The 71195-nt window shown below is 36.8% G+C and overlaps 5 protein-coding genes and 2 non-coding genes across 9 annotated transcripts; 4 read left to right on the top strand and 3 right to left on the bottom strand.

Annotated features, from left to right (window-relative positions):
* The first annotated feature begins 24076 nt into the window (after window positions 1-24076).
* On the top strand, window positions 24077-27548 carry LOC122311906 (protein RER1A-like). Of its 2 annotated transcripts, XM_043126674.1 has the most exons (5): window positions 24126-24212; window positions 24723-24848; window positions 24930-25286; window positions 26925-27105; window positions 27265-27548. In XM_043126674.1, the coding sequence occupies exons 3-5, from the start codon at window positions 24940-24942 to the stop codon at window positions 27316-27318; spliced, it is 582 nt and encodes a 193-aa protein (XP_042982608.1). In that variant the 5' UTR covers window positions 24126-24212; window positions 24723-24848; window positions 24930-24939; the 3' UTR covers window positions 27319-27548. The 2 variants fall into 2 exon arrangements, with proteins under 2 accessions (XP_042982609.1, XP_042982608.1); XM_043126675.1 differs by lacking the exon at window positions 24723-24848 and having other exon boundaries at window positions 24077-24212.
* A 1628-nt stretch (window positions 27549-29176) lies between these two features.
* On the top strand, window positions 29177-35128 carry LOC122311903 (adoMet-dependent rRNA methyltransferase spb1). The gene is made up of 11 exons (XM_043126671.1): window positions 29177-29699; window positions 30502-30549; window positions 30646-30804; window positions 30924-30970; window positions 31694-31850; window positions 31953-32014; window positions 32274-32463; window positions 32957-33046; window positions 33366-33508; window positions 33602-33728; window positions 33838-35128. The coding sequence occupies exons 1-11, from the start codon at window positions 29226-29228 to the stop codon at window positions 34849-34851; spliced, it is 2511 nt and encodes an 836-aa protein (XP_042982605.1). The 5' UTR covers window positions 29177-29225; the 3' UTR covers window positions 34852-35128.
* Window positions 35129-37010: 1882 nt separating this feature from the next.
* LOC122311905 (probable pinoresinol-lariciresinol reductase 3) lies at window positions 37011-39265 on the bottom strand. Of its 2 annotated transcripts, none has more exons than XM_043126673.1 (5): window positions 39018-39265; window positions 38764-38898; window positions 37941-38178; window positions 37616-37819; window positions 37011-37296 (listed from the first exon to the last, which is right to left on the bottom strand). In XM_043126673.1, the coding sequence occupies exons 1-5, from the start codon at window positions 39195-39197 to the stop codon at window positions 37238-37240; spliced, it is 816 nt and encodes a 271-aa protein (XP_042982607.1). In that variant the 5' UTR covers window positions 39198-39265; the 3' UTR covers window positions 37011-37237. The 2 variants fall into 2 exon arrangements, with proteins under 2 accessions (XP_042982607.1, XP_042982606.1); XM_043126672.1 differs by having other exon boundaries at window positions 37011-37261.
* A 3663-nt stretch (window positions 39266-42928) lies between these two features.
* On the bottom strand, window positions 42929-45417 carry LOC122309069 (laccase-11-like). Its single transcript, XM_043122426.1, has 6 exons — window positions 45256-45417; window positions 45016-45167; window positions 44673-44917; window positions 44458-44586; window positions 43393-44316; window positions 42929-43248 (listed from the first exon to the last, which is right to left on the bottom strand). Exons 1-6 carry the CDS (start codon window positions 45364-45366, stop codon window positions 43118-43120), a joined length of 1692 nt encoding a protein of 563 aa, XP_042978360.1. The 5' UTR covers window positions 45367-45417; the 3' UTR covers window positions 42929-43117.
* A 1066-nt stretch (window positions 45418-46483) lies between these two features.
* LOC122311494 (putative pectinesterase 11) lies at window positions 46484-49214 on the bottom strand. Its single transcript, XM_043126070.1, has 5 exons — window positions 48673-49214; window positions 48326-48485; window positions 47893-48081; window positions 47539-47774; window positions 46484-46895 (listed from the first exon to the last, which is right to left on the bottom strand). Exons 1-5 carry the CDS (start codon window positions 48915-48917, stop codon window positions 46688-46690), a joined length of 1038 nt encoding a protein of 345 aa, XP_042982004.1. The 5' UTR covers window positions 48918-49214; the 3' UTR covers window positions 46484-46687.
* A 1262-nt stretch (window positions 49215-50476) lies between these two features.
* LOC122312142 lies at window positions 50477-50562 on the top strand. The gene has a single exon (XR_006243053.1). It is a non-coding gene; the product is annotated as a small nucleolar RNA U30 (small nucleolar RNA).
* Window positions 50563-50967: 405 nt separating this feature from the next.
* On the top strand, window positions 50968-51067 carry LOC122312130. Its single transcript, XR_006243043.1, has one exon. It is a non-coding gene; the product is annotated as a small nucleolar RNA snoR98 (small nucleolar RNA).
* Window positions 51068-71195: the final 20128 nt, after the last annotated feature.

Here is a 71195-nt window from a genome sequence, read left to right as displayed (position 1 = left end):
CAGGAATAATAAGAAAAATAGGAAAATAATAACAACATGATTTTATGTGGAAACTCATAAACAGGAGAAAAATTACCAAACCCAAAGATGAAAAATTTACTATATAAAAAATTGTTACAATCACACAATTTTTCTCCTCACCCCAAATGCACCCACAAAACTTCCCCACTAGCAAAACTTTAACTTTCACATTTTTCCTCTTTACACAAAAAGGTCAACAAATGAATTTAACTAGAATCAAAAGTTACTAGATAAACTATCAACTGGTGTATTTAAATCAAAGAGGCTTAACCTCCTTATATAGGCCCAATGCCCTTACTTTCCTTCACTTCCCATCCATGTGGGACCAAAGAAAAAGAGCAAAAGCCAACAATCTCCACCTTACGATTTTAACTGGTCCAACAGACAAGTTTCACCTCAACGAAAATTTTCATAACTTCTACTATCATGTTTCACTATAAAATCATACCCATTCAGAATAAATTAATTCCAAACATTTCACTTCAGCCCATGTAAAAAACAATCTTACTGAAAATTATGGTGTAACTTCCATATTTAGCTTTTATAGAAATTCATCAGTCATCGACATGAATTGACACCATACACCCTGCATCAATGCCAAAATAATGTCTGTGTACAAACTTGTGGATCCGCTAACATTAATACATCCTCTATTATGACAATTTTGAGAATTAGCAACATGTCATTAGGATGTACATGTCTATTTTTACAATAAATTATTTTCTATGAAAAGAGACACAATATTAGCATCATTACCAGTATCTCCATTTATTGATTTGAAGCCACTTGCTAAACCTACTCCAGCTTTTGGACAATTTTTTTTAACGTACCCAAATTGTCCACACACCCAGCAAATTGCTTTCTTTTTCATTGAGTTTTTCATCTTCTCATTTCCAGTTGCTACCATTACTAAGTTCTCAGGTAAACAATTCCTTCCACCACCTAATCTTCTATCTTCAAAAAAGAGTTTACCGTTAACCTTTGAAAAAATTATTTTCTCATTCTCATGTATCAAAATAGGCTTCATATGCTCATAAGAAGATGAAATAGACCAGATGAGCCTCAAGGCTTGATTCTCATCATCAATTTTAACTCCAATAGATTCCAACTCAGAGACAATGCCATTAAGAACACTTAAATGATCCGAAATAATTGTACCTTCACTCATCTGCAGTATATGAAACTGCTCCTTTAGGTACACTCTATTTGAGACGCTTTTCGTTTTATACAACTCTTTAAGCTTTTCCTAAAGTTCTTTTGTCGTAGATATTCCATGTACATTTGCAAGAACATTCTTGATCAAGCACAGATGTATTGCACTTGCTGCTCTCAATTCTAGATCCTCTCAACCTTTATTGCTCATTCCAAATATGCTCTTTTTCACCAATTACACTAGTATTATTGCTGACTTCAGGGGTTGGTCTGCCCTTTAAAGCCTTGTGCAATCCTGATTGAATCAATACATCTTTAACTTGTACTTGCCACAACCCAAAATTGATTCTCTCGTCAAATTTCTCCACCTAAAATCTGATAGGATTTGAAATCCTACTTTCTGACATTGATTTGATGAATTTACCGTAGAAATAAATGGTTCCTCACTAAGTAAGTTCTCATGAAAGATTGGAGGGTCACAATGGATACGTTTAAAATTTTCAATCTTATAGACAAAACCTCTTTAGACTGTACGTATCCACATTACCACACCAAAACTTCATCCCATAAAAAGAACATAGTAGCTCTGATACCATTTGTTGTGAATTTGAAACTCCCAAATTCACCCCCTTAAGGTCTACCATTTGCAAGAATAATAAAAAAATAGAGAAATAATAACAACAAAATTTTACGTGAAAACTCCTAAACAGGAGAAAAACCTCCAGACCCAGAGAAGAAAAATTCACTATATGAAAAATTATAATAATCATACAATTTTTCTCCTCACCCTAAATACACCCACAAAACTTCTCCACTAACAAAACTTTAATTTTTACATTTTTCTCTTTACACAAAAAGATCAACAGATGAATTTAACTAGAATCAAAAGTTAGTAGATAAACTATTGACTGGTGTATTTAAATCAATGAGGCTTAAACTCCTTATATGGGCCCAATGCCCTTGCTTTCATTCACTTACCATCCATGTAGGACCAAAGAAAAAAAGCAAAAGTCAACATCATCTGAGTTTCTCCGGTGGAGCCCATTCCGCTTGGGTTAGTTTTGATATGATCACTTGCTAGAGGTTGAAGAAGGTGAAAAAGATAGAAGAGAACAGAGAGAGAGAGAGAGAGAGAGAGAGAGAGAGAGAGAGAGAGAGAGTTTGAGAAAAAACTATCTCACAAGATGAGATAGAGAGAAGATTGTATTTCACTATATATAATGTCCTACAGAGCAATTACATAAAAGGAAAGCCATATTTACGTGTTAAACATAAGGAAACTATAGCTAGAAAAATGAAAACAGATGTGCTATCTATTTTCTAAGTTTTGATGTGTGATATCCTCTTCTTGACAAGATATCCTTTATTGGGTTTTAATGTTGCCAGGATCACATTTCTGCATGATCTTCTCCTCTGATGCAGGCACTGATGTAGTAATGCTTTCACTCCCCTTCAAACATGGCCAAGGATCAAGACAGAGGCCAAGTTTGTGCAGAAGACATGAAAAAGGGCCTTGGGTAGTGGTTTTGTGTAAATGTCAGCTAACTGATTTGCAGCGGTGACATATCGAGTCTCCAAAAAGCCAAGAGCTACATGTTCACGAATGTAATGATAATCATGTGTTTTGTCTGAGCATGAAGAATAGGATTAATGGTCATGTAGAGAGCACTCATGTTGTCACAATGCAGGACAGGAGCACGGTTCAAAGGGATGCTGAGATCATGTAAAAGAGAGGATACCCAGGTGAGCTCAGCAGCTATGGCTGCCATTGATCTGTATTCTGCTTCAGCGCTGGAGTGAGCCACGATTGGTTATTTTTTAGCACTCCATGAAATGAGGTTACTACCAAGGAATGTACAAAAACCAGAAGTAGACCTCCGTGTGGTTGGGCATCCAGCCCAGTCAGCGTCTGAGAAACCATATAAATCAATATTACTATGATTGAGAATGTGCAACCTAAGCTTAGCAGTGCCTTGTACATATCTCAAAATTCTTTTGACAAGCTGAAAATGTGCAACAGTTGAAGTTTGCATGAATTGACAAACATAGTTAACTGAATAAGCTATATCTAGCCTTGTAAAAGTCAAATATTGTAAGGCTCCTACAATGCTTCGATACTTCGTGGGATCATGAAAGAAGTTATCGGTTTGGAGGAGAGCTCATCCTTTTGAAGGCATCGGGGTAGAGATAGGCTTACATGCATGCATGTCAAATCTTTTGAGGAGATCACGTGCATAGTGATGTTGAGATAGGAACAAGTCTTTTTCGAGCTTGTGAACTTCTATGCCAAGGAAATGATGCAAAAAACCAAGGTCTTTGATTAAAAACTACCTGCCAAGCTTTGAGATGAGCCAATTGATACGTTCAGGATTATCTCCAGTGACTATCATGTCATCAATGTAAAGCAGAAGCACAAGGATGCCATGTGAAGAGCTGCAAATGAAAAGGCTTGGATCTGTAATACTACAGAAAAAACCAAGTTGAAGCAAAAAATCACTTAGTCGATCAAACCAAGCTCTTGGAGCTTGTTTAAGACCGTAAAGAGCTCGACTAAGTTTACAAATATAATTGGAACGGTCCTGATCCTTATACCCAGGTGGTTGATCCATGGACACAGGAGTACTTAGGAAGCCATGCAAGAAAGCATTTTTTACATCCAATTGTCTAAGTTCCCAGTGTTTGACAGTGGCAATGGATAAATTAATTCTGACTGTTGCAAGTCGAATAACAGGAGAAAATGTTTCTATGAAGTCCACTCCATCCACCTGAGAAAAACCTTTTGCTACAAGTCTTGCCTTAAGACGCTCAAGAGAGCCATTAGGTTGTAACTGGCTTTGTAAACCCATCGACAACTAACAACATTCATATCAGGTTGTCATGGGACAAGAATCCATGTCTTGTTGGCAGCAAGAGCAACCAATTCTTCTTCCATAGCAGCAGACCACCTGGGATGGCATTTGGCTTCATTGATTGATTTTGGCTCTGCTGGAATATAAGTAACAACATGAAGCTGTGCATATTTTGGGTTGGGTTTTCGCACTCCAGTTTTGGCCTTGGTAAGCATGGGATGCTGAGGAGCTTGTGAGACAGGCGCAGGAACTGATGGAGCTGCAAATATTGGAGGACAAGGCTCAGGTTGATGGTCCAAGAAAGAAAAATTACTATGTTGAGATTCTACAAGGGCAACCAACGGTGAACTTTCTGATTGAGTAGCAGCAATTGGTGGAGCAAATGCAGATGAAGGTGAACTTTCTAATTGAATAGCAGCAATTGGTGGAGCAAATGCAGATGGAGGTGTATCTGCAATAAGTGGTACAGCTTCATCTTGAGCATTTGCCTGCCATTCAGAGAAGGAACAAAGCTCCCCTTCAAAAGGATTAGAGTCATAAAGACGAGTAGGTTCATGATAAGGAAAGATGGATTCATCAAACACTACATGTCATGATACATAGACACAGTTTGTAGGTGGATAGAAACACTTATAGCCCTTATGTTTACTACTGTAGCCAAGAAACACACATGGTAGAGATTTGGGTTCAAGTTTGTTATGTCGATAGTCACCAACGTAAGGAAAACACTTGTACCAAAAACTCGAAAAATACCATAATTTGGTTGTTTTCCATAGAGACAAAAGAAAGGTGAATCCATTCCTAGAGTTGGTGTGCATAACCTGTTAAGTAGGAAAATAGCAGTAGAGAAGCTGTCTAACCAGAACCAAGATGGAAGTTTGGCATGAAAGAGCATAGTGAGTCCCAATTCAGTAATGTTGGGATGTGTTCTTTCAGCCTTTCCATTTTGTTCAGGAGTTTTCGGACAAGCAGATTGATGATGGATTCCTTTGCTGATCAAAAAATTAGTTAGTTCTTGAGCTAAAAACTCACCCCTTTCATCACTTTGAAATATGCAAATTTTTGCATCAAACTGACATTCAACATATTTACAGAAATGTTGGAAAGTTGCAACCAAATCTGATTTATGTCTTAAAGGAAACAGAAATATAAAATGCGTGAATTCATTAACAAAAATTGCATAGTAGCGAAACTTCTCTCTAGATAGCACAGGAGATAGTCCCTATAAATCACAATGAATCTTATGAAAAGGAGAAGTTGCTTTATTATCTTTTTGCAAAAAAGGAAGTCTGCATGATTTTCCCATATGGCAGCTTATACAGACATTTGAAGATGAAGAATTGGAAGTGATGTGGATCAGCTTGGAAGAGTGGAGATGATCGAGAATGCGAGTATGAGGGTGCCCCAAACGTTGACGCCAACATTCTTTATTCACTTTGCGAAAACGAGATGAGAAGAAAGTGAGTGCTTCTTTGTCTTGATTGCTACCAGGTGATTTGTCATTAAAAGTATACAGTCCCTTTTGCTTCTGTCCCCGTGCTATTTCCCTCATTGTGATTCTATCCTTTATAACAAAACCAAGACCAACAAACTCAAAGATTAGTGGATAATCAGAAGTCAATTTGCTAACTGATAGAAGATCCTTTTTAAGGTCAGGAACCACCAAAACATCATTCAGTTTTAGTTTGGAAGTATGAGTCTCAACAGTGGCTATACCAACGTGTGAGATAGGCAAAGAATGACCATTACCTGTCATCACTCCATCAGATCCATGATAAGGAACCAAGTTGTCGAGATTACCTAAATTTGAAGTCATATGGTCTGTGGCACCAGTGTCAAGATGCCAGACAGGATTTGAATTTTCAGAGACTTTGAGTGTAGCAAAACTTTGGGGTAGAGTATCCTGAGTAAAAGAGTGATTGAACCTGTTGAAACACTTGAGTGTAGTGTGATTTCGCTTGTTGCAAATTTGACAAACATCATCCTTGGTCTTGTGTTGAGATGAAGCATTGTTGTTCTGATGAGGACGTGAGGATGTGCTGTCTTGCTTAGGGCCTGACTGATTTCCTTGAATGAAACCACATCCTTTGGAGTTGAAAGATGAGGACTGATTTTTTTTGTTTTTGTTATGTTTCTGGCCATAGAAGGCCATAGTAGGCGATGCAGCATCCATCTTGTATCTCTCAGCATAGCTTTCGAGAAGAGTAACAACCTCTAAATATGGAGGAACTGGAGGACGAAGCATAGTAGCAGTGAAGATCTCGTATTCTTTGCCCAAACTATTGAGAAGCCACCATGACTTCTTATGATCAGGTACGGGCTTACCGATTGCAAAAAGTTCATCACAAATAGTTTTGAACTTACGAAGGTACATACTTAAGAGTCATTTCCTCTAGTTATAGAAGTAAGCTGTTGTTTGAGAGCTAAACTTTTGTCAGAGAACGTGCAAGCAAAAGCATGAAGTAAGGCATTCCAGACCTCAACTATCGTATTGAGGCCTACAACAATGCCAAGTGCCTCTTTAGAGAGGGTGGCAGTAAGCCATCCTTTGACAATCTTGTCTGTTCTTCTCCATTTTAAGAACACAAGGTGAGGGAGTATCACCATTAACAAAACCTTGAAGATCCTAGCTCTCCAAGATATTGATCATTCGAGTTTTCCACAATAGAAAGTTGGTGGAAATAAGATGCAATGAAACAAAGTTGGCAACGTTTTGAGTGACAGGATAAGGAAATTCAATTTCATCAAGTTGAGACATAGGTGACTCAGACATAGTGAAAAGAATAGGAAAAAGAAACAAACAAGAAAAGAAAGGAAAAAAATTCTCTCTATCACCCATTTGGCTCTTGATACCATGTAGAAAATAGAGTTTGAGAAAAAACTATCTCCCAGGATGAGATAGAGAGAAGATTGTATTTCACCATATATAATGTTTTACAGAGCAATTACATAAAAGAAAAGCCATATTTACGTGTTAAACATAAGGAAACTACAGCTAGAAAAATGAAAACAGATATGCTATCTATTTTCTAAGTGTTGATGCGCGATATCCTCTTCTTGACAAGAGATCCTTTGTTGGGTTTTAATGCTACCAGGATCACATTTCTGCGTGATCTTCTTCTCTAATGCAGGCATTGATGTAGTAATGCTTTCAAGAGGTAACAAGCAGAAACAAGCAGGTTGTGAAGAAAGAAGAGGAAGGGAAGAAAGCTTTTGGAGCTGCAAAGATGAAGGCCATAGTGATTGGGAATGAAGTTTTCTTTGTAGAAGAAAATAAGAGATGCTTCAAACAAAAGGATAAACAAGCATTAGGGTGCGATGAATGAGAGGAGGAAGAAGACAGTCTTTCAACCATTTTTTTCTTTTTTATTTTAATATATCACGTGTCAAACGATTACACCGCGATTCTCCATTGTGGTTGTACGTAGAAGAACTGTTCATAAATATACCAAAAAAATAAAAAGTAGTTTAAAAGCATGCCACATCAACTAACATTCATGATATTTACAATATAACAAATGACTTAGGGCCAGGCCGATTATAATTATAACAAATATGAAATGTACTATTTTTGTTATGGCACATTTTCATATCCACGTTGTTTAGAGTGTAATAACATTTGCAAATAATTCAATTTCTTTTTATAACTACAACAAATTCAATAAGAAATGTTGAGTTTGCAAATCATTTTACAAGTACAGAACTTGTAACAATATTTTAATCTTATGTATTTTTGAGAAGGTCGGTGAGTTGGAATGGTTGCAATGACGTATCTTTTTTGGAAAAAAATTATTATTATTTTTCTCATCATTACATGTGTAATATTAGATGATTAAAGATTATTTATTATATTTTATTTGTGTATCTATTATCTAATAATATATCATAAAATAATGAAAAATAAAAATTTAGATAATAAGTAACATTACTCTCTTTATCGTGATCCGAACCTCTTTCAAATACAATATTATTTGAATTTGATTCGGTTTGACACATAAAAATTTTCATTCTAATTTTAAAATTATCATCTTATTATTGTAATTTTTTTAAATTTCTATATAAAATATAATAAATAATTCAATTTTTTCTTAATTTTTTTAATTATAAAATAATAATAAATATTAAAATAATTTCATCTTAAAATTTAAAATTTTTATATCAAAATTCTTTACTACCAAACGGGAGCTTAGAAACTTCAGTGGATAACGTATAGATGAAATTGTATCCCTTGACAGAAGGAATTTCATGGAATAATGATTAGCACGAGACTAGATTGGTGAGTAAAATCAGCTTCGCGCACCGACACGCGATGCACAGATCCATGGGTTGCGGATGGGTTCGGCTGGTCCGACTCGAGTCGAGCCGAGGACGAAGGAGCTGGATCGAAAAATAAAAAACGAACAGTCCATATTACCTCGTAACGCATTGGATTTGTTGGATACAAGGATCACCACGCACCGGGCGTCCCCACCACCCACCCTATGTTTTGGTCTATATTTGTCCACGTCATTGCCGTACTGGATGAACATTCTAAAATGAAAATGATTTGCAGAAAGCAACTCATTAATGTGACTTCACTAACAAAAAGCAAGATATTTGTTTTTCAAGTGGAGTTTCTGTTTGATATTAATCGTCTGATACTTTACTCATTTTCTGAATATTTCTTTCGAAATTCTAGAAAATGTTTAACTCATTAGTCATTGGGATTAAAAATCTGTCACGGACGAAGTCGTGAATCTTGTTTAGGTGATATAAGCATGGGTTTCAAGTATAGAAGACGGGTATTAAATTCAAATTTAGGCAATATAAAAGAGACAAAAATGGCTAGAGGCTGAGGGGGAGGGAGTGGCTAAGGGGACCCTCACACCCCTCACGACGGTGTCTAGGCCACTCAAAAGGCTCCACTCCCTCACAACTAGGAACGGATGAGTTTTTCTTTTAGATTAATGGCGCTGGTGTCACTGCTCCCAGTTGGCAGCCACCGGGGCATTTATTTAAAAAAAAATTACTTTATAATTAAAAAAATATTTTTTAATAATATTATAAATTATTTTTTTTTAAATTATATTTAAAAGTATTAAAAAATACATGTAAAAAAAAGTCAAAATAAAAACACATCAAAACAACTATCAGTAGCTTCTAGGGAACTACTAACAGTGGTTGTAGCATTGTCCTTTCTTTTATTTACCTCATTTGGTTTTAACTTTGAATAATTTTTACCTAAATGTTTTTACTTTAAGTATCATTCACATGGCCATAATTTAATTTAAAAAATAAATTTTAAATTCTATAAATTAAATTGTGCTATGTAGATGATGTGTGGTATAAACGAGATAGTGTACCCACATGTGCACCTCCCCTTGTACACGGGATAGCAATTTTGCCCATCAACAACGCCACCAAGGGAGGGTGCTAGCGGTCACCTTGTAGCCTGTCGACGTCATCTGTCCCCACTGGTCAAGTCCTCAACCACTAAGGTTGGTAAACGGCAACCTGCAGCTCTTGCACAACAAGAGCACATAGCGCACTAACAAAAAGAGGTGTTTTCTACCAGCGGTCACCACTTAGATCATCGGCGTCTTTTGTCGGATTAGGGGTGGTCCCCAACCACTATGGTACATCTACAGTAGACCAGCTCATGGTGACTCTTGGAAATACAACAGTTTGCCATGAGCCCTTTCTTCCCATTGAGGGTCACCACTTAGACCACCGGCTTCTTCTATCGACTAAGAGGTGGTCCCCACGCGACAATACCATCCTGACACCACAATTGGCACTTGTTGTTGAAAATTTGCAGATGATCATATTTTTCTTTTCTTTTTAAAACTTAAATTTTATTGAACTTTTATTGGTTTATAGTTTTTTTATTTTTTTTTTTTATTTTTTTATTTTTGATCTTTCGGCTCACCATCAAAACTTTTATTTTCATATTAAGTCATTAATTTATAAATATGTTAGTAACGCTCTTAATTACCAAAAATGTACTCATTTCCATGAGTGTATTTATTTATTTTTTCCCTCAAGTGTTTTTAAATCTTTATGATTATATTTCTAAATATATATGTTAATATTGGAATTTCTTTTTTTAGAATTTTATTATATTCAAGTTCACTTTATGATAACGAAATTTTTTTTCTTATCCATCTTCTTTTCATTTGTAGTGTTGGTACTGAGATATGAAGTGATATTTTCATTTTAGTTTCACATAATAATTATTTCACATGATCTCATTATATGATACACTTGACTTTAATCATTATTAGTTTAATATATAATATGAAAAATATAAAGAGAAAAATATACTTTTTAGTTTTTATAAAAGGTTTTAGTATAATCATTTGAAGAGACAATGACCCATTTTTTCTAAATGCATATGTTTATAGAACTTTATTTACAACAATGAATATAATTAATTTTGAGAATCTAAAACATATGTTATAAAACTAATTTTGATAAAATTCTTTCTAAACCGATAATTTTTCAATAAAGATTAAGTTGGTTATTAATTGAATGTGGTATAAAATCTTAATTGTGTAATCCTATTTTGCAAAACAATATGAGTGATTTTTAAATAAAAATGTAATGTAAAAATAAAAATAAACTTATTAAATTTTACTTTTTAAAATAAAAAAAGTTTTACTCAAAATTTCGTTTTAGGCCCTATAACGTATTGAGCTGACCCTGTGTTCTCCTCGGCCAGGCATGACGCACGACATCTCACAAAGAGCTCACAACAGACTGTCTTGAGCCCCCCATTCCTACCATCGGTCACCACTTGGACTGCCGACTTCTTCTGCCAACTCAGAGGTGGTTCATGACGACCACGACGATAAGCGACAGACTCCCACGTAGCCTAGAATCTTACTTGACTTAGCCATTATCCTCATCTTGGCCATCTCATCCCAACCAAAAGGAGTTTCAACTTTGCCACTAGTGTCTCAGCCAATAAATTATCTTGCCCAGCTGCATCCCAGGCTAAGCCATCGACTGAGGCAACAGTCACACGACCAAAGGGTCTTGACTCGCCCAGTGCACGGTCAAAAAGGTCTCGACCTACCTAGTGCACGGCTTAGGGCTGTACATCGGCCGGCCGGTTTCGGTTTTAGGCCTAAACCGAAACCGACCGGCTCTTAAAAAACCAATACAGCAACCGGCCGAAACCGACCGTGCTGGGGGAAGGAAACCGGCCGGTTCCTTAGCCGGCCGGTTCCGGTCGGTTCCCCCTGTTTGGGCGGTGGGTTTTGGGCCCGGTTTGAGGCCCTGTTTTGGCCCTTTTATCCAATATGTTTGGGTTTTTTTTTTCTGTTATATATATATATATTTTTCCTGAATTCATCATCCAACATCTTTTTAATTTTTTGTTGTTAACTAATAATTCATCATTTATCATAATTCATATTATAAATAAATAAAAATAATAAATAACCAAAGCATTCATCATATTAACTAACTAATTACTATATTACTTACTACATAATTAAAAATAAATAAAAACAACTTCACTAGATATTTAGTATTACATATTACAAATTTGAAAAACAAACCAAATTGTCTTAAGCATAGCAAAAATACAAGCACAACAAATAACATAAATAAATGAAAAATATTGCTTCAAGTCTTCAATCTTCAATCGTCAATACTTGTCACGTTCGATTGTGCGGTCAACTCTATATGAATAAATAAGAATAAAATATCAAATGTTAGTGAATTCATATTATGAAAAATATGCAAAATTAAATTACAATGAAAATTTGAAAACATTACCCGATTCTACTACAAAACTCTCGACATTATCCATCGCCTCTCGGATATCAATGTGTGTTGCCGGATGCTTTAACCAATTTTGAGTGCAAATAAGTGCCTCAACAGTTCTCGGAGCCAACGAACTCCGAAAAGGATCAAGCACACGACCTCCCGTGCTAAATGCTGACTCGGATGCAACTGTGGAAACAGGCATGGCTAATAAGTCTCGTGCAATCCTCGCAAGTATAGGATAGTTAGCCTCATTTATTTTCCACCAAGTCAACAAGTCAAATGATTCGCTGAGTGCCTCACAAGCATTTGATAAATATCGATCCACTTCAGTTTTGGTAATATTAGATCCCATGGTGGAAGATGCCCTATACCACTCCTTGAACCATTTGGTCTCATGTTTGCCATCACTAACATTCATGGATCTAGATATTGGAGGGGGTTGAGAAACTGGATTACTTGTGGTGGAACCGAATGTAGCATTATACTCTTCATACAAATCTGCTAATACATGTCTCACATTCGAAACCAACTCCTCAGCACGAAACTCATCATGGATTTTCTTCAAATGAAAAGAAAGAAGTCCTAACTTGCTTCGTGGATCAAGCACAACAGCAATTAACATGAACAAGTTCATCATATCTAATGACCCCCAATACTTATCATATTTGGTTCTCATGTTTATGGCCATACTCTTCAAACAAGTATTAGTACTCTCACTCAGCATAATCAATTCTGTTTGGAGATTACAAATCTCTAAAAAACTGGTGTTAGCTGTCACATATAAAGATCCAGAAAATCTCGTAGTGGCTTCATAAAACATCTCTAAAAACTTGACAAACACCCGCACTGTCTCCCATTCTGTAGCTTTAGGAGGTCCCATGTGCCCATCATCAAAGTAAGAGAGGAAATTATAATCCTCACTCTCCATCCGCCTGAAAGCCTTCTCAAACTTCTCAGCTGCCTCCAACATCAAATAGGTTGAGTTCCATCGTGTCTGTACATCAAGACACAACATTTTCTTACAATCAATTTTTTCTTTTTCTGCACATCTCTTAAACTTCTCTAATCTTGCTGGGGATGAACGCACATATCTCACTGCATTTCTAACCATTGTAATTGCATCATTGCACTCCTTCAAACCCTCACTCACAATAAGATTCAATATGTGAGCACAACATCTCATGTGCATATACTTACCCCCCAACAAATTTCTTGTCAAAAACTGTTTCAAATAGGAAATTGCAGTATCATTCGAACTTGCATTATCAACAGTTACAGTAAATATTCTATCAATACCCCAATCAAGCAAGCACGACTCAACATATCTTCCAATGGTCTCCCCTCGATGATTAGGGATTAAACAAAAGTTAATTATTTTTTTCTGCAATTTCCAATTCTTATCAATGAAATGTGCAGTCAGACACATATAATTCAAATTCTGTACTGATGTCCATGTATCTGTCGTCAAGAAAATCCTCATGCCACCATCTCTAAACACTTTTTTAAGCTTCCCCTTTTCTACTTCATACAACTTCATACAATCTCTTGCAACTGTGACACGACATGGAACTTTAAACCGGGGTTCAAGAGATCAAGCAAATTTTTTAAATCCCTGTCCTTCAACAACTCTAAATGGCATTTCATCACAAATTACCATTTCTGCAATAGCCAACCTCGCAATCTCTTCACTAAATTTGTGAGTTACAAGAGTCCTTAATGTACTACCATCACTCTCTCCAATCCCCTCATCAGGTGATGTCTCACCTGTCAATGTTTTTTGATACCTATCCAAAGGTTCACGTTTATGGGGATTTTTACGACATGAAGGCAAATGATTTTGCATCGTTGAAGTTCCGTTCCTCTTTGAGTGGCAAGCATACATCTTGCCACAATAATTACATTTAGCTTTTGGATCATCTACAGGACAACCATCCACCTTCGTAAAATGATCTCATACAATCGACTTGTCCGTCCCTTTCCGTTTCTTAGGTAATGGACAAGTACTACTAGTAGGGACAGTAAGGGGTTTTGAAACATTGGTCTCTCTCACATCTTCCAAATTAATGGTTGGTTGAGTTTCATTTGTATCAACATCAATAGGAGACGAAGAAGAATCCATCTAAATTATAAAACAAAATATAAATGTTATACAACATCACAAATTTGAAAATTGGCAAACATAACACAAAATATCCTAGCAGCTAGTTTGCAACATAGCAAACATCACAAGTCTAAGACTCTAATCTAAGTTGTTCACTCATCTTCTCTCAATTTATATAAATAATTAATCTCTTATATATATACACATTACACAACAAATTATATAATAGATTTATATACATTATATATATAATATATATAACATTATATATATAACAGATTATATACATTATATATGATTATATATATAACATTATATATATAACAGATTATATACATTATATATGATTATATATGTATACATTATATATATAATCATATAGTTATATATTATTATATATAACAGATATATATAATATAACATTATAATTATATATATAAAATACGATTAATATATATACATTATATATGATTATATATATAACATTATATATATAACAGATTATATACATTATATATGATTATATATATATATACATTATATATATAATCATATAGTTATATATTATTATATATAACAGATATATATAATATAACATTATAATTATATATATAAAATACGATTAATATATATACATTATATATATAATATATATAACATTATATATATAACATTATATATAACAAACAGATTTCGAATAATATATATAACAGAACAAAAAAATTGAAAAATCACAAGAAAACTTACAGAGGCCGACTTGCAAGGGAGGAAGAGATGGGCTGCGGCGGTTCACCGGTTCAGCCTGCGGCGGCGTCCAACTGAGACCGTCACGGAGTGAGAGAATCGGAGAGAGAGAGAGAATTGGGGGGGGGGGGGGCGGCAGAACAGAATAGGGAGAGGGAAGAGGGGAAGGGGGGAATGGGAAGGGTAATAACCCTAACCCGTTCCCAACCAAACGACGTCGTTTGGTTGAGACCAAACGGCGTCGTCCAACTTATGTGGTCTTAAATAAAACACATATATACGGTCGGTCGGTTTACCGGTTTCCTGTGTGGTCGAACTGGAACCGAACCGACCGACCTCGGTTCCTGATTATTTCTACCGCCAGCCAACCGGTTCTTCGCCGGTTCATGCCGGTTCCGGCTGGTTCCGGTCGGTTGCCGTCGGTGGAGGTCGGTTGGCCGGTTTCTTGTACACCCCTAGCACGGCTAGAGGAGCCAAGACTTGGCCATGCACTGTTAGAGGAGTCTCGTCTTTGCCCTTGCACCACCATAGACTTGCCCCAGCATCATCCAGACTTACCTGCATGGCTACGTGCTACCTCATGGGCCTCTACTAGAAGAAGAGCCCAACTCATCAAATGATCTCCACTATAAGACAAATGAAGGAGAAAAAGAAGAAGAGAGAATGAGAGAATAAAGATTGAGAAATGAAATAATGTAAGGATGAAAATGAGAGAAAAAGTGACATAAAGCAAGGGATGAACAAAAGATAAAAGGGACCGGGCCATGTCTAAGGGAGGCACTTCAACTTCTCCACCTTGTTGAACCTCACGAAGGGATGCTAGTAACGAGCTCTCCACTAGAAGATAGAGTTTAAATCTCTATAGTATGACGAGGATGCAAGACTATAAATAGACATATTATAATGGATTTTCTCATTCTCAAATACATATGGACGTAAGCATTACGCCGAATTAAGTAAATATGTGTTACCGTCTCTTTATTTTTTTGTATTTATTTATTATTTATTATAATGAATGTACACACTGATACCGTATTGTCGTATCAAACCTCAGCTGAAAACTCCACACTACACCGATCAATGTCCGAACGACTTCAACGGCCTGGAAATGAATATTTTCTCATTCTCAGCCAATTGTGTCATTTTAAGAGTTAACATTTTCAGTTACGGCCTTAATTTGTGATTTGCAAGTGGGAAAATACATCCGAACATGGCATCACTTATAATTGATGAACAAATAATCATTGTTTTTGGCCAATGATTACAAATATGATTGACTTCTGACATGTATATTTATTTTGGACAGTACAGAGGGAGATCACCGAAATGCTTATCGAAGAGGTAAAAAAATTTCAGAACTGCTAGGTACAGTCGAGATATACAATCGGCATGAAATCGGATGTACGAAAAGAATAAAATAAAAATAAAAAGGACAAGACAAAAACATCTCTCTCTTTCTTCTTTTTCTTCTTTCTCATCTCTCTGTTCTTTCTCATCTCTCAGTTTTTTTTTTTTTTTCCTTCTGATCTCTTTCTCGTCTGAAATGAAAATTAGGATTTGAAGCTCCGAGCTCCAACCCTTGTCAAAAGTGGAAAAAAAAAAAGTATGTAATATGCATCCCCATCCATAATCCCCAACTTTGCCCCTTCACCGATATTTCTCAGACTCTCAACACCCAAGTGTGTTTACCCAAAAACTAATAACCCCTCAACCAACTACAAAGCTCTCCTTCTGTCTTTCACTTTTTATCTGTAAATTTCAGTAGAAATATTGCACAAAATATTCCAAGACTCCAAGTTTAGATTCCAAGCCGTGTGGCTTTTCATGTTTTGTTCTTTTTATATTCATCTGCTATCCACATTTACTTCTTAAATTTAAATCAAAAATATTTTTCTCTTTTCTGTTTTTCTTAACTAAATAAATTTATCTTGTGTATATCTCAGTATTTCATAGAGCACAAAAACTAGGCAGGGACTGGGAGGCTTTGTGACTGGGTCGTCTTCGAATTCCATTTGCAGTGAAAACATCCTTTCTTCAATTTGTGCAACTCATCTTCGATCTCTAAAGAATTATATTTTTTTTTTTGGCTGACGTAAAGCACGGTCTGTTAAAGAGTTTATACATAAATAAACACTTAGAATGGATTACAAAAGAGAAAAGAGACAACTGAGAAAGATAAAGCGATAGAGAGAGAAAAAAAATTAATAAATGGCACCGGTTGAGCACCGTTTGCATCAGGCGCTTGCAAAAGGCATTTTTCAAAAAAATTTTGTCTCTTTTTTATTTTCTTAAAATTATTTTTTAAATTCATTAAATACTTTTTTTATAAAAATAAAAATTATAAATTCATTAAAAAATATTTACTTACCTATTAATTAAAAAATAAAAAAATAAAATCCAATAGTAGGTGGCCACTTTTTTTATGATAAAAAAAATGTACTAAGAGTTCTGGAAAATATTATTTTTTAATTTTTTTAATTCATTTGTTATATTTTTAAATTTTTTTAAAAAATAAAAAATTTATAATATTACGAAAAAATCACTTATTTAATTATTAAGTAAAAGAAAAGTGAATCGGACACAAATTAGGGACCACAATCGGTGGGTTTGTGTTTTCTTATTTTACCCATTCTCGTTTTCCTTGGTACTTTCCTGTCTACCAAACAAAGAAAATATTTTATTCTCCTCAGTCCTCTCCATTAAATATAAACAAAATGAGGTGAAAAGAATATTCCACCGAATAAACTCTTATATGTTGTCCTCGTCAAGAAAACCAAAGACGCTTACAATTACAATTATTACATCAAGCTGGCGATTCACTATACAACATTTATCAAGACCAAAAATACACACCATGGATTTAAGTTTTCTTATAGTTGATTTTAGTAATGCTAGGTCAAAATTTTGCATAGACCCGTTTGTTAAAGATCGAGCGAGCTTTGTTAGGAAAATGTTATAAACTAATTTGTATTGTATAACTACATTTAGTCGTCATTATTGACTAGGTTTTAGCCATCAATTAAGACTTTTATCCTTATATATATGAAGATATTTTTAGGTTCATTGGTATCAATAACAAAAACCTCTCTCTTGGTCTCTCTCTCATTCTCTCTATTTTACAATTAGTTTATAACACATTATCAACACGATTCTCATCATCTTCCTCCTCTCTCTTAACTTCATCTTCTTCCTTGGAAAAACCAAACAGTCGGTAGATTTTTATTTAGCTGGAGCCAAACCGAAACTGAGAATCACATGATCCTGATACTTATTTCTCTTCTGGGTATCCAAAATTTTCCCACCTTTCTGCTTGAATAATTAACCAGAATGGCTATCAAAGTGAAAGAAAGCCTTGGAGTGAGAAAGGGAAGCAATATTGGTGATTTATGCGTAATCTACGATCCAGATCTGATGAGCAGTAGTAATTTGGCAGGGAGAAACGAGAGATTCTATAAACCAACTCCCAAGGCAATCTCTCTGTGACTAAATCTATACCCCATCCTCCTCCTCGTCCCTCTACCAAAACACACCAAATGACCGCCACCACTTGATTGAGCCGCCGCCTTGGTGTAGCGACAATTGTCGCCGCATCTGGAGGAACATTTTTCCTCTATCAGCCTACTTTATCCACCCACGACGTTGGCTCCTAGTTCGCGGCTCTACGGCAGAAGATCACAAATCTGAACGCTATTGGGATGACACCATCGCCGGTCTGTAGCCAGATGAAGGCCTCAGGAAGCTCCAAAAGCACTCTGCTTTTTCCTTCCTATCTAGATCCGGCAAGGAATCCGATGGAGAAAATGGGAGGTTATACGGTGAGGATTGACTTTTTTAAAGAATATTTAACAAAGTTTTAAAAAGTGGCTCGCAAGACTATAGAAGATTATTATTGCATCTACAGCCCACCAACAAATACACCTATAAGTCACATGTTTTGTTTTAATCAAACGTCGGCCATATGGGTCAATATTTACGGTGGCATAAACAGGAAGTTCGGATAGGAATGATGAGAATTCTAACTGCAGTACTTCTTGTACAGCTAATGGTTTCACGTTGTGGGAAGAATCTCATGCGTTGAAAAGGGGAAAGACAAGGAAGGAAAAAATGGTAGAAAAGCTCACTCTAAGAGCACGAAGGTTCTAATGATTCTGAAGCTAGCGATCTTCTAGTTTAAGTAACTTTTTCAATATATTATTTGCAATCTCCAAGGCGAGTATTAAAGATTATATTTATTATTATTATTTGATGAAATTCTATATTTATTTAAATAGTTTACATCTCAGTTATATCTGTGATAAATTTTTATTCACATAGTTTATATACAAGTTCTATTTTTTTATATATACTTGTAATGAATTATTGATAATAAGTTTCATCTTGGAATAGAAATTGAGTATTCTTGAATGATCGCTCTAAATCAATAATTTTATTGAGTATCTCATAATTTGAATGGGTGATACGTGTACCAAAAGCCCATTATGATTAATGCACCTGAAGTTGCATAATTGAAATTGTGTAAAGAAAAGCCACTAAAGAATATATGTTTAAAATGAATGTCTCCAATGTGTTATTGAAGTAGCAATATCGAGTGCAAAAGTTCACAATATATTCTAAATTTATATATGGTCTTCCAGTGGCTGAGTAAAATAATGAGTTTTTGTTAAGAAATTATTAGTCACGTCTTAATAGTTCCACATCATTATCTAAAGTGAATGATATTGGATTTATATTATTTTATTCCCTGAAGTGAAGAAAATTATGTATTTTTATTTAAAGAAACTAAGAGATTGAACGTAATAATGAATATCTTTATATTACTTTTATGATTTCGGGCCAGAAGCTCGTATTAGAAAAACTACCAGCTTTCTCTTTGAGATGATATTATACAACTATTGAATCAAATATTATGATGCATCAAAAGTGATATAATTCAAAATATTTGTATGTTTTTCATGATTATCTTGATCATTCAAAATCAATTATGATAAGTCGAATAAATTTTCATATGGACGCCCATAAAAGAACCAGAAGATTCTTTTACTATAAAATCTTATCATTAGGAGTGGAAAGAAAAATTTGCTAGAAGCAAATAAAATGAAATAATTCGACGTTATCTTGATTATCATAAGTGAACTGGAAGTTTAGATGATAATTAAATTATGGATGTAATAAGATAAAAATGTCTCATATTCTAGCTACTAAAATCCCAGTGAGGATTGAAGTTCCCGTAGGACAATTAAGAAATTTAGCAGTCTAATGAACATAAGACATGTCTAAAAGCATGTGAGATCTATTGATACAAAAGATAAAGCATCTCGAAAGAGAAAAACATAAATAATTTGGTGCTCCTGAAGAGACTGTACCCACAAAATAAGCAATAAGATCTATCTAAATTTTCTATATAAAATTCTCTCATATAAACTATTGAAAAGTATAAACCTTCTGAAGAGTGCCTCCTGAAAAAATTTTTCATGAAATGTCTTCCCTTGAAGAGGGATAGATACTTGAAACTAACGAGATCTTGATACATTTCATGAATATTGGAGGAATTTTAGATAGAAATAAAATCGTTGTCGATAACGTATTTTCATATAAGATGGAAATTGACATTACCAGGAGTAATGAAAAAAGTGAATCAAGAACCGTCGAAGAATACCAACGTAAAAATATTGGTCAAATTTAAAAGAAACAATTCCTACAAAATTGATATCATTAATAAAATATGATGCATATGGGCTTATAGTTCAAACACCTAAAGAGGTGATGCTTGTTGAATATCAGTGGGTATTTATATAAAGGAAATGAAAAAGTGATATATAAATCACAAGTCAGTTTCTCACAGACAATCCCTGCAGAATTGATATTACTAGTAAAATGTGATACATATGGACTCATAGGCCAAACACCTAAAGAGGTGATGCTTGTTGAATATCAGTGAATATTTATATAAATGATATAAAATGTTTGAAACTTCTGATCTGAAAATGTGATATATAAATCACAAGTCGGTTTCTCGCATAAACAATATTGATATGCTTTTAAAATAGTTGAAATTATATTGAGGTTTTTATTAGCTTGAAAGTTACCGAAAGTTTGGATATACATGATTAACTGCATATTTATGGATTACTATATATGAAATGCATGAAGCATATAGTCCTGAAGTACTTATTTTATCAAGTTTAAAAAATCCTTATATGATCTAAAACAATCCAAACATACATGGAATAAACTATTGTTAATATATTTTCAGTATCTATATTAATTTTTATTGAAATTTATATAGATTATTTAATTGTCATTAAGGCTCTAAAAGAACTCATGAACACTACACATATTTGAAATATAAATCTGAAACCCTTGTGGCTTCAAAGGAAAATGAATGAAATTATTAGTTATGAAATACCATCTCTTAAATACAATTAGTATTTCAGATTCATATTACGATTTTGTAAAAAATATGCATTATTAAAGAGAAATAAAATGGAGCACATAGAACATTTACCAGAAGATAGAAACACAAATATGAATATTTCTGAGATATTATTTTAATTATCTCGAAACAAGAGTACAAAAATTTAAGGCTCTTCGTCTCGTTCTTTAAACGCTCTTGTTCTTCAAGAATCTGTATGGCATCCTTATCTAAAGGAGTAGGCAATCGAAAAGAAGATTTAAGTAAGGATTTTAAATTCATATTCTCTTGTTTTATTGCTCCTATCTTCATGTTGGACTCCAGAAGAAGTCGCTGAATGATAGAAATATTCTCGTGGAGTTTGTCAATCCCACAAGTTTTGGATTGTAGTAGCTGAAAAAATGCGACAATGGATGATGAGTATCGGGTACCAAGACTTACAAGCTCGTAGATAGTTTCATTATTTGACTTATTAGTCAGATCATTATTGTACTTAGAAAGAAATTGCAGAGTAAGAATGCAGAATAATTATAGAAAAGTGAAAAAGATGAGACGCGAATGAAGATGAGCTGAATATCTCTTTTATAGAGAAAATTATGACAAAACATCTCTATTGCTTCACAGCATTTCTCGTGAAGCATTTCTCTACAAAAGACAAGAGATATAGCATCATAGCTCTGCGGCGTCTGACAGCTACAGAAGAGCTGAAAAATCCTGTTGTGTTTCTCTAGTCTAAAAAGCTGGCCACCGTTTTTGTTGAAAAAGAGGTTAGCGGTTTAATTTTGATGACTTTTCTACTAATTATGTTATTTACAAGAACTCCAAAAGAGTAGTGAATTTAATGATCTTGAGTGAATATGGTGAATTTGTTTATCAAAACATTATCAACTACATCATTTAAAGAGTTAGTACATAATATTGAGATGCATCAACACAAAGGCCTTTCATTATAAAGTATTGAAGTACTTTTATATAAACAAAGCTCATTCCTGAGTACTCAAATGGTTGCTCGATCATTTGATGAGTAGAAAAATCCATTTCGTTCTTGTGAAGACGATGAATAATTTTTTGGTCTTGAAGTACCTTATCTCCAGTTCAATTGAAGCCTTGAATATGTGATTATTTCGATCAAGTTTACAATTAGTTGGATATATAGATGCAGGTTATCTTTCAGATTCACATAAGAAGATCATTGCAATTCATGAGAAGAAATGTGAAATTGATGTCAAGCAGATACGATTAAGTGATAATTTGGAAAATTTATTTACTAAACTATTACCAACTGTAACATTTAAGAAGATTATGCGGAATATTGAAATGCGGAAACTTGAAGACCTATTATCATGTACTTTTCAGGGGGAGTAATGTCTTGAAAACTTGTGTTGATTGTACTATTTTTTCCTTCGCTAAGGTTTTATCTCACTGGATTTTTCTTTACAAAGTTTTAATGAGACAATCCTAAAGCACTTGGCGGTACATACGAATATTGTACTCTTTTTCTTTCGCCATTGGTTTTTTTCCACATGGTTTTTTCTTTGGCAATATTTTAATGAGGTATATTCTTTAAATATGGTCATCCAAATGAGGAGTGTTATAAACCAACTTGTATTGTATGACCACATTTAATCGTCATTATTGACCAAGTCTTAGCCGTCAATTAAGACTTTTGTACTCATATATATATATATGAGTATATTTCTAGGTTCATTGGTATCAATAACAAGAACCTCTCTCTTGGTCTCTCTCTCATTCTCTCTCTCTTTTACAATTAGTTTACAACAAAAAATAATTTTTCTTTACACTTTTCACATATATGCATAATTTTTTACGGCTACTTGGTGAGATATATCTCGTTTGGTTATACAATTCAGATGAAATATTTTATTGAAATTTAAATAAAATATTGTTATAATATAACTTTTTTAATATTAATTTTGTTTTGAAATTTAAAAACTTTGAATTATTTATTATATTTTGTATGAGAATTTGAAAAATTTGTAATGATTATATAAAATGAGATAGTGCGGTTTTGTATAATCAAACCAGCCCATAAGGTTAAATGGATAAGAGTAATGTTATACACCACACTCTTATCTTACTTTTATCCTATTAAGTAGGATGTGACACATTCATCACTATTGAATAATAAAGAAGTATGTAATAAATGATTATTCAATAATGATAAATATGTAACATCTTACTTAATGAGATGAAAGTAGGATGATAGTATGGTATATAGAATTTTTCTATGGACAATAGGAATGAAAAGTATCTAAAAACAAAAATTTTATGTGCAGTTATTTTTGTATACTCTTTACGTACTCTATGTGTAATTATTTTTGTATACTCTTTACGCATTTTATTGATATGATTGACCAAATTAATTACTTTATATTAAAAAAACTATGTAACTAATCACATTAGTAAATATATAAGAAATACGTAAAAATAATTATACATAAAATTTTTGTTAAAAAAAATTATAAAGGATAAATAGATCCACACTACGTTTATAAGAACACTAATTATATTTGTAATTTTATAGTTTGCAATTTTTTTTTAAAAGAAACGAATAAAAATGAAATTTATATAAAAATAATTAATTTTTTAATAATAAATTATACTTTTTTTTTAATGCGTATATATATACACTTAAAATTCACGACTCACTATCAAAAAAAAAAAAAAAAAAAATTCACGACTCACGAGACACTGGCGACTCCGACTTCAACGGCGTTATTGTCTATTGAGAAATGATTTGTGCAGTCGGGAAATGCAGTCGGCGTGCAGTCGGCTGTAAAAAAAAAATTAATACAGGACCTACATGAAAAAAAAAAATTATTTTTATAGCTTTTTATAATTCATGCAGGTCTCCCTGAATATAAAATAATTTTTTTATAATTTTTTTTTATTCATTCCGTACAGCCGACTGCACGCCGACTGCGTTTCCCGACTGCGTGTAGCAAAGCCCTTGTCTATTATGGTTACGATTCGCGAATGATTTTTTATTTTTTTATTTTTAAGCTTTAATAAACGGTAAAAAAAAAAAAAAAAAAAAAAAAAAAAAAAAAAACGAATAATGGCCCTCTCCTTCTCACAGATCTGCTGGCTTTTCGCTTCCTCACATTAATTTTTTGTCTGTGTTGGCTTCTAAAGCTCAAAGCAACAGTCATCCAAGGTCAGCTCCCCAACCTTCCCCAACTGATTTTTCCTTCCCTAATTATCCTTCATTTATTTCTTGATTTCGATTTGTGTCCTACTCGATGATTTATAATTTCCGGTTTTGTATTTATTTGTTTTTTAATTTTATCTTGTATTTAATCTATTTGCTGGTTTTCTTGTGCTATATTCCATATAAATCTTGGAGAACCTTGTCCGTCTAATTTATGTAAACCCTAACCTCTCTTTGGCTTCTGAGATTTTTTTTTACGGTTTCCGAGAAATTGATAGGGAAAAGAAAATAGAAGTATGGATCTTGCCTCTTTTATTGTTAGGGGTGTTTGTAGGTGAATGACAACGGTTCCTTGCATTTTCTCAGTTTTCTTGCGGATTCCCTGTTTCTTTTATTTTCTTGTTTTCTATTCTTTTGGTTGTGTTTACCGGGTTGCCCCAGATTCCCAATTGTACGTTCTGTTCTTACATTTTTCGGCTAGTATAATTCAACATTAGGTTTTGTTCCCCATTTCAGGTTGATCTATGAAAGTGGGAGTTAAGTAGTCTCCATTTAAGTCTTGTTTCCGTGGAAATCCAAATTATATTTCACATATATGGTTATGTATGTATATGTGCACTCGGGAAGACAATGAGCTTAATGGTATTTATATCCAAGCATAAATGCAATGTACTTCATCTTGTATGCTTGGGTTTGATTGGAGCTTATTGCTATATTATGAAGGTTGAACTGAATGGAGGGAGTTGGAGGCGATGGTGCAGCGGCATCACCTGTGAATGTATTTTGGCAAGATGTTTGGAGGCGGTATCAGTATCTTCTGGATAAGTCGACTCCACACACAGTCTATAGGTGGATTGGGACGGCTATTGTAGTATTGATTTACATTTTACGGGTTTATTTTGTTCAAGGGTTTTACATTATCTCATATGGGCTGGGGATTTATCTGCTGAATTTGTTGATTGGGTTCTTGTCTCCTTTGGTTGATCCGGAGGTGGATGTGTCAGACGGGCCTATGTTGCCAACAAAAGGTTCAGATGAGTTTAAGCCGTTCATTCGCCGGCTTCCAGAGTTTAAGTTCTGGTAACTGAGCATTTTCCTGGTTGCTAGTTTTTGGCTTGTTTTTTTCTGTCCATTATTTCCATATTGCTTATTGCTTTGTGGATTCTGCTATCAAGTGATGCGATTCTGATTCTAAAGAAGATTGCGCAATTCTCATCCACTCATGACTTTATATGCCATCTTTCTTTAGTTGGGTTTTGCATTTTCTATAATGCTATCTGCATATCTTATTAACTTTTTCATCAGTTGCTCAGAGAACATGCTTTTATTTGCACCATCAAGGTGAAGAAGGCATATTAGAAGTAATTAAAGGCAATAAACTCAGGTGAAAAATTAATTGGAGAAAATGTGGGTGCACCCTGACTAATTTAATTGCTTAAGTTCCACTTACGCCCAAGCATATTTTCATATGGATAACTAAGTGTGGTCAAGCATTGAAATAATATTCACTGTTTTAAAAAGAAGTACTGGCATCAGTTCATTGTTAATACCTTCATACGAATAAACTATAAAGAGCTTGTTGGAAGTTGTTGAAACCTTGTATTTCATTGCTCCATCCTAGTTATCAGTTCCCAAGGCTAAATATTTTTTTATTTTTTTCGAACAAGGCTCTTGTTATTCGTTTATGATTGCATTATTCAAATTTGTGCATCTTCTTTTCCTTTGCAATTATAGAAATCTCCTGTTTGTCTCGCTGGTTTGAGATTTCTGTTTATTTTTGTCTAACTGGTGCAAAAGTTTCTGGTTGCCCTCTCTCACACACTGATTTTCCTTTGAAGAAGCATAGGGATACATAAAGTTATTTGAGGATGATATTTTATAAATTGGATTCTTGTTTGTTTTAAAATGGTAATAATAGTTTCTGCTGCTGCAAAAAAATTGTTTTTCTTATAAAAAAAGTTGTTTCTGTTGCTGCATGTAAATTTAATAGATTGGATTTTGATAAATAAGTGCTAGCATATTTGGTTTTTTATTGTTCATTGCTACATCTTCATGATGGAGAAAATTATAGAACAACAGGATAAAAAGTTGCTTTCCTCTGTCAGACCTTGATTCTAACCCTAAGAATGCTCAGCAAAATGGTTTGTTTGGGTGCGGCAGATGTTAGCTAGGTTGGTACTGCAAAAGAGATTATATGCCCTTTTACCTTCAGGAATTTCCTGCCGTGCAAGGGTTATGTTGGTACTTAAGTGATGGCTCATCGTAATGGCTGAAAACTTGTTTCTTTCCCTTCTCCTACTCCTCTTCCAACATATTGGCCGCTTCTAATAATTGATGTTATTGTACTCGCCTTGGTAATGATGCGTTTTACATTACAACTTTTCTAGTTACCAAACCCTGCAGAGTGCAGATCCTGCAAAACATCTAAAATGCCCGGTAGCAAAACCTAACGGGACAGTTGAAATTGACATTTTCACCAAAGCATTGTATCAGGGCCACTTAATTGATAAAATTTACTTCCTATGGGCTGATACATGTCAGTCCTACTCTCTTGGTAGTTGGGAAAGCTTGGACAACAATAATGTGAACTTGCTAGATCGATATTGATATGAAAGCCTTTCTTCAATTTTCCTGGGGATGCTTCACAATTTTCTTTTTCTTTTTCTTTTTGAGATGCATTGATTGGATGATATATTTGCTTTGCCTTATCTTTTCCAGGTACTCCTTCACCAAAGCTTTCTGCATTGCTTTTGTCATGACATTCTTTTCTATGTTTGATGTTCCTGTCTTCTGGCCCATTTTACTTTGTTACTGGATTGTTCTGTTTGTCCTTACAATGAGGCGCCAAATCGCTCATATGATCAAATACAAATATATTCCTTTCAACATCGGGAAGCAGGTGAGGAAAAAAAAAATAGTTCTAATTATTTGACTTCATTCCTGCCTGTAGTATCGGTGGAGGCAACTTTGTTTATGTCATTAGCTAGTGTTGCCGGAGGAGCAACTTTTCTGTAATTGACTTCTGGTGCATGGGAGATTAACTTCTTATCTTTGACAGAGGTATGGTGGCAAGAAACCTTCTGCAAGTAGCAGCGGCTCCCGTGGAGACTGAAGCTCTTCTAACTTTATGATTAGAGAAATATAATTTACCAGATGGCCAAAAACAAAAAAGGCTGTGTGAAGATGATGTAGGATAGTTAGAATTTTTTGCTTTAGACACTATCATGTTTTGGATTGTAATATGCATTCACAAATACTGAAGTTCAATTATCTTGTCTCTAATTGTGATACCAGGGAAACTTCATTGTTTATACACTAAGATTCAATTGTGCCTTTTGACTACTCTCGATGTATTTGCATGATGTCGAATTTATTACTATCATGGCCACCTCTATTACTGGCAATAGAGCCTCCTCTGTTGATAATCACATTTGAGAATAACTTCCTGCAGGTGTCTCATACAATCCTTATATATCGGAGACCAATGGTAACTTGCCACATAAGGGGTACAAGAAATAGAATGAGAGGTGCGTAACAGGGGGATCATAAGTTTGAATATCAAAAAACCCTCCCAATCCCCCCCCCCCCCCCCCCCCCCCCCCCCCTCTTCTCTCTCTCTCTAACCAAAAGACAAACTTGATTCTAAAACTAGAGAGTTGTGCAGCCACTTATCAAAATAGGGAAACCACCCTGTGGCTGAGTACTCATCAAGTTGGTTGAAATGGTGGTGGGTGTCGTTGCTCAAAGACTGAGAAAACTAGAGGAAGAGTGATGAGCGAGAGAGTAGATTGAGAGATAGAATGTAAATCGAAAAAGAGAAAAATGAAAATAATTGGCAGTGTGATAGAAAACGAGATAGGCTTACATCGTCTTGGGAAAAAGACGTGGTGGCTAGACGGCATCGCTGAACCTCACTACAGTTGCTGGTGGCAGCTATATGATTCGAAACTATGAGAACAAGCTGCTATGTTTCTTATCATCAAAACAAAGGTGTAAAACCTCTTGCAAGTGGTGGCTGGGTGATGGTGATATGCTAGCTATTTTGCGGTGAACAAGTGGTTCATGCTTGGTGGTTTATGTGTGAGGTAAGGCGGCTGTCGAGGGAGTTGATGTGAAGTTGAAAGCTGAGGTGCACGACTGGGTCACAGACAAAAAAACTTAGTTGCTGCCATTCGTTGTGGCTGTAACGAACAAGAGATGTTGCTTGATAATGGAGTATCGAGCAGCTTGAATGTGAAGGAGGTAGCGGAGAACGACGCTGGGTTATGATTTTCGTGGTTACGTTATGTGGGGGTTGAACGTTCTGCCTTGCATGTGAGATGGGTTGGGAAGGAAAGAGAGATCGGGTTCGGGAGAGTGTTGAGTTTGAGCGAGAAGGGGAGAGAGATAAAGATAGCAAGTTGATCCCTAGCTATGCGTCGAATATGGTTTATTTAGGAACCCTTACGTGGCAGCTCCCTATTCGTCTCCAATAAGAGTTCCTTATAGGAGACACAGGCCCGAAGCGTTTCTGATAACATTTTGCATGTGAAAAAATTCTTTCTTTCCAGAGTTAATAGATGTCATAGATGCAGCAATATGAGATTGCAGGTTGTTTAGCTGTTTTCTACCGGACTTCAAGTTTGAATTTCACATATTTTTTAAGGTAGGAGCAATTAAAAAGGAATGCTAAATACAACTTTCTGAAAGATAAATTACGTTTGCTTTTGGGCCACTTAACCTAATAAAAAATTACTTCATCTTATTTGGGCCATTTAACAGGTTCTAGAGGCCTGTGGTGGCCATTCTATAGGCCCATTTTTTAATTCAATACGTTGTTTAGTTTGCAATGTACATTAGTTTTTTTTTTTTTTTTTGAAAAAAATAATTTAGTTGGTTTTTAAAGAAATTTGTAATTTTATTTGAAAAGGGATGAAATTCAGAATCTATAAAAAGATTTTCGCATTTAATTATAAATACCATTTTCTCAGCCTCAAAACCCTATCAGAACCCTAACGCGGGATCGAGGAAACATAACTCATGGGGAAGGTAAAGGGAAAGCATCGCTTGGACAAGTACTACCGCTTAGCGAAGGAGCACGGTTACCGGTCCCGAGCTTCATGGAAGCTCGTGCAGCTGGACTCCAAGTTCGGCCTCCTCCGCTCAGCGCACTCGGTCCTCGATCTCTGCGCCGCCCCCGGAGGCTGGATGCAGGTTGCGGTCCAGCGCGTCCCCGTCAGCAGCCTCGTACTCGGCGTCGACCTCGTCCCCATCGCGCCAATACGTGGCGCCCTTGCAATCGAGCAGGACATCACCAAGCCCGAGTGCAGGTCCCGGATCAAGAACCTCATGGCCCAGCACGGATGCGTCGCCTTCGACTTGGTCTTGCACGACGGCTCTCCCAATGTTGGTGGCGCCTGGGCCCAGGAGGCTATGAGCCAGAACGCCCTCGTTATCGATGCCGTCAAGCTGGCCACACAGTTCTTGGCTCCCAAGGGCACTTTTGTCACCAAAGTAATGCATTTTATTTTTTCTTTCGGTTGTTGATTTGGGATTTAATTTGGTTGTGTCTTCGAAACATTTGACTTGTTTGTGTTTGGTCGCGTTGAAAACGGAGTTGTAGCTATTTTTTTTTATTGGCACGAGGGTGAAAACAAAGTTCCAACTAATCCCTGGCACCCTTGGCAAGGTGTTTCCTGGCGCCTTGGGTAATTCAAGAGGAAGTTCTCTAGTCCGATGGTCTTGCACCCAAGAGGACTCGAACCTTCTATCCGGAGGGAGTATACCACCCGGACCAAGGCCTTTACCACTCGAGCCAACTTCTAGCTATTGATGTTTAATCTTGAATTAACGGACTTTGATAATTATGTAGTGGGAAATGAATTACGGATTCTTATTGGTTTGGTTCTTGTGTGGTCGAACTTGGAAATTCTGGTTACACAGTTTAGGGTTGAGGGATTGAATCAACAAGCTTGTGGACGTAATGTTTGTGCTAACTGGTCCTGAAATATTTAATCTGACAAAACTTATGAATTCTGTGGAGTTAAAGTGTATTAATTAGATTTTTCCTGTTTGCCATTATTACACATTAAACTTTTTTTGTACAAAAGAATGTTTTACGTATCATTAACAAGGTATTCTTCAGTTGAATATGGATAATTGGATCAACATATAAAGTAAGAGTACTTAAAAAAAACATATAAAGTAAGAATGTATACACATTTGCAAGATCATAAAAGTTCAATGCCTCATAGATCTGTTTTATTCAATCTTATGTTCGTTGGATGCTGAATTCTCATCTGTTGTCATGTATTAGGTTTTCAGGTCACAAGATTACAGTTCTGTCCTGTACTGCCTTAAGCAGGTGATCTTCTGCTTCTTTATTAAGAGATCTAGATGATATTTGTAAAGAAGGCTGATTTTTTTTTTTTTTTTGGCGATATTGTACTTTGCTTTGCAGTTATTTGAAAAGGTTGAGGTGGATAAACCAGCAGCCAGTCGTTCGGCATCTGCAGAGATATATGTTTTGGGTCTCAAGTACAAGGCACCTGCAAAGATTGATCCACGTCTTCTTGATGTGAGGCATTTATTTCAGGGATCCATAGAACCTCAGCGGAAGGTAAATCAATATGGAACTAATAGGAAAACGACTTATCTCCATTTACATTAAAATTTTCCCATTTTTGAGTACTCTTATTGCATACTATAGTCATTTTCATTGGATGGAACTTGATGTAGGTGGTAGATGTACTTAGAGGAACAAAGCAAAAGAGACACCGAGATGGGTAAGTCTTCTTTGTATTATGATAAGTATATTATGCGTTTCTTTAAATTTTTCATGTTCCTGATAAAGCCACATCAATAATATAATGTGGGATTCAACCATATTATTTTTTCATTTGCTAAGTAAGTTATTTTTATCAATGATAAAAAAAAGCAGTATTCAAGTGTGCAGAGAGTATAGATAGATACACCTAGCTAGATAAAGTAAAGGGGTCAAGAAGATTTTGGAAATTAAAGTTAGAGAAACATAAATGGCCAGACTTCCAATATTAGAGTGTATTAAATAAGAAAACTTTGAGGTCCTCCATTGTCCTTGTACCATCTTCAAAGCTCTGCCTGTTTTTTTCTTGCCATATGCACCAAATTAGTCATATCGGAATCATTCAGTTCAGGAGCCTACTGTGATCATTCTCAACCATTTTGTTCTGAGACATGGTGACTGCCTGTGCTTCTTTGTGTAAATAAGTATCATACCTCATAATTAGAGTTGATTATGCTCATGAATGTCCGCATCTAACTTAAAAACCCCCCCATTCAAACATGGAATTGGGCTGTGGCCTACTATTTTCCTTGTTCATTTAGATTGAGCATTCATGTGCGGACATTGTTGGTCTATCTATCTATTTGCAGGTTTAAATATAAAATTTAGGATACTTAGAATTAGAAAAGAGTGGAAACAAACCCATAGTCTTATCTTATGGTTGCTAATTAGGTTCTAAATACAGGTATGAGGATGGAGACACAACTTTGAGGAAAGTGTCCTCAGCTGCGGATTTCATTTGGTCTGATTCTCCTCTTGAGGTCCTTGGTTTGGTTACATCTATAACCTTTGATGATCCACCTAGTTTGATGATTAAGGAACACACATTAACAACAGAAGAGGTAATCTTTTTGTTGTTTTTCATTCTGTAAAAGCTTTAATGTTGTAACGATGACATAGAATTCTCCGTTGTTTCAACCATTTGAAATGCTATTGTCTGGCAGGTTAAAACTCTCTCTGATGATCTACGTGTTCTGGGCAAGCAGGACTTCAAGCATCTGTTGAAGTAAGCAGCACCTTTTTTGTTCTTCTCATAAATTTACTCTTCCTGATTATCTGTGTTTTGCAGAATCTCGTTTGTGGAAAAGGAAAAAAAAAAAAAAAAGATTCTTCCTACATTCAAATTTGTAGTATATGCATTTGTGGCATATTAGCATCGTTCCTAATTTCATTGGTTTTTATTGTTGTATTATAGCTTCGTTCTTTCAAATAGCGGTGGTACTCTACACTGAATGGTGTATTCTCATTTTTGTTTCCTGATGTAGGTGGCGGCTGCACATAAGAAAGGCCCTATGTCCTACACAAAAGCCTAATTCTGCTACTACTGTAGATGTTGAAAATAAGAATGAAGAGGATGAAGATGATAAAATTCTCAATGAAATGGAGGAGCTGACATATGCTATGGAGCGCAAGAAGAAAAGAGCAAAGAAACTTCTTGCAAAAAGACAAGCTAAGGTTTGGTGAAAAGTTATGTTTACTACTTCGTCAGCTGAACATGCTATTAAACTTGTTGAGACAATCTGAGAGAGACAATAATCTATCCATTTCTCATTGCTCAACTTGTTGAAGAGGTGAAATATGAATCAGGGGTTGATTATACAGAGTTGATGTAATCGTGGAAAAAATATCTCATTAATAACGGGATTTTATGTTGTGAGGTTGTGCAACATCCTCCATCTGCTTCAGAATAAATTCATCTTCGTTTTTCTCTTAAGCTTCTGGAGTTTAACAAATCAGAAATCCAGATATTTGCATCGTTCCAAACTCATAAATTACTCTAAATATGCGATGTTGATCTGTCATGTTTCAGTAGCCACTCAATTTTGGTTTTGAAAGATAATCAAAATGTGTGTATTACATTTATTTTCTGAGTCATCAATTGCTCACTCCCCTGCAACTAGGCAATGAACAAGCTGAGTTTTCGCTTCACTATTTTTTGATGTTGCAGGACAAGGCTCGGAAGGCAACTGGGATGCAGATAGATGCAACGGAAGATGGTTATACAGACCTTGAGTTGTTTTCCCTTTCTTCAATCAAGGTATTATATCATTTAATGACAAGGCTCTATGGTTTTAGAAGCAGGGAATTAAATTTCTGGTTTGCCCACTATGAGGTCTCGAGCCACAGTAAGGACCCATGTTTCTCTTACAGTGACTTTAATGAATGGATATGATGACTTTCCATTGAAGTAGTCTGGTTTCTGATATTTAATTATTAGGACCAGACTCTAAAGAGGATGGAATAAATAAAGCTGAATAACTATAAAAAATAAATAAATAAAGCTGAATATACGAACCTAAAACTCATGTATTTAATGCTTGTCTGGTTTCTTTACTGTTATCATTTGATGGTTCTAGGGTAAGAAAGATTTGGTAGCAGTGGATTCCACTGGATTTGATGATGAAAATGGTGACTTGAGGGATCGTGAAAATGACGTAACCCATGACGTAACCCAAGAGCATTCATCCAGTGATATTGACACTGATGAAGAACGCCTAAGGTTCTTTGTCCAATCTATTGTAATTTATATTAAGTTGATGAATACAATCAGAGATAATTGTATCTATCTTTAACTGATGTATTATGCTGTTAGATATGATGAACAAATGGAAGAGTTTCTCGATCAGGCTTATGAACGATTTGTAGCTAGAAAGGAGGGAAGTACAAAGCAGCGGAAGCGTGCAAAACAAGCCTATTCCGAAGATGCCCAACTTTTGGAGGTATAGAGCTCAATGGTCCCAACGTCCCATCAAGTAATTGCAACTTTGTTTGGTTGTGGAAGTTTGGATTTGTGTGGTTTTGATTTAGTTCTCATTTTTTCCGGTGTAGGATGGTGATGATATTATTCAGTCCGATTATGATTCAGACAGAGATCAAGATAATCAGGAGAAGAATCCTCTCATGGTACCCCTTGATGAAGAGGTGCCTACTCAAGAAGAGATTACAAACAAGTGGTTCAGTCAGGATATCTTTGCTGAAGCTGTAAAAGAGGGAGATCTGGAGAAGGATGATAGTGACAGTGAAATGCAGGTTGATAGGCAGGAGAAACTTTCTATACCAAAAAAGTCCAAGGAAAAGACAGCAAACCACAGTGCAGGGTCTGATCATCCTCAACTCCAAGCTTCTAAGGCAGACAATGATTTTGAGATAGTCCCTGCCCCGGATACAGATTCAAGTGACGACTCATCATCAGATGAATTGGAGGATGAAGATGTTGATACAAAAGCTGAGATATTGGCTTGTGCAAAGAAGATGCTGCGGAAGAAGCAAAGGGAGCAGCTACTGGATGATGCCTACAACAAGTACATGTTTCAAGATGAGGGCTTACCCAAATGGTTTTTGGAAGAGGAAAAGAGACACCGGCAACCAATTAAGCCTGTTACCAAGGAGGAGATTGTTGCAATGAGAGCACAATTCAAAGAAATTGATGCCCGGCCTGCAAAGAAAGTGGCGGAGGCAAAAGCCAGGAAGAAACGTGTTGCCCAGAGGAAGCTTGAGAAGGTTCGTAAGAAGGCAAATGTGATATCAGACCAAGCAGACATCTGTGATCGCTCAAAAAGGAAGCAAATTGAGCAACTCTATAAGAAAGCTGTGCCTAGAAAACCTAAAAAGGAAGTTGTGGTTGCGAAGAAAGGAGTTCAAGTGAAGGTTGGCAAGGGTAAAGTCCTGGTTGATCGAAGGATGAAAAAGGATGCAAGAACCAGTGGCAAAGGCAAAGGGAAGCCAGGAAAAGGCATGAAGGGAAAAAACGTCAAGGCTCAGAAGGGTAAAGGATCCCACAAGGCATCAGCGAAGAAAGGTAAAAGTGGAAACAGAGGAAAAAAGATGGGCATGCATGACTGAGCTTGTTAATTTCAGGAGGCTGACTACTGCTTCTGACGTTTTCATGTTTTGTTTTTCATATTTCTTTTGCGCTTTGATTTTGTGGGAGAGTCCTTGAGGTAAAATTGTTTTAAATTCTTGAGTTAATTGTTCTAGAAAAAGTACCATGCGGCATTGTTAGAGGCTGATAGCTATTGAAGTCCATGTTTCTTACTTTGTAATTGGGAACGTAATGAATTAGTGGTTGCGCTTTGCGGGGCAATTCCTTTACCTCCAAAAGCGGCAACTATTTAAGATATACAGAGAAAGTGCATCTAATTTAAGCATCCATTAATTTAAGATTCTGTATTCACAACACGAACAAGCTCCAGAGGAAACGACACTATCAAAGTTCCAGGGAGGAGGCTTCCAAACACTGCCACGTGCCAATCGTATCCATAACTTATTAAAGCAGCAGCATAGCAGCTTCCTTTCTATAAACCATGACCGATCCTAGAACAGGATTTTGCTCTTCACTACCATTGGAAAACCTTTTGCAAGGAGAGAGTTGAAGGGAATGGTGTCCGATACGTTGTAAAAGAGAAGCTCGGAGTTCTCATATATTTCGTTAAATATGAGCACGTGTTAATGGGTGGAGAGTTGGAGACTCCCTCGACCGTTTCAGCTTTGTCAATGACGGAAATGCACTTGGGGTTCAAATTCTTCCTTAAACCAAACAGCCTCAAGTTTTCCCCAAAACGGGAGATATGTGTGGCTTTACGGACGCATCTGAATTTTCTGGGCTATAGGCTCATTCTCGGAGGACCGGGTGTTTGTAAATCGTCAAGGTTAACTATTTCCCTAAACAGTCCTGCTGGTACAGTCGCTGCTGTGCAAACGGGACGCACTCGGGGCGATGTGGCACAATTTAATGAAAAAAAGAACAAAAGAAATCAAAAGATAATAGAAAAATTGTACGATTTAATGAAAACAAAAAACAAAAAAAATAAAAAAATTTAAGTCACAAATTTTTTTTCAGAAAGAACTTGGTGGGTTTCAACGTTTTGCCATTCCAAACTTCTAGTAATCAAGCTTCAAGGCATCCATGAAAACAAAAGTAAGAAAAGCACCTAATAACACCTGAAAGGCCAAGAGAGAACTTGATGGGTTTTGCCATTTCAGTAATCAAGCCTCAAGGCATCCATGGAAACAAAAGCAAGAAAAACACCCTTAAAAACATTGGAAAGACTAGGAGAAAACTTGGTGGGTTTCGCCGTAATGGTATTTCATAAGGGTATTGGAACTGTCCAATAAATATGGTTCTAGTAATGGCAAAACCCACCAGGAAAGGGGGTAATTCTGATTCCATTCTCTCTTAACATTTTCTCAAACACCTTCTGTGTTTTCATATTTCATTGTGATTATTATCATCTGTTTGTATTTCTCGCTAGCTAGATTACAATCCAACCAAACTGTGACTCTTACAAGGAAGGAATTTAACAATTTCACCATAGAACGAGGAAGGGGGGAGTGGCTGTAGTTTCATGGGTTAGTGGAGAAGATGAAAAGTTCTGAGAAAGGTTGAGAAGGACAAAAGGAGATGAAATCACAGATCTGGAACACGAAGGAGAATATGAAGTGGAAGACTAGAGCTTGCTCACATGGTAGAAGAAGACGAAGCTGCAAAGTTGATGCAAAGACGAAGGACTCTGTTTTGGAAGGAGGCTTCAAAGGGCTTCGTATTACTCTATGGGAAGACGAAGGGAGGAAGGGCAACATTGGGAGGGAGGACTTCATATTACTCTGTCGTTTTGATACATTATGGAAACGCAACGTTTCCATTTTTCCACGCTGGCAACCCTGACTCCTCAGCGTTTGCATTCAGCGCTTGTATTTAGCATTTTTCTTCCCTAAAAGGGGGGAAGTTTGTCACCCATATCTATACTGAAGAGGTGCTCACATTTATTGTCCCTGCTCTGTTCCTAATCAAATCACATGCACAACATCAATAGTGTATCTTTAAGCTCAGGTGTAAAGGGTCTGTGTGCAGAGTCTTGTGAAAAATAATCATCATTCAACTTATCAAAATAAATAAACGTAATTCAAACTCAATGTTTTTCTTCTAAACTCGTAAACGAGCTTTCTTCATTTTTGTTTGAAAATCACACCGTTTTTGGCATTATAGAATATATGGGCAATGCTTGCTGCCAAAAGATGAGTATGAAACAGTAACATTTCTGTTCGAATACAATGTACAACCTATCAAACAGAAATTTCAGAGGTTCTTACAATTGGGTGTCCAAAAATTCACTGATAGTAGTGTATTTCAGCTGTGGATACAGTTTTGTCCCATCAACACCACCAGATGACTCGATATCAAAGTATGTTTGATCACCCTTTATGAAAGTAGAATATATGAAAATCATTTTCATGTTGTCAGGATATGGGATCTCTGCAATGTAATAAACCACATATTTTTGGTGCAAACTGTCAGCAAGAAACAAAAGAAGAATTAACCTAGATCCAAAAAACAGAGTTAAAGTTTATGACTGACTAAGATAGCGTCAATATAACATATCTCCCTCGAAACCAATTAAATCAGTGTAGGTAGAAGCACCAGCACATTTAAGCATAAATACCCTCCAGAGCCTAGGCACAAAGCCAACTAGGGTGCATATAATTTTTTTTGGTCTTCTTCAAATTTTATTCCCTTCTTAGTGATTTCAGACGCCTCAAGAAAATCCTCAAATTGACAATTAGCATCTAACTATGGCGCAAATAAATTTTTTAGATACTACTAAATTACCTTTAATTTTCCTAAGAAGCTCTTCTTCTGATACATATATCTTCTTGAGCTTCTTCCCAATCTTAGTCTCCCAAATCGCAACCAGCTCATCCATGGAGTGTACATTTCCTGGGGGCCTCAAATACAACACCTTATTCAATGTGCGTGGATCATCCACTGAACTGATTGTGAAGGCAGCAACATCACTTTCCTTAACAAATACACCTGCAGAAAATCCAAATAACTAACCAGTAGATTACCGAACTGCAGGTTTTAGTAAACAAAAACAAATCATTATCTGGCCATATCAATAGCAGGCAGGCCTATTACATCTTGATAAACAGACCTTTAGTATTTCCATTGCCAAATATGGTAACATTGTCCCTTGGAGGAGTCTCTAGGTCAGGTTGAACAAGCGAAGGAAGTAAAAAGCTCATAAAGTAGTTGCATGAGATGTAAGTGTAGGGAATGCCTTCAGCTTCCACAAGACGTCTAATTTCAGCTTTCTGTGAATAGAAGTTGTAGTCCATGTCTGATATTTGAACCTTATCCGGGTCTAATCCGAATTCTGATGGAATGAATCTCTGGATTATTGTACAATTATCAGTATCGCACCGCAAATAAAATATGAGAGGACATGTTCAGTGTGAATGTAACCGATGAATAAGCAGGTTACATAGTATGCAGAGAATGGATTTAAATGCAGGCCGGAAGATATACTAGTATCATATGCCAAACTAATCCTAGAGATATTTTCTCTAAGATTGTGATTAAATGCATAGGTAATCAAACGCATCTCATCCATTTAGTTACAATGCCTTGCCCCATTTAACGAAACAACGGAAGACCTGGGCATTTTAATTTTAGTATCTTCATTTCCTACAGACAACCATATGTATATCGAGAAAGAAACATTATAACAATTTCTCACTTACGGAAAAATTATTTTGGTTAAGAAATGAATCAAAATTTTCGATACAGTTCTACAATATCAATATCCAGAAAGAAATAGAATGATATCAAACAAAAACGACTAGGGGAGAGAGAGAGAGAGAGAGAGAGAGAGAGAGAGAGAGAGAGAGAGAGAGAGAGAGAGAGAGAGAGAGAGAGAGAGAGAGAGAGAGAGAGAGAGAGAGAGAGAGAGAGATCCGGAAGGAAGATTTTAAGACCTTAATGGAGCCAGCTTGTTTGATAGCAGAAATAAGAAGCTTCTGATCGAGAACTTGTTTAGAAGAAACAGCACAAATGACCACATCCACTTGCTTTATCGCCTCCACGAGGCTCGCTTCATCTTGCAGCGAGCCCTAACATTGAAGAAAATGAGCAAATAACACTCTAGATTCCAGTTAAAAAGAAAAAAGGAAAAAAAAAAAAGAAAGCTGTGTGCGCGCGCGCGCGCGAGAGAGAGAGAGAGAGATATGACCTTGAGGAGTGTGGCTCCGGCATTGGAGAGGGACTCGAGCTTGTGAGATTTTAGGGGGTCAGAGAAGGCGGAATCTCTTACGAGAGCAAAGGTTGGGTGAGAGAATTCAAGGCTGGCTTTGGCCAAATTGTAGCCTAGCTTTCCTGTCGCTCCGATTAAAAGTATTCTGCTCTTCCCCATCTCTCTCTCTCGCAACTCCGAATTGCCCCGGCGCTTCTATCAGTTTTGAATTTCGGCGAAGGTAATTTAGTTATGATTTGGTAGGAAGATGAAAAGTTTAAATTTTAAGATGAAATATTAAAATATTATTATTATTTTAGAATTTAAAAAAATTTGAATTATTTATTATATTTTATATAAAAATTTAGAAAAATTTTAATGATGAGATGATAATTTTGAATTTGAAATGAAAATTTTGATGAATGAAACCTAAGCTTAATTACGATTTAATTTATAATTTTATGACTCATTTTGTCATGTTTATTTTTAAATTTTGATTTTATAATTTTTTTTAACAAAATTTTATAATTTTTATTTTATCGAAAAGTAAATTTTTTATAATCTGCTTTAAATACAGTTAATATTTATTTTTTAAATAACCGTTAGATAATAATATAATCATTACTGTATTTAAGTCGGAAGGATTATATAAATACATCATTTTAATTGATACGATACGATATATATTTATATTAGAAGTAATGTTAGGTATAAATTTTAAATAAATAATTTTTACATAAATTGTTTTATAACAAGTGGATCTAACTAAAATAGAATAGTTTTTTTTTTTTTTGTGCTTTTTAAGGTGGGGTTTATTTTTTTTACAAATATTTATATGAAGTTTGTCTATTTTAAAATTTGTATAAATCATTTCTCTTATATTAAATCTATTATATAACAAAATTAATTTTATAATTCAACTTACATGTCAAGTCAAATTAATCAATTCCAAACAAGTTATCATTTTTATCCTTTTTTTTTTTTTAAGATTTAAGTGTTAGAAGAGAGAGAGAGATCCAAATCTGATTTTCGCTTCTTCCTCATTTTCTTTTTTCTTTTTCTCTTCCTCTTTCCTCCATCTATTCACCTTGTCTATCAAGATTGTTTTTTTTTTTTTTTAGCTTTATTTTACTTCATTCAAGGTTGAAAACAATTCTACTAAGCACAACTGCCTTGTGGAACTAGCGCGTAACTGTGTCAGCTTTTGTTAGTAATTTAAAAGAAAAAAAGAACAAAATAAAATGAAAGCAAGAAGCTTTCGATGGAAGAATAACTTGCATATAAACCAGAACTAACGACTGAAGAAGAATAGCTTAAGAAAGTAGAAGGGACTGGACTGAAATATAGAAGGAATGGCTGCGACTGAGGGAAGAAGGAAGAATAACGACTAAAACCCATTTTTGCAGGGCATTTTGAGTGGTTGAAAAATGTCCAAATCTATTTTTACAAATGTTGACCAGTCACTAAAAACGCCCAAACCAGTGCAGCATTTCAACTGAAGAATGCCAAACTTTTTAAGTAAGAAGTTTAGAAAAATCCATTTTGAGCTCTCGGCTCGTATTCGGATGACATCAACTAGTTAAAATCTTAAATTTAACCCAATTTTACGCTTCAAAGTAAATACCTTGAACTGAACCATTGCACATGCAGGCGGTCTAAAACTTTGAACTACATTGCATAGACCCACGACAATACCGTAGGTCAACCATAAACTCAAAAAATAAAAATAAAAATCAGTGGCCACATCCTTCCAGTTGAGCATCCTTCTAAATTCATCCTTCTACTTTCAATCCCACTAAGGACCCCCAAACCCAAAAATGTCGGCGATCTTGGAAGGCTTGAAAGCTCCACGAATAAAATTGATAGATATAGAAAAGAGATGGGAAACGAAATACAGAGTAAGAAGAAAAAATGAATATATTTTATTAAAAGATGTGCCCGGTTACACGGGATTCCCCAAGCTCGGTTGCATAAAGAGTTTCTTGGTTGAAAAAGATAAATCTAAGGTTTTTCGACAATTTATGAAAGACACGCGCGGCACAAAACAGACTCCTAGGCCGCAAGTCGTTAAGGAGAAAGTGGCGATTTTGCGAAAATTATCACGCGTGGTCCTTACACACCACCCCTTCCAATAGCCCTTCTCGCCACACTCGCCAGATGACTAGACTCACCACCAATAGATATTTCAGATTTGACTTTTGCAGCTGAAAAAAGACAAGCGTGTTGTCTTTACGCGTCATCACTGATTTCTAAGTCTATCGGAGCTGGTCCAAATTGTAAACTGTCTTTTTTTACATCCGTCTTTTAGTTTCCTTATTGTTACTTCATTTTTTTTTTTAGAAGGAGTTCATCTCTCATACTTTTGTCTGTAGAGATTGAGTCATCTTCTTTTATGAAGGATGAGATTGAGTCTCTGTTTAGATAAAAAGTGTTGTCTCTTGTATATTTATTTGTAGAGAGTATCAATATTAGTGAAGACTAGACCAGTTACAAATAGGCCTGCAACCCGATGAGGATAAGCTTCATCCACACCTGGTACGACCCGACCCAGTTAACAAAACGCGCCAACCCGACCCGAACCGTTCGTGCATGCGAGTCTATACGGACGGATCGATTGCTTCTTTTCTTTTCTTCTTCTTCTTCCATTTTTTTTTTCCATCATTCACGCCAACACCTCTCTCTCTCTCTCTCTCTCTCTCTCTCTCTCTCTCCATGGCCTAAACCAGAGGGCTCAAAGCTCATGCTGATCTAAACCGATGACAAGCATCGTAACATTCTTCAGCAAGTTCCTTTCCATCTTCATCCTTCTCCACCTTGGTTGCTTCATTTTCAGCACCACCTTAGACAACAGACATTCGAAGAAGCGAAAAGCTTCTCACCTCTTTCTTCACTCTGCTTCCAAACCCCTAGTCAATCCGATCTTTGAGAAACTGTAAAATAAAGACGACATTGCGTCCAAAAGAGCAAAAATGAAAGCAAGAAAAATATGAAGAAGCCGACCAACCAACAGAAATCAAAACTAATGTTGTCCGAAAGAAAAATAAAATTAGAACAAACCGAATGGAATGAAAATCTCTACCCAGAAAATAAAAACAAGAAAAATTTGGGATATTTGATTGCGAGAGGCTTGCGAGATTTGGAGGATGAGTGAGAGGCTGCGGCGGTATCGATTATGGCCCACATAGCTGCGTCGTTGAAGTCCTTGTCATCGGCGACAGAGTAAGGGATTTGAGAAGCCATCGTTCAGTTTGGGGGAATGCATTTAATAGAGGGACTTATTGGTTTGGATGACGAAGACGAACGACGTTCTGCACTGGTGGCTAGGGTTTGTAAAACTAGAGGAAGTGTGTAAAAGGAAGACTGCGGATCTATCGGTTTCGACCGATGTTAACGTATCTCAACCCGTTAAAGAGTTGGATCCGAATAATCTGATATTTGTCAGGTGGGCTTACTTCGATTGCTGCGGACGGACCGGCCCAAGGCCTTTTCTGCACACCCCTAGTTACAATTGATGCAAACTGAGACCCCTTTTACAAGCCTATATATTTTACTTCTTTTTTATTTCTAGTGTGAAAGCAATTCACAGCGAGAAAATCTATTTAACACACTCAACACAGCTAATTTGGAAGCTTTTCACATTAGTTATGCTAAAAAATGATTGGTATTTTAATTTTTTTTAAGCTATATTGGATCTTACTATAAGTGGTGTGTTAAGACACCGGCCTATATGAAGCAACACTCATTTATAGCACAAAATCTATGCAGAAGACTTTACAGATGAAACCCTGTTTTCACATTCTCTTGGGATATATTGTGATTTTTTGGTAAGTTGGGGGTGATTGTGAAGATTGATAGTTTTGCGTTCAAATAAAATAATAACGATTTAAGAGGGTTATCTTAGATGAGAAGGCTAAAAAAATCATGCAGTCCTTATGGACAAAGGATTTTATTGTAAGCTGGACGATCTTAATTTACAACTTGAAACAAGAAGAATTGATACAAAGTTTCATTTCATCAATCTGCACCTTGCTGGAACTCAGCACAATAAAATATCGCCACCTATTTTTCGTTTTTTATTATCGCCAGAAAGTTTCAAACAGCTAACAAGGAGGAAGGTCCCTAGGCGGAGGTAGAATGGATTGATCTGCGCCTTTTCCATTCTCCACCACAAATGCTGTCTTTAGACCCCAGCTCGTGTGAAGCTCCAGATGACAGTGCATGAACCACACGCCTAAACAATCACCACACACCATTTGGAAGATTATTGAAAGAATTCATAGTTATTACAGATATATCATTATGCACTGAATTAAGAATCATTGTTGCTTATTTATAATGCGATATGGTATTTGGTAATTTTTCATCTTGGACATACCTGGATTATCAGCTCTGAACCTTATGGCAGTCCAACCGCCTGTTGGAACCCCAACTGTATTTCTTTCAGGAGGATCCACCAAGTTAAATTTAGCTGGATCTTTAGAAGGATCAAAGTTCCCAACTCCAGTCCCAACAACAAAAAAGTTGTAACCATGAAGATGGAAAGGATGGGACTCAACCGTGAGAAGGTTTGTGTCTTGTAATACCAATTCCACTGTTGAATTAAAAGCTATCCTGCTTAGACGTGTGCCCAACGCAGTGCCAAGATTGGCAGTGAGCGGTGCACCAGTATAATTGAAGGATGTTGGAGGGCGGTCTGGGAAGTCTGTTGTGAACACACCTTTGATGCTGAAATAGTGAGCTTGAAGGAGGCCAGTTTGTGGCATTACGAAAGTGATGTTGTTTAAGGACGCAGTGAGTCGTGTTCCATTTAGACATGTTGGACATGGGTTCATTCCCAGCCCGATAGTGTAAAAGAGATGGCGGTCAACTTTAAGGGGGACATTTGCTGGGAATCGGGGGGAATTGAGACTTCGGATTTTGCCATTGTAGCTTAGTGCAAAAGCTGTGTCATTGGGTGCCGGCAATTGGGGAAGGATGGGGAGTACAGTATTTGGAATGCCTTTGTATTGTAGTATTGCCGCAGCAGTTTTGTTGTCAATGGAAAGTGGTGCATCCATGAAAGGCCTAGCAGCCATGAAATATCTGCTCGGCACTTGGGTAGCTTGAACAAGAACATTTGTCGTCTGCCCTGGTGCTATCAGTATTGCTTGAGTTGTAAAGGGTTTGGCATAGACTGCATCAATCTCTACTACTGTCATGTTGTGACCCGCAATGGCAAAGAAAAACTCGTCATTGAGCGCAGCATTGATTATTCTCAAGAGGTATGTCTTTCCCTGCTCAACCTCCATCGCAAAGGTGTCTGTAAAAGAGGAAGAAAATATAGGAGACAGAGAAACTGTTAATGGAAAGTGCCTTTAGCATATTGAAACAGTAGCACCTGAAAGTACCCAAGTGATGTTACAGAGCTAACTTAAGTAGGCTTCAAATAAGTCTGGCTTACGTTTCTCAGAACATGGAAAGAGTGGCCCTGGCTTTCCATTAATAGTATGGGCATCCGACATGTTTGGAGGCAATCCCAACTTGTTTCCCTGTTTGACAACCTCTTCAACATCATTGTTCCACCATTCTCCTGCAGAATTCACAAGAATTATAGGCAAAATTATTTCCTTCTATACATATGTATAAAATTGAGATGACAAACATAGTCAAACTCACCTAAGAGGATATTGACTTCTCTGTCAGGCTGAGGGAAAGGAAATGGAGTCCCTTGTTTAGGCATGACGACGATTGCACCATAGACAGTGGCTCTTAGCCAAGAGATATGCGCATGCCACCATAGTGTTCCTCTTTGTCCCGTGACATTAAAATCGTAGACATAACTGTTCCCTGTCTTGATTGGGCATTGTGTTATATAAGCTGGTCCATCAGCCCAGCCATTTCGATGTTGCTTTAGTCCATGCCTGGAAATAACAGCATTAGCTTCATCAACAAAACCACACGCACATATTTTACGAAGTTCCTAGCTTTTAACAATAACATTATATTATGCTAGTCCTACCAATGAATAGACATGTTATATTGGGCATAGTTGGTAACATTAATTAGAACTCTATCGCCTTCTCTAACATAAACTGTCGGGCCTGGGAACATCCCATTGACTGTAACAATGGGCTTCGCATGGCACAACCTGCTGACATTCCTCACTTGAATCTGAAAAACCAGAGAAAAGAACGCCATCATCTATAGAGCTAAAGAAAACACCTTAGGACACATAAAAATGCTAATGTCAAAGCTTTACATCGAACTGGTATTTCTTTACAGCAGCTTCTGTTGGAAGGAAAAAGAACGTCCCAAGTAAACATAACAAGAAAAAGAAAGGAACGTGGGAGAAATTTTTGCAGTTTCCCATAACTGTTTCAGAAATATTTGATTTCTGGAAAGTCTGTTTGGATGAGAAATGATGGGTCAAGATGTAATGGATTTATAGCGCAGCAAGTGCTAAAAGAGGGAGGTGATGTTGTTGAATTAGGTAGAGGATGCAAAGGTTGCATACAGAAGCTTGTAAGCAAAATGCTGATAGGGACTCAAAAAGGGTTTTGATCCAATTTGAAGAGCGAACAATAGTAGCTGAAAGAGCTCTTTTTTTTTTTTTTTTTTTTAAAATTAATTATTTAAAATTCTAAGGAACGAGCATGAGAGCTACGTAAAGCCAAACTTGACTAGTCGGAGCTTTACCGTTAAGGAAAGGGTAAGCCTCTTATTCATTAATTGTCTTTTTGTTTCTGAACTTTTTGCCTTTATTGCCAGGGGGAATTTATTTGTAAGCTTAAAAAATGGTAAATAGACGTCTTCTGTACTCACTCATACATTGTTTGGCGGTGATTTGGAGCCCTCCTCTGATCTGAAATGTTTCACTGTTGCCCAGTTACATCAGGGGCATTCTGATCAGTAAACCTTAACAAAATGTTCCGAATCAGCCTAGCTATTAGAAGTGAGTCAAGGATACAACTGGGTAAATGTTGGCGATAGATGATAGATACAATGGATAAACCTTTCTTTTCTCTGTTTTTAGAACCTTATTGTTTTTCCTTCCTTATTAAACACAAAAATGTCTTCCTTACAATCTGGTAAGCAAAGAAGAAGGCCTTGCTTCTAAGCCTTTGGATATTGTGTTGGTTTAAATATATGGTTGTTCAGTTGTCTTGCTTGTTGATGACAGAGCTTTGTCATACCCTCTTTAATGGTGGTTCTTCTGAGGTAAACATCTCTCCAACCGAAACAAAGGAAATACGGTGCCAGTCTGTTGAGAAGAAAAAGATAATTCCACGCTCTGGTTTTTAATCTGGGGCAGGGACACAGTCACAGAGTTACGTTTGTGCCACCTACACGTGGCTTTTCTTAGTCAGTGACCCAGCCAAGGTAAACATGTAATAGAATATATAATGTCTTCCCTTTTGTATATTTGTTTGATACTAATCTCAAAAGGCCGTAAATTGTAAGGGTAAAGAAGAAGAACACGATAAGAATAGCAAAGCAAGAATCTTGAATTTGATTCATTATTGAAGATGTTTTCATATGTAACTGTGAATTTATACTGCTGCTTATCGAGATCAGCATCTACAAATAAATAAGAATGCTGTATACTACAAAGAATAGCACACTACAGAAGATGTTGCATGTGCTTGGAAGTATCAGCCAAACCATTTACGTACGAGAATGCTTTTAGTACTCTAGTTATTTCCATTAGCCTTCACTGTGACAACTGTAGAGCCTCTCTTGAAGTGTGTTTGTGCAGGTCGAAGCCAATCTTTCCCCCCAATTATGTCCTTAGTTAAGAAGGGTGCAGCATCTTCATTGGATAGACTTTTTGACCATTCAACCCTCTTCGTTTTATTGGCCCCGGGACCGTAACATTGATACTCTCCGTAGTACACAGTGCTGATCATGTACCCAAAAAAGGGAAATAAACAAAGTAAAAAAAGGAAAGCGGAATGAAACATGTTAGAATAATATATCAGTTTCGTGGTGTTAAATAAGGTCAATTTTAAAGAAATTTATGGGCTTAACCCGTATCATAAAACCGGTTGTACAAGATAGGATTGTTCATTATTTATAAACATATTCAAAATTTTATTTGTAGATAAAGTGTGATTTATTTTTTAACACCATCCTTTACGTGTAGGCCAGTATTTTTTTTTATCCTTGTCATGGGGTGGGGTAAGTAGTATGGGTTCTCATTCGTCTTGTGACAGACTCTGATATTATACAGAAATTTATGGGCCTAACTTATCCCATAAAACCGGTTCAAAGAGATATATTTGCTCCAACCTTATAAACATGTCCAAAGTCTTGTTCACATATAATGTGAAATTTATTCTCCAACACCATTTCTCATGTGCAAATCAGTATTTTTTCTAGTCTTTGTTACAGGATAAGTAGTGTGGACCCTTAATTACTATTTGTCTTCTGGCATACTCTAATACTATAAAGAAATTTATGGGTCAAACTCATTTGATAAAAACCTTTGATTTGGAATTCTTTCTTCTTTGTAAATATATAGATCATAGATTTATGCGTACACCTGCGCTTGCTTTGATCTCCCCAGTCATCCCAGCCCTGTGGAACAATTACACTGGACATGTAAGTTAGGGCAAACACCACCCTAGAGTAAGGCCCCCATGGTCTTCCAAGAATAGCAGTTCCAACACCAGTAATCTTGCAACCCAAGAAGGTAAAGCCAGTGTCCTCTGATGGCGAATTACGATGCTGAGCAGTGATAGCTCCATCTCCTTTCGAAAGTGAATGCAAATGGCACCTCTGCATATATGTAAGGACGAAAATTGAAGCGCGATCATACGTGTAAAATTTTGCTTGAAAGAAGTTATATATAATGAATGCCATCGGATTTTCTCAGTGACTAGAAGGGAATACTCACTTCAAAGAGGGAAGCAGCGTTTCCACATATGAAATCAGTGGCTCCTTCGATATAGCAGTTGCTGTAGTAATGTCTGCCAGCATCATCCAGGAGAGTATCTTGATAAGAAAGAATTCTGCAACCATAGAATGCAGCCCTGTCTCCTGATACCCTAAGAGCAACAGCTTTGCCTGATGTCCCAAATGTATTCTGGATAAAACAACATAAGTACAGAAATTATTATACATTCATTGTACACTAAAACTGATCATTATATAAAATAAATACGAAGTTTCATCAAAGAAATTCTGCCACCTACAAAGTAGGATATGCAGAGCAGACTCATATTAATCTTGTTCCCTGTCTGATGCATCTAATTACTATCAATAATCATGCATAGAAAATAAATGACTCCCGGCCGGCCACCACCTGTAAACAAAGGCTTGGCATATACCTGAATTACGAGATATCGTCCAACAAAGTCGGAAGCCAATATGGAGAGTGTTGCAGAATCATGTATCTTCCCGGTGTCACCCCATGTTATGATGGTGTTAGAGGCCATTGTGCCACTCAAAGTTATAAATGGTTTATCAGCAGGCACAACAATTTTTTCCCTGCGTAATTAGAGCATCAGAGAATCAGTCGATCGATCGTACACATCAATCAAGAAGCCATAATATCAACACGTACGTGCGTTTTGCTTAATTCCCAACAAGAATCAAGTATTTATAACTATTAATATTAAACAGCTAGCATATATATATGTATATATATATATCGATACCCACACACGTGACACACCTATATGTCCCTGGCTTGACCCAAATGAAAACCAATTCAGAGTTATTAGATGGAACTGCATCAATGGCATCTTGTATCTTCTTAAAATCTCCATTTCCCGATTGATCCACCCTAATGAGAATGGCAGTTGACATGTCCTTAGGGCCCGTGGCAGCTGCAGCCATAATGAGAGAACTAAAAACAACCATGTCAACCAAGAGAAACATTGCACAACCGTTATAAAGCTTCTTTGCTGCAGCAGCCATGTGCACACGTGATCACTTTTCTCGTCTCGATTTGGATGCAGAGAATAGCTATCGCTACAATTTAGCTAATTAAGCCAAGGCTTTACAGAGGGAATGAAGGAGTAGTACTCGTCGGGAAAAACAATTCTCGGGGTCCTTATTATATGGCCGTCCCAAATTGAAGGTCAACACATCGGTGGCCTGCCGGTGGCCGTTTTCTTAAGGTAGAAGCTGAAAGATCACGGCCTTCACGTTAGCATGTACGTATGTATCCAACCTGCCTGCAGATTGTGCTTCAAACCCACGTATCTATTTAATTGTTTGGGAAAGCATCACTCTCAAATTTCATATTTTTCATTAGAAAATGTTATTGTGTCTCAAGTATTTGTCTCCTCATTTTGACTATTCATGTATTTTATTTTATTTTTATATTTTTTAGTTAATGGTTAAGAAAATGAATATTAGTGTATTGATGTATTTTTTTATTTTTTAAAAATATTTAAATATGTTTAAAAAAATGTGGAGAAGAAAAAAGAAAAAAGAAATTAAAAAGTGGTTTGTTGTATCTACACTGAATGGTACGTGCCTAACGTTAGCATTACCCATTTTCATTACATGCCTAACGTTAGGCAATATAGCATTACCCTTTTTCATTACATGTTACGTTAGGCAGTACGGGGTTTGTTGTATCTACACTGCCTTAATCACGACGATCATTCATGACTTTCAACGACACGACCCTGAACTTCTCAAACTAAGTTATGTGAGCAGTATAAACGGAGCCGGCCGCCGGTGGCTATATATATATATAGAGAGAGTTTGTGGTACGAGTACATTGTATACTATTATTTTATATTAGAAAAAATTGATACAACTAATTACAAACAGTGTAGTACGTAAAAAGCATGTAAAAGTGATTGTATATAAAATTTTTATAATTAGCGTAAAACTTTCAAAATTTAAATAATAATAATAATAATAGTAATAATAACTTTTATTAGATGATGTGCTAAATGTTATTTTGAAATCGGAATTGGCCTGGGTCTGACTATTGAAATTTGACCCATTAGGGAGGAATTCGTATTATTGCGGGAAGAAAAGATATATATATATATATATATTTTCAAATAAAATCGCATTCTTTTATGGGAAGAAAAGATTGAATGAATACGCATAAATTATAGGCAGACGAGAAAAAAAAATTAAATGTCTGGCGGTGCACTGGTTGGTGGGCCTTTTAACAAAAAAGAAAAGTTCTTTAAACACAATTCTAACATAAATGAATGGATTGGGCTAACAAATGGGTTCTGGGCCCTGCTGTTTTCTGTGAATGATTGGTCAACAAGATGGGCTTTTTATGAGATGGACTTGTGAACCTAGGCCCATGTACATTCACAAGGGTATTTTACGTAATTGTATAAGGTGTACTGGATATAAATATCTGCGACCAAACCCTAATCTCAAATCTCACAACTCGTCGGCTTCATTGTTGATCTCTCTCTCTCTCTCTCCCCCCGTCCCTCTGAATGTTTGTGTGTGTTGAAACGTGTGTGTGCGTTTGCGATCTATGAAGGAGAAGGTGCGATGATGATGGGTATACTAGAAATCTCGTTAATCTGATGTTAAAAGGAGGAATTTCTCCCATCCATTCGTTACAGTTCTGAGCACCTTCTCTCGTTCTCTCTTAGTTTCGTCTTTGGGAACTTGAAAACAAATTTCAATCATCAACGGAGAGTATGGTTGGGTAGGACTGGATACTTATCTCTGAAAAGCTTTTGTGGGTATATTTCTGAGTTTCTGTGGATTTGTTCTGGATTTGCCAAGTTTGATCCCATTTTTCATTTGTTGTCAGTACATAAACACTGATCTGAACAATTTTTCCTTAATGCGTCAAAAAAAAAAATATAAACTGGTCCAATTTCCGAATTGATGTTGTCTTTGTAGTACTCAGGTTTTGGATCCTGGGGAAGATGAGCGATTCCAAATGTGTTTCTAAAGTTTACATCTTTATTTGGAGGAGTGGGCAAAGCGGTGTCTGTTGCTCAAGGATTTATATCCAACATGGCAGATAGCTGTAAACCCTAGAATATCTTCTCCATACATCAAAGCAGAAATCTAATACTTGTACTCCTGTTTGTTTGGCTTGCAAGTTTGGCTCTTCTGTTACATTTTTGACGATTTGGTTAAAAAAAAATATGTACTTTTTAATAGACCAGTAGAATAAATTCTCATTCCGAATATCCAAAACATTTGTTGCATTTCCTTAGTAACATAGATCCATGGAATTGTCATGGTATGCTTCTAGCGGCTATGCGATCATACGAGAAAGGGCTCTCCTGGAGTCACTCGTGATCCCAAGTGACTCGGGAACTACAGTTTTTTTAGAAAAAGAGTAATGTCATTTAAATGTGAAAGTAATTTTATAATTTTATGTAATCGTTGAATTTATCTTTCCAAAGGTAAATTGGAAAAGTTAAAATAACTATTTTTACAAATTAAAAAAACTCATATATTACTAATAAATACTTTAGTATTGTAAATTCTAAATTTGGTCAAGTATAATATGATAGATTGTAAAGTTATTTGTATTGTAAAATATATTTAACATGTTATAAGAAAATTAAATAGTTTATACTTTTATAAGTCTTTTTAGGCTGTAAAATTTCTATCTTGAAATTATCTCATTTTATTGATTGATTATTTTTTATTAGTCCGAAGTTAATATTCATTGATTGTTATTATTTAATTGAATAAAATTTAAATAAATTTTTTGAACATGAAATGAATTGCGAGCTACTAGGTACAATCCTTAGAGGGGCTTCCTGTGTACTCCATGGTTTGTCGTTTTATCCAAATCAGTTTATGTCAAATGACCAAAATGTGATACTTCTCTAATACTTAGAAATTGTATATTGCACCAGACCTATTTTTTATTGTTTTGCCGTTGCCTAGCTCTTTCTCATTGTGTCGTTCGAAACCCGACGTCGCTCCTCCACCATTAGCATCGTGGTCAGCTCCTATCACTACTGGCATCGTGGTTAGCTCTTCCTCACTAGGATTTTCTTATTATTATTCAAAGTTCATTTCTTGCAAAAGTGGATAGGACCTCATCTATTTTTCATTGCTTTCAATGATATTTTTGCATCATTTATGCCAAGAAAAATATTTTTTAGAGATTTATTTGATTTTATGTGTGGAAAATGGATGGAGGCTGTAGTGATTACAAAGGGCAGCATTTAGAAACTCTGTTCTTACCTTTGCAGCAATCAATATTTTCGACGTTGACAAAGATGGGTTGTACTAGTAACTGTGTATGCATCTTGAGAGGGAAGCGATTTTGAGAGGGATGCGAGATTCATCAAAGAGATTGGGGTTATGTAGTCGGTGTAGGGAAATGGAGGTTCTTCGCATGGATGGAAGGAGGTGCAGAGGGCTAGGCATTTTTTTTTTTCATTAAAACGCACCGTTTTATGAGTTGTGTTAATCAAGAACGCGATTGAGAGATTGATCCATGAAATACTTTGTTTCAATAATACACGTTGGATGCCATGCACGGGGCCTCCCCCAAGTATGCTTGACTCTAGCATTTTTCAAATGAATTAGAGTTTAGCCATGGAAGCTTATTGGCTGGTTCACTCATTATTCTAAAAAATGGAAGAGACTCCTATAAAAGGTGAATCTTTACAAATAAGAGAGATTATTAGTTGATTCTCTTTAGATTTTTATATTGAGAGATATCTTTTAAAAATTTTTTATTTTTATTATATTAAGACATATGATATAAGTCAAATCTTTAGATTTTTTTTATTATGTTTCAAATGACTTATGGATGTGGATTTATAAGTAAAATCACATAATTTAATGATTTGTTTCATCCAATTTAGGGGTGCTACCTGCCCTTGGGATGGAGTAGACTCCTTCCCGCATTCCACCTCCTCATGGGCGGGGGTGAGGTTTGCATCCCTGCAATTTGTCTTGGGATGTAGGGGTGGCCTGCTGTACATGTGCCAGAGGTGGAGGCGAACCCCTCATTCGTCTGCCTTCGATTCACCACTCTATCGAAAAAACATATTAAAAAATTTAAATCTACAACAAAATTATAAATCTATCTCAAATCCACAACAATATACATCGAATACCAAAAAAAGAAAAAAAAATTATTTGCTAGAAATTTGAGGACATGAAAGAAGGAAAAAAAAAACTTAAAACGTTGTAAGATTCTCACTGCGCAGAGGAACTAGAGAGAGGGGGAAGAGAGAAGATGCATATGTGGGTCATGCCGCCACGATGACTGTGAGAAGAAGAAAGGGCAGCGGCACATGGTGAATAATAGCAAAGAGAAGAGAGCTTAAGGAGAAGAGAGAGAGAGACCTAAACTTAATCCCCCATAATGATGTTGTCTTTATGTTGTTTTTAAAAAAAAAAAAAAAACTATTGCCAAAATGGTGTCATTTTAATAACAAAATCTTGTAATATATATATATCTATATATACACATTTTGGGTTAGGCGGGGACAAAGCCCTGCCCTGCTGCCCACCCTTAATCCAATTTTAGTATCGATCACCATTCTAAAAACCATTATAAACCATAAACGTATTGAAAGATGCATAAACTATCTTTCATTTTAAATATTTGTTCTTTTATCTAACAAAATAAACATTTCTTTTTGTTTTGTTTAGAATAATGGAAGTATTTTTTATTTATTCTAAATTATCAAATTATAAACCTATTCAACAATTAACAATCGACTGATGGCTTGTATTCGAAGAGAGTCATGACCGTTTCTCCATGGAGAGAGCCTCCAGGCCGGTAGGTTGTTTCTCCTCATTTGACACCTGCAAATCACAAGTTGTCATGTAAGAGTTGCAGTAAAATACAATTTACGCTCACACAAAGGTAAACATTTTTTTTACATTTTTCCCCCTCTTTCTCTCCCACCCTCGCCCCACCCTCCATTGGTCTCTCTCTCCCTCACATAGATTGTAACAGTCCGCTAGAAATTTAATGATAAAATTTTTATTAACTTTAAGAATTTTGTAAAGTCCCCATAAGTTTTCACGAATCTATTAATTGTATAGGTTTTAGTCTAACTACATAGTTAGTGTTATTACTCACTATGGTATCAGAAGTGTGTTTTTGATTATTGGAGATAGTTAGAAAAGTTTTAATTGGACACATGGAAAGATCTTAGCCACCTCACTCTTTCAAGTCTACTTTCCACTTTTAGAAAATAGCCTAAGCTGATTTTCGTAGATATTATCGGGTAAGAGAGACCTACACTCCACTCTCACTCTAGGTAAGAGAGACCTACACTTAACTCTCACTCCGGATAAGAGAGACCTACACTCAACTCTCACTCCAGCCTCATCCTTTTCCATATTTTGTCCATAAATACTTCCAGCCACTCCCTACGAAATTATCTTCCTTTACACCTTTCATTGAAAGAACACCAAACACTCTCTCGGACAGCTTTTAAGTATTCTTTTGTACGCCCATTTCAAAGCTTTTGTAAGTGTTTTATCATAAAATTTCATTCATACAAGTTGTTTATTTTTTAGTCTAGTTTACGTGGATATTTTATTTGTTTCATTTGAAGGTCATTTGGCCAGTACAATATTGTTTAAACTCTAGAAAAGTCATTTTGAGAGATAAACTGGAGAATATGTCATAGTTTGGAGTTTTTGACCAACCTAATGGATAGATATTGGTCCGAAATTTTTATGGAGTATTGTTAACATGTGTATATGATTATTGGTTGAGGATTGTTGCATGATTAAATATTTTGATGAAATATTTTCTTAAATCTAGAAACTTAGAAACTGGAAGAGGGAAAACAGTTTCTGTTTTGAGAAAATTTAAATATTTGGTGGTTTAAACCTATTTCAATGGCTTTGATAATTTTATTGAAAGATCCTAATCCTCTTATATACATGTTATAATATTATTTTGAAAATATTTGATGTTAGTTTCAAAGATATGAAATTTTATGCAAAGAGATATTCGGATAGGCCAAAGTGTGGATGTTCTTGGCTAAATTGATATTTTGGTTAATTTTTAACCATGTGATCTTGAATTAGAAGCTTATATATATTTTAGGACATCTTTTTAAATCATGTGATGGTTTGGTTTGAAGATCACATCTTTATAAATCATAGATCAAAAGGTTAATCAAAATAAGTTAGAAAAAAAAAATAAATGGAAATGGCATATTGGAATTTTGGCCCTATGGAGTTTTAATAGTTGTGATTAGTTTTAAATTTTTCTAAATTGATATTTGAGTTTAGGATAAAATTTACATGAGGTATGTAAATTTTAATGACTTTTGGAGTTAGCATGCAAAATCCTTAAGTTATAGGTAAAACGGTTATTTTCTTACATGTAGAGGGTAAAATAGAAATTTTACTTTTTAAGTTAGTATTTTCCATATTTCAAATTATTAGTGATTTATTTCTAACTTTTAGAATCACTAATTACAGTTCCTCGTGATCGCGTTTGAGGTTTTAAAAGAAACGCGGAGATCAAGGTAAGTTAGTTTTTAACTTACTAGCAGTCTACTGTATATGTGTGCTAAGTAAAGGAACTACAATGCATGTATGTGTGTTATCATATATGCCATGCCATGCTAAGTTATCACATATTTGTATGTTACACAGAATTTATTCTATCATGAGTTTTATCTGTTACTCAAGATATTTTGTCATATATTGCAAGTACATAATATTAAATATGTCATCTATTACATGTATGTCATATCATGTTCACTGTTGCAAGTATGTCAGGTTAATTATATTTCCGTTACATGTGATATCATGTTATGAAATATTGTGTGCTACATGTTTAAGTCATGTTACGATAAAACCTTATCTCAAGTTGGTCATGTCTTTCAAGTTATGTTCAAGTCACGTTATGTTACATCAGGATTTCTGTCTTTTCGTATTCCAGTCACATTTCATCTTGAGTTACATTCAGTTTCGTGAGATCCACAACAATTGTGGCACATGAAGTATGGGGTCACAACAATTCTGACGCATACACTACGTGAGATACAACAATTATGACACGTAGAATACATGAGGCCACAACAACTATGGAGTATGTATTTAACTGCATTGTGAAAAGTAGAATACATGGGACCACAACAACTGTGGAGCATGTATTTAGGTAGTAAAAGTCAAGTTTTAGATCAAATTCATGTCAAGTCAAATTCAGTTCACGTTTCAATTTAAGTATTGTCAGTTATACTATGTTGTACATCAAGTTATGCTTTAATTACTTATGAATTTGATTATACTTTTATGCTTTTACTGTCATCCATGCATCATTAGCCTGTGTGGAAGTTTTTGTTAACTTACTGAGATTTGTAATCAAATCTCACTGTGGTAGTCCCAATTACTTTTCCTCCCGAATGGTAGATCTTGTTACAGGACCTGAAAGAGAATCAGAAGCTGATCAACTAAATACAGTTGACTGAGCGACGATGCGACGTCAATGTTAACATAGTAGTTAACGTAAATTACTACTTGTACGATGGAGTTGCATTTCCAGTACTTTTTGGATCATAAGCATTTTGGACTAGTGTTGTGATCTTAGTTGTTTAATGGGTCTTTATATATGAAGTATGTTTTAAGCATTTGAGATATTTTCAATTTGGTGCATAGTATTGCTAAAGAAAAAATTTTATCCGCTGCGAATATTGCATAATGTTAGATACATGTTAGAAACATTGCATCTTATATGTCATGAACGGGGGCAAGTAACCTTGTGTTACATGTCTCGACACTTTAAATGTCCGTCCGATCCCAAACAAAATTTGGGGGCGTCACATAGGTACATATTAAAACTTATAAATTAGAGTGTCAGTTGTTGAATCTAAGGATTGGTAGAAATAAGAAAACAAAAATCAAACTCAAGATTTCACATTTTCTCACCATCCAAACATAAATACATTTTCTTAGCATCCAAACATAAATTTAAAGCCAACAAAATCAGACTAAAAAAGATGATATTCATCTTATTTAATTTTACCCATCTCGATAGATCCCATCTTCATCTCCTTCAACAAATTCCATCTCGATATATTAAATCTTTGAACCCATCTTCACAAGCCGATTTACAACTTTTTTTTAATGAACCATCACCAACCCAAAAAAATGACTAGGAAGATTTACAATTTTTTTTTTTCCCGAGCCATTGCCAACCAAAAAAAAAAAAGATTTATGAGAGAGAAATATTACTTAAGAGCAAATAAAGAGATAAATATTGAAATTTTTGTCAAATGTTAGAATGCGTAGAGAGAACAGTACTTGAGAGAGTAGAGGGAGCTTGAGGGCGATGGAGATGGGCTCAAGTCATTTTGTCGATGTCTGGGTTTTGAGTGTTGAGAAGTATTAAGCTATATTGTGAATAGTAATGAAAAAGTAAGTAAAAAGTAATAATATAATATTAAATAATAGTAAAAAAAATAATAATAAAACATGTTAAAAAATTTTGAGATATTTTCAATGCTCAAACTCACGTTAGACTCGAGGGAGAGCTTCATGGAAAAGGGAGATCAGAGAAGGGAGAATGGATATGCACCTACTGTAAATTCAGTAAATCCTCCGCTTATTACAATTTTATTGGTGGGTACAAAAGTGGTGTTTGCGACATGTCTCATTTCCAATCTCCCACAGCTCAGCCTTTCTTCTTTGTGGAAACTCGAGGGGGGCTCCTCTTGCAAACACTCTGACGCTCAAGTCAGTTTAGAAAAATTATTTTCTTTAAACCTTAAAGATTATATGTATATATAGGCTCGTTTGTTGCACATATCTCTTACAGGATTTATCGAAACTGATCAAGACTTAGGATTTTGAATAATCATATCACTTCTTATTGTTTTTATCCTTCCGTTAAAGGTGGCGCCATGTATGTCTCTTTTTGAAATTCTTTTTAACCATTTTTTCGTGACGTTCGGGCTCATGCTGGGCCTAAACTCAGGGCTTCTTGGTGTTTAATATATTATGAGCCCTTTTTATATGCTCCAGGGCCCTCCGGTTGGAATGATCCCTCCAGCTATTCGCCTTTGGCGGATGGAATTTAGTTTTGACGAATTTTATCATTGTTAAAATGCTGGGAGTGACTGTATGGGGTTGGGTATTTGGAAATTATGTAAACAGGGTCATGGGCCCAAACAACCCACGACCTTTTTGTGTTTTCTGGCCCGTTACACCCTTTGGCCGTTCTATGTCCATTCCTTCCCCCCATGAAGATTTGGTTACGAATAGTCGTAGATTTGACATCATTTCTAGCTATTATGGTAGAGAAGACAGATAATTTACTTGTGCCGGTTAGTCTTCTTGCAAAGTTACTTCTTTTTTTTTTTTTTTTTTTTTTTTTTTTTTTTTTCCGTTTGGCATTTCGCATTTCACTACCCTTCAAAACTTCATTATTTTCCCTGTCTCTCATTCCTTTCTCTGTTACGTTCTCTGCCTCTTCATTCCTTTCCCTGTTACGTTCTTTGCCTTTTCTTGCTATCTTTTCTCAATGGCTTCTTACGTTGAAAGCGAGGTTTCTAAGAGCCCCTTCGCGATCCCTGAGGGCACAGTCTTCACTGGGTACTGGTAGCGTTCATGTCTCTGAGAGAAAAATCTTCCCATGATTTGGGAGGACTATTGCATTCCTGAGACCGTTGTCTTAGGCCTTCCTGAGTATGGGGTTTGTTATAGTGAGGGCTTTGCCCCTAGAGTGGCTATCATTGTTTCTCACTTGCAGTATGGGTTAAGGCTCCCTTTCTGTCGCCCTCTCCGCGACCTTTTGGATCTTCTCAACCTCGCTCCCTCTCAAATGCATCCTTTCACATTAAGGACGTACCTTTGCGCCTGTATAGTGTTTCGCATGGCTTTGGAGCCTCTCGGGGTGTAACAGCCCGCTAGAAATTCAATTGTGAAATTTCTATTAACTTTAGAAACCTCGTGAAAACCCCATAAGTTTTCACGAATCCATTAATCGTATAGGTTTTTGTCTAACTACATAGTTAGTGTTATTATTTACTATGGTATCAGAAGTGTGTTTTTGATTATTGGAGATAGTTAGAAGTGTCAAAATGTATTATGGTTTGTGCCATTAGACTCGGAGGGTTATTTAAAGTCTTATAGCGCAATAACATTTTTTTCATATTTTCGGACAAAACGACTGTTCAAAACTGTAGATATTATTGGATAAAAAGAAATATCTTGAGGTAATTTTCGTGAATATTATTGGGTAAAAATATTTTGAGTTGATTTTTATAGATATTATTAGATAAAAATATCTTAAGTTAATTTTTTGTAGATATTATTGGATAGAATATTATGAGATAATCTTTTATAGATATTTTGGGTAGGAGAAAACTACACTCAACTCTCAACTCTAGTCTTATCATCTTCCTTATCTCGTCCATAAGTAGCTCCAGCCATCACCTACAAACTTATCTTCATTTACACGTTCCTTTAAAAGAATATTAAATACTTTCTCTCAGACAACTTTTAGGAGTTCTTTTGCACGCCCATTTCGAAGCTTTTGTAAGTGTTTTATCATAAAGTCTCCTCATATAAGTTGTTCCTTTTTGAGTCTAGTTTACATGGATATATTATTTTCCCCATTTGAAGATCATTTGGTCAGTCAAATATTATATAAACTATAGAAAGGTCATTCTGGGAGATAAACTGGAGAATATGTTATAGTTTGGAGTTTTTGACCAAGCTAATGGATAGATATTGGTCCGAAATTTTTATGGAGTATTGTTAACATGTATATGTGACTATTGATTGAGAATTTTTGCATGATTAAAGGCTTTGATGAAAGATTTTCTTAGATTTAGAAACTTAGAAACTGGAAGAAGAAAAACAGTTTCTGTTTTGAGAAAGTTTAACTCTTTGGTGGTCTAAATCTATTCTGATGACTTTAATAATTTTATTGGAGGATCCTAAGCATCTTATATACATGTTATATTATTATTTTGAAGATATTTGATATTAGTTTCAAAGATATGAAATTTTATACAAAGAGATATTCAGAAAAGCCAAAGTGTGGATATTCTTGGCTAAATTTATGTTTTGGTTAATTTCTAACCATGTGATCTTGAATTAGAAGCTTATATATGTTTTAGGACATTTTTTTAAACCATGTAATAGTTTGGTTTGAAGATCATATATTTATAAGTCATAGATCAAGAGATTTATCAAAACTAGTTGAGGAAAAAGTTTCTGTTTTTGGACTAAGTGTAAAACCAAAAACTCCAAATGTTATTTTGTGATTTTGGTGACTTTAGTTTGATGATTTAAAGCATGGTTGATGTTAGGATGATATTATGAATATGTTAGAAGTAAGATTTGATTTTTGAAATTCTTGGAGATGTTTTGATTTAAGATCAAAACTTGTGATTCAAGTGCTTGGATCTTTTTACAAAAAAGTTTGGTGTTAATTATTAGCTTTTTCTAAATGGATGTTTTAAGTATGGTTTTGAACTTAGGATTGGAAGATGTTTGTTGCAAAATTTTGGTTTAAGCATGAGTTTTGAAGTTGGAAGGAATTGCAACAAAAATCAAGGGAAATGGCCTATGGATGTTTCGGTCATAGTGTGTTCTTCATAGTTGTGTTTTGTTTCAAATTTTTCTAAGTTGATATTTAAGTTTAGGACAAAATTTATATGAGGAATGTAAATTTTGGAAACTTTTGGAATTAGTATGCAAAATCCTTAAGTTATGGGTAAAACGGTCATTTTCCCACATGTAGAGAGCAAAATGAAAATTTTACTCTTTAAGTTAGTATTTTTCATATTTCAAATTATTAGTGATTTAGTTCTAACTTTTAGAATCACTAATTACAGTTCTTCGTAATCGCACTTGAAGTTTTATAAGAAACACGGAGATCGAGGTAAGTTAGCTTTTAACTTACTAGCAGTCTACTGTGTATGTGTGCTAAGTAAAAGAACTACAGTGTATGTATGTGTGTTATCATATATGTCATGCCATCCCAAGTTATCACGTAATTGTCTATTATACAGAATTTATTCTGTCATCAATTTTTAACTGTTACATAATATATTCTGTCATGTATTATTATACCTTACAAGTACATTATGCTAAGTATGCCATCTATTACATGTATGTCAAGTCATGTAATATTCACTGTTGCAAGTATGTCATGTTAAATATGTTGTCTATTATATGTTATGCCATGTTACGAAATGTTTCTATCTCAAGTTGGTCATGTATTTCAAGTTATGTTCAAGTCACGTTATGTTACGTCAGGGCTTCAGTCATTTTGTATTCCAGTCACGTTTCATCTTGATTACTTATGTATGGGGTCACAGTAATTATGGCGCATACACTACGTGAGACACAACAATTGTGACACGTAGAATACATGGGGCCACAACAACTGTGGAGTATGTATTTAAGCAGTTAAAGAATAAGTTTCCGTAGAATACATGGAGCCACAACAACTGTGGAGTATGTATTTACACGTAGAATACATGGGGCCACAACAACTGTGGAGTATGTATTTTTCATGTTAAGTTAAGTTTATGTAGAATACAAGGGGCCACAACAACTGTGGAGTATGTATTTTTCATGTTAATTCAAGTTTCAAAGCAAGTTCATACTAAGTCAAGTTTCAGATCAAGTTCATGTCAAGTCAAGTTCAGTTCATGTTTCAATTTAAGTTATGTCAATTATGTTATGTTGTACGCCAAGTTATGCTTTAATTACTTATGAATTTGATTATGCATTTATACTTTTACTGTCATCCATGCATTATTAGCTTGTGTGAAAGTTTTTTATTAACTTACTGAGATTTGTAATCAAATCTCAATTTGGTAGTCCCAACTACCATTCCCCCCGAATGATAGATCTTGTTACAGGACCTGAAAGATAAGCAGGAGCTGATCATCTAGACACAGTTGACTAAGCGACGGTGCGACATAAATGTTAATATAGTAATTAACGTAAATTACTACTTGTACGATTGAGTTGCATCTCTAGTACTTTTTAGATCATAACCATTTTGGACTAGTGTTGTGATCTTAGTTGTTCAATGAATTTTTATATATGAAGTATGTTTTAAGCATTTGGGATATTTTCAATTTGGTGCATAGTATTGCTAAAGAAAAAATTTATCCGTTGCGAATATTGCATATTGTTAGATGCATGTTAGGAATATTGCATCTTATATGTCATGAACGAGGGCAAGTAACCTTGTGTTGCATGTCTCGACGCTTCAAATGTCCGTCCGATCCCAAACGGAACTTGGGGGTGTCACACGGGGACCCTTACCCTGATCTGACCGCCCAGTATTTTTTGTATTTTTATAGCCTAAGGGAAGCTTTCAAGGGCAATGTCCTTGGCTTACATAGGAAAGATGATGGGCAGACATTGGCCCGGTACGAGACTCGCTACTCCAATGCCAAGATGTGGACCACTAGGTTCTTCTATATCTCTAGTTGAAATTCGGAATACCCCGACACGGAAGAAGTTTTCCATGATTTCCTAATTAGAATGATTTGGTGCCCTCTTCCCGATGAGAAGGAATTATGGTGTAAGATGCCGGCCCTGTTGCATCGTGAGTTGGCTCGAATCGCGACAGTTGATTCTTGGGACAACGTTAATCCATAGGCGCTCTGGACTGACAACTTGCTGACCGCCACCCACATTGATCGGTTCTTGAAGTTCCCCAGCCGGTCTTTTGTTTAAGGGCACGACTTTATGATTACAGACAATATTCCTCCCCCCTATTGAAGTCCACTGATAAAACTGCGAGGTCTGAACCCTCTAAGCGGAAGAAATGTTTGGAAGAGGAGGAGGAGGAAGAATCCACTGAGAAGAAGGAAAAAAGGAGCAAAAAGAAGAATGATGGAGAAAAGGAGGTGGCCACCGAGAAGAGAGAGAAGAGGACGAGGAAGAAAAATGAAGCGGGCGGTTGCCAAAAGAAAACTCGCTCTAGAAGTCCCTCTCCGCCTTCTTTTACTTTACAGGAGATTCTGGCGCCCTCCCTCAAGGGGCGCCCAAGACTTGGTGCTGTAGGAGGGCACACCTTCTTTTGGGTCTTTGCAGCTGGCTGCCGCTTAGACCCAGTCACCCCAACCGAAGGTCCTTGTAATATTTTCGGAGGAGGGCCACAGCCAGGGCTCTACCCCTCCTAGTACCACTTGGCCCTCCTTGCTGCTGCCATCCCTGTTGTCGCCACGTTCTTGCAGCCTGAGGGACGTGGAGTGTTTAGCTGGCATGGCTCTTTTTGGCCTGGCATCCTCCCCCTAGGCCGTGTCTGGGACACAACAGCCCGCCCCAACATCTACCCCTGCCTTTGAGTTTCCAGTGTTGGTGGGGTGGGCGAGTCAGTTCAAGTTAAGCGCCAGAGTGGTTGCGGCCCCCAATCTTGACTCAATCACTTCAGTGGGAGCTTGCTCGCCCCCTTACACTACTACTGCCCCTGTAGAAGCGGCCACTGTTTTGCCCCCCGGCAGCCATAGGAAAACGTTAAGCGCCTTACCAGTGGATGAGGTAGAAGGCGCCACAAGGGACGTCCCTCCACGCCCAAATGAGATAGGCGGTGAGGTTGGTTCACGCCCAACTTCCCTAGACAGCTTGTCGGACACCATCTCTAGGGGAAAAACCCCTCGCCCATTGGCAGCGGGCCTGGACTTTCTCCTACCCATGCCTCCTCTGTTAGCGAGGATACTGACTCCTTCCTTGAGGAGGAGTGGCAAAATTTTTGGAGGAAGCAGCCCACCTTCGTGATGCCGACTCTGCTCAACCACCACTTCCTCTGCCCCCTTTACGCTTGGCTGACCCATCGAGGAGGGCGATGGCTCTGTCTGCGAGGTCCGAGGGAGAAAATCTTCCAGCCCCTGGCAAGATCGTGAGGGGAGATACTAGTGGCGGTGGTTCTTCGACATCAGCCCACTCTCAGGCAGAGGTCATTGCCCAGATGGCAAATCGTCTAAAAAATTGGCTTTCTGAGGTATTGTATTTTGTATCATTTCTTGTATACACTTATTTCATACCTTTGCCTCTCTTTTTTTTTTTTTAATTTTATTTTATTGTTTTGGTGACCGTTTTGTTTTTTGCAGGGGATCAATGACTTGGCGGCATGGATTGTTGCCGACCGTGCCCATCTAGAGGAGGAGGTCAAGGGGCGTCGCCAACTATGCTACATAACCAAACGTGCCTTGGAGAGTTGGCAGACAAACATGGGTTAAATTGGCTGCTTTGGCTGAGGATAGGGAGGAGCTGAAAATCTTGTTGGAGCAATCCGAGGGCTACTCCCACTATTTGCAAGGTGACCTGGAGATACGCGAGGCTGAACTCCTTGCACAGTGTGAAGCAGCCCGCCTAGCAAATGAGGCCAAGGCCAAGGCAGACTTCGCCTCGTCAATTCTCCTTTCGGAGAGGGACTCTGCCAGGCGGCAACTTTTGGAGGCTCGGGAGAGTCTTAAGGTTGAAAGCTCTCATCTTGTCGCCCGTGATGAGGCTCTGTCCTCTCTTTGTGGAGACCTGGCCCGTTCTCAAGATAGTTGCAGGTCCTCCGAGGAGAGTCTTCGGGAGGCAAACTTGGCCTTTGGAGCCAGCCAGCGGAGTCTGGTCGAGAAGGAGGGGGAGCTGACTGCTGCTCGGGAGGAGGTCGCACGACTTCGCGACCAGTTGGCCCATGTCCCTACTACGAGGGATGATGCCTTCGCTTTTGGGTATGGCAGTGGCATTAGGAGGTTAAGAGACCATTTTCTAGCTGATCCTGCCGCCAATATTAGGATTCTTGACCAGAATTTGTTCTACCCTGAGGAAGCTTCCCTTCGACTGGTTGATGAGTTCGGGCGAAAGGAGATGCCTGACATTTTTTGCTAACGTGCCTCGAGCCTTTCCGCCTGAAGATGCCCCTTGAATGCTCCTCCCCATTTTTTGTTTTTTTGTTTTGTTTTTGACTATGAAGAACAACATTTTTTTTTCGATATATGTTATACATTTGTAATATTGGACTTTGGTTTGTTTTGTTGAGCATTTTTGGCTTCTATGTTTCTTTACTTCTTGTCTTCTTGATGGCTCCATAAGTTGTTGAGACTTGTTTTTAGTATTTAGGGTCGGTGGGGTATGAGGGCCTACGCGCCCTTTTTTCATGGCACTACAAACTACTAAGGCTTGTCTTTGGTGTTTAGGATCGGCGTGGTCTGAGAACCTACGCTCCCTTTTTTCATGGCATCACAAGCTGTTAAGGCTTGTCCTTGGTGTTTAGGGTCGGCATGGTCTGAAGACCTACGTGCCATTTTTTCATTGCACCACAAGCTGCTAAGGCTTGTCTTTGGTGTTTAGGGCCGAGCGGTTCCTGATCTTTCTCGTCCTTTTTTGTTTCTTGGCGCTGATGTTTTTCCCTGGGAACGTTTTTCTCTATACAGAACTTTTTAATGAATGAAATGAAATATATTCATAAATAGTGAAGTCTCAATCATTTAGACGGAATAAAAATATGGAACTTTAAATCAATAAGTACTACAAAAATTATTGATAAAATTTCTATAAATGCTCTGCATTATATGGGTGCGGTAGTTCCTTGCCCTCGTTATCTTTCAATCTATACGATCCAGGCTGATTGTTAGCTACAACTAGATAAGGACCTTCCCACTGGGGCCCCATTTTTCCTTCGCCTCGGGTAGTTACCCAACTTTTCTTCAAAACCAAGTTGCCCACTTTAAAGGTCCTGCTCTTACTCTTTTGTTGAAGTACTACGCGGCTTTCCTCTTTCCCTACAACATTCGAGTCTCGGGTATCTCGCTTTCTTCTTCAAGTAAGTCAAGTTATTCTTCTATCTTTTTGTCATTTTGAGCACCCGAGAAATGGCTTGTTTTGTAGGTTGGCAGCCCTACTTCTGCTGTTGTAACCGCCTAGCACCCATACGCCAGCGTAAACGGGGATTCTCCCGTTGGAGTCTTTGCTGTAGTTATGTACACCCAAAGTACCCCTGGCAGCTCATCCACCCAATCCCCTTTCTTCTCCGCGACCTTTTTCTTGAGGATTGAGAGTAATGCCTTGTTTGTCGCCTCAGCCTGACCATTTGCTTGGGGGTGGCCTGGGGAGGAGTACTTTGCCTTGATCCTTAACTCTGTACACCATTCTCTGTAGTGATCTGAGTCAAACTGGCACCCATTATCAGTTACAATACTCTGGGGAATTCCAAACTTGCAGACGACATTCTTCCACAAGAACTTTGTCACGGCTTTGCCTGTGATTGTTGCTAACGGCTTAGCTTCTGCCCATTTTGTAAAATAGTCTACAACGACTATCATGAATTTAACACGACATTTTTCTAACGGGAAGGGTTCCACCAAATCCACCCCCCACTAGGCGAAAGCCCATGATGCTGTCACTGATGCTAACTCCTCCAGAGGGGCCTACGGTACAAGTGTATAGGTCTGAGTCTGTCTGACATTTTGCACACCTTTTGGCGAATTCCCGTGCATCCCTTAGCGCATTAGGCCAGTAATATCCTGCCCGAACCACTTTCCTAGCCAAGGTTCTTTCTCCACTGTGGTTTCCACATATCCCTTCGTGTATCTTAGCCAGGACATATTGTACTTCTTGTGCGGAGATGCATCACAGTAAAGGAACAGACAAACCTCTTTTATAAAGGGTCCAATCGATGAGTAGGAACCTAGCCGCCCTTTTTTTAATGTTCCTTGCCTCTTCTTTTGCTTCCGACAATTTTCCTCCATCCAAGTACTCTATTATGCTGCTCGCCTAGTCTGGGGTACTTGACCCCAGAACTCCTACTTTGACACCCACAGCTGGGACCATGATGACTTTTCTCTCGACTGGCCATGGCAGGGGTAGCTCCTCCCCTCCTGATGTTGCTTGTGCCAATCTGTCTGGGACCTCGTTGTCCTCCCTTGGTATCTGAGTTAAAGCGAAGTATGAGAAGAGGTTATGTATTTCCCAAACTGGTGCGAGATATTTCTTCATCTTTTTGCCTTTTGCTGTGTACACAGCTAACACTTGATTTACTACTACTTGTGAATCCGACCTGGCGTCTACTTCGGTTGCCTTGATCTGGGCGGCTACAGACAATCTCGCTATCAAAGCTTCATACTCAGCTTCGCTGTTTATTACTTTGAATGCTAGTGTGACCATGTAATACTGCTCTTGAACGTTAGGGCTCAATAAATGTATTCCCATGCCTTCGCCTGTTCGGCAGGACAACCCTTTCTATAAACAATACCCAGGGCTTTCCTGACGGTACTGTTACCTCATCCTGAGGAAAGTCTGAGAATTCTGCTACAAAGTTCGCCATTGCTTGCCCTTTAATGGCTTTCCTTGGTTCGTACTCTATATCGAACTCACTCAGCTCGATTGACCAACCTATCAGCCTCCCTTTGCAATCTGGCTTTCTCAATATTTTTGCCAATAGAGCCTCCGTCAGTACCTTCACTGTGTGGGCCTGGAAGTAAGGACGGAGTTTCCTGACCGCCACTACCAAGGCAAATGCCAACAACTCGATTCAAGGGTACCTTGCCTCCTCTCCTCTGAGTGCTCGACTCACATAATACACTGGATGCTGCATGGCTTCTACTTCCTTTATGAGGACGACGGATACAGCGTGCGGGGAGACTGCTAGATACAAATAGAGTACGTCTCCCTTCTCTGGTCGCTTAAAAAGGGGTGGACTGGCCAAATACTATTTTAATCTTTTGAACGCTTCGTTGCATTGCTCAATCCAAGGATGTACCTTCCGCAACACTTGAAAAAAGTGGACGCATTTTTCTGTTGACCTGGCTATGAATCTTCCCAGGGCGGCCACTCGCCCTGTCGGTCGTTGAGTCTCATTTAGATTCTGTGGTGGCTTCATATTGATTATGGCCTATATCTTATCTGGAGAGGCTTCAATTCCTGTTTCAGACATGATGGAGCCCAGAAATTTTCCCGATTGGACCTCAAAAATACATTTTGATGGGTTCAGCCTCATTTTGTAACGGCGTAAGACTCCAAACGCTGCTCGTAAATCTACAAGGTGTTGGGCGGGCTCTTTACTTTTTACTAGCAAGTCATCCACGTATACCTCCATAGATTTCCCAATCTGCTCCTTGAACATCTGGTTTACCAGCCTTTGGTAGGTTGCCCCTGCATTCTTCATCCCAAAGGGCATGACTTGGTAGCAATACAGTCCTCGGTCTGTGATGAAAGATGTCTTTTCTTCATCCGCTACGTTCATTCATATCTGGTTGTAACCCGAATATGCGTCCATGAAGCTCAGCATATGATGCCCCGCTGTAGCATCTACAATGACGTCGATACGTGGTAAGGAGAAGCTATCTTTCGGGTAAGTTTTGTTTAAATCTGTGAAGTCTAAACACATTCTCCACTTTCCATTCGCTTTTTTCACCATAACAACGTTGGATAACCACTCTGGGTAGTGGGCCTCTTCGATGAAATCGACCGCAAGCAATCTTTCAACTTCTTTATTAACAGCGGCGTACTTCTCTGCGCTGAACGATCTCCTCTTTTGTCTCATTGTTTTGTGCGCTGGGTCTACACCTAAGCAATGCTCAATAATGTCATTGTCTATACCGAGCATTTCTTCATGATTCAATGAGAAGACATCCTTATGTTCTATCAACAATTGTATCAGCGTTTCTCTATCTGTCGGTGGGACTTGTGTCCCGATACGGGTTGTGGTCCTGGGGTGGTTGGTGTACAATGTCACGAGTTCCAAAGGTTCGTTGACTTCTGCATGTTGCTGAACCCGGTCATCTCTGACCTCTAGGTCTCTCTCATAAGCTACCGCTATAGGTGGGGGTAGAGGCGGTAAGGCTCCATCCTGTCCTGCGACCACGCAGACTTCCTTCTTGACTTTCTTTAATTCATGCACATAACATTCTCGAGCTAGGGCTTGCTCGCCTCTCGCCTCTCCCACGCCACCATCTGTTGGGAACTTCATCTTGAGGTGGTAGGTGGATATTACCGCCCTCAAATGGTTGAGTGTTGGTCTGCCCAATATGGTATTGTAGGAGGAAGGAGCTTTCACTATCAGGAAGTCGGTCATCGTGGTTGCTGTCCTCGCCCCCGTGCCTGCAGTTACTGGGAGCGTGATCGCCCCCATTGGCTGGATGGTATCCCTGAGAAACCCTTTAACGGCGTAGGGGAGACCCTCAGTTTTCCAACATCAATCCCCATTTTGACAAACGCCTCCCAGAACAGTATATCAGCCGAGCTCCCATTGTCCACTAGTACCTGCCTAGTGGTATAATTAGCTATCACGAGAGTTATTACTAGAGCATTGTCATGCAGATATATAATGTCTTCCCTGTCCGCCTCTTCGAAGGATATCACTATTCGCTCATTGCTGAGCTTTGGTTGTTTGTGTGCTCTATCCACCACGAACACTTCTTCATATCTTGTCTTTCGTGCATACGCCTTTTGGTTAGATGTGGAAATACCACCCCCAGCAAAACCTCCAGCTATGGTTTTTATTTCTCCTATGGGCACCCTGTTTCGATTGCCTCTTGGGGGAGATCTCTCTCTCCTGTACTGGCGGTTACTGACATAGCGTCTCCTTTTTGGACTGAAACTCCGCTTTGCTTCTTGCCTAGTCTCCTGACGCCTTTTAGGCTTTGATCGCTCCAATTCGCCAGTTCCTGCTGTGACGCCCCCAAATTCCGTTTGGGATCGAACGGAAATTTGAAGCGTCGAGACATGCAACACAAGATTACCTGCCCCCGTTCATGACATATAAGATGCAATGTTCCTAACATGCATCTAACAATGTGCAATATTCGCAGCGGATAAATTTTTTTTTTTTTAGCAATACTATGCACCAAATTGAAAATATCCCAAATGCTTAAAACATACTTCATACATAAAAACCTATTGAACAACTAAAATCACAACACTAGTCCAAAATAGTTATGATCCAAAAGTACTGGAGATGCAACTCCATCGTACAAGTAGTAATTTAACTACTATATTAACATTAACGACGCACCCTCGTTCAATCGACTGTGTCTAGTTGGTCAGCTCCTGATCCTCTTTCAGGTCCTCTAACAAGATCTACCATTCGGAGGGAATGGTAGTTGAGACTACCACAGTGAGATTTGATTACAAATCTCAGCAAGTTAACAAAAAACTTTCACACATGCTAATGATGCATGGATGACAGTAAAAGCATAAATGCATAATCAAATTCATAAATAATTAAAGCATAACTTAGCGTACAACATAGCATAATTGACATAACTTAAATTGAAACATGAACTGAACTTGACTTGACATGAACTTGATCTGAAACTTGACTTAGTATGAACTTACTCTGAAACTTGAATTAACATGAAAAATACATACTCCACAGTTGTTGTGGCCCCATGTATTCTACTCAAACTTGACTTAACATGAAAAATACATACTCCACAGTTGTTGTGGTCCTATGTATTCTACGTGTAAATACATACTCCACAGTTGTTGTGGCCCCATGTATTCTACACATCACAATGCAGTAAAATACATACTCCACAGTTGTTGTGGCCCCAGGTATTCTACACAAACTGAATGTACTCAAGATGAAACGTGACTGGAAAACGAAAGGACTGGAGCCCCGATGTAACATAACGTGATTTGAACATAACTTGAAATACATGACCAACTTGAGATAGAAACATTTCGTAACATGACATAACATATAATAGACAATATATTTAACATGACATACTTGTAATGTACAGTAATACATGACAGAATATATTATGTAACAGATAAAAATTGATGACAGAATAAATTTTGTATAATAGACAATTACGTGATAACTTGGCATGGCATGACATATATGATAACATACATACATACACAACTATGGAAAACACACTATGGCCGAAACATTCATAGGTCATTTCCCTTGATTTTTGTTGCAATTCCTTCCAACTTCAAAACTCATGCTTAAACCAAAATTTTGCAACAAACATCTTTCAATCCTAAGTTCAAAACCATACTTAAAACATTGATTTAGAAAAAACTAATAATCAACACCAAACTTTTTTGTAAAAAAATCCAAGCACTTGAATCACAAGTTTTGACATTAAATCAAAACATCTCCAAGAGTTTCAAAAATCAAATCTTACTTCTAACATATTCATAATATCATCCTAACATCAACCATGCTTTAAATCATCAAACCAAAGTCACCAAAATCACAAAATAACATTTGGAGTTTTTGGTTTTACACTTAGTCCAAAAACAGAAACTTTTTCCTCAACTAGTTTTGATAAATCTCTTGATCTATGACTTATAAATATATGATCTTCAAACCAAACC

Source organism: Carya illinoinensis, chromosome 5 (assembly GCF_018687715.1).
Source record: "Carya illinoinensis cultivar Pawnee chromosome 5, C.illinoinensisPawnee_v1, whole genome shotgun sequence".
Taxonomy (NCBI): domain Eukaryota; kingdom Viridiplantae; phylum Streptophyta; class Magnoliopsida; order Fagales; family Juglandaceae; genus Carya; species Carya illinoinensis.
Note: the sequence above shows the minus strand (reverse complement) of the source record. Positions and strands in the feature narration are given on the sequence as shown.

Bases quoted from the DNA above. Each gene is read 5' to 3' on its own strand.
- LOC122309069 (XM_043122426.1), bottom strand. From the start codon at position 45,366: ATGGGAAACTGCAAAAATTTCTCCCACGTTCCTTTCTTTTTCTTGTTA. The intron at 44,587-44,672 runs GTGAGTTTGACT...TGAATTCTGCAG, and splicing joins AGAAGTCAATATCCTCTTAG to GAGAATGGTGGAACAATGAT. The intron at 43,249-43,392 runs GTATGTCCAAGA...GTGATTGTTTAG, and splicing joins GTTCAGAGCTGATAATCCAG to GCGTGTGGTTCATGCACTGT.
- LOC122311494 (XM_043126070.1), bottom strand. From the start codon at position 48,917: ATGGCTGCTGCAGCAAAGAAGCTTTATAACGGTTGTGCAATGTTTCTC. The intron at 47,775-47,892 runs GTGAGTATTCCC...ACATATATGCAG, and splicing joins ACGCTGCTTCCCTCTTTGAA to AGGTGCCATTTGCATTCACT. The intron at 46,896-47,538 runs GTGTACGCATAA...GTACATGATCAG, and splicing joins GGAGATCAAAGCAAGCGCAG to CACTGTGTACTACGGAGAGT.
- LOC122311906 (XM_043126675.1), top strand. From the start codon at position 24,940: ATGGAGGGAGTTGGAGGCGATGGTGCAGCGGCATCACCTGTGAATGTA. The intron at 25,287-26,924 runs GTAACTGAGCAT...TATCTTTTCCAG, and splicing joins CTTCCAGAGTTTAAGTTCTG to GTACTCCTTCACCAAAGCTT. The intron at 27,106-27,264 runs GTGAGGAAAAAA...TATCTTTGACAG, and splicing joins CTTTCAACATCGGGAAGCAG to AGGTATGGTGGCAAGAAACC.
- LOC122311903 (XM_043126671.1), top strand. From the start codon at position 29,226: ATGGGGAAGGTAAAGGGAAAGCATCGCTTGGACAAGTACTACCGCTTA. The intron at 30,971-31,693 runs GTAAGTCTTCTT...TTCTAAATACAG, and splicing joins CAAAAGAGACACCGAGATGG to GTATGAGGATGGAGACACAA. The intron at 32,015-32,273 runs GTAAGCAGCACC...TTCCTGATGTAG, and splicing joins GACTTCAAGCATCTGTTGAA to GTGGCGGCTGCACATAAGAA.
- LOC122311905 (XM_043126672.1), bottom strand. From the start codon at position 39,197: ATGGGGAAGAGCAGAATACTTTTAATCGGAGCGACAGGAAAGCTAGGC. The intron at 38,179-38,763 runs GTCTTAAAATCT...ACAATAATCCAG, and splicing joins AACAAGCTGGCTCCATTAAG to AGATTCATTCCATCAGAATT. The intron at 37,262-37,615 runs GTAATTTAGTAG...ATTACATTGCAG, and splicing joins GCTTCTTAGGAAAATTAAAG to AGATCCCATATCCTGACAAC.